Source organism: Myiozetetes cayanensis, unplaced genomic scaffold (assembly GCF_022539395.1).
Source record: "Myiozetetes cayanensis isolate MyiCay16 unplaced genomic scaffold, myiCay2020 scf17, whole genome shotgun sequence".
Lineage (NCBI taxonomy): Eukaryota > Metazoa > Chordata > Aves > Passeriformes > Tyrannidae > Myiozetetes > Myiozetetes cayanensis.
In genome coordinates, this window is record NW_026087378.1 from 7895048 (window position 1) to 7965102 (window position 70055).

The 70055-nt window shown below is 49.6% G+C and overlaps 2 protein-coding genes across 2 annotated transcripts; both read right to left on the bottom strand.

Annotated features, from left to right (window-relative positions):
- Positions 1-808: 808 nt before the first annotated feature.
- Positions 809-13759, bottom strand: HRH2 (histamine receptor H2). The gene is made up of 4 exons (XM_050311976.1): positions 13615-13759; positions 6478-7977; positions 3292-3453; positions 809-1553 (listed from the first exon to the last, which is right to left on the bottom strand). The coding sequence occupies exons 2-3, from the start codon at positions 7545-7547 to the stop codon at positions 3435-3437; spliced, it is 1089 nt and encodes a 362-aa protein (XP_050167933.1). The 5' UTR covers positions 7548-7977; positions 13615-13759; the 3' UTR covers positions 809-1553; positions 3292-3434.
- Positions 13760-44624: 30865 nt separating this feature from the next.
- Positions 44625-49702, bottom strand: LOC126638333 (pancreatic secretory trypsin inhibitor-like). Its single transcript, XM_050312119.1, has 4 exons — positions 49548-49702; positions 48030-48070; positions 47307-47419; positions 44625-44697 (listed from the first exon to the last, which is right to left on the bottom strand). The coding sequence occupies exons 1-4, from the start codon at positions 49600-49602 to the stop codon at positions 44625-44627; spliced, it is 282 nt and encodes a 93-aa protein (XP_050168076.1). The 5' UTR covers positions 49603-49702.
- Between the last annotated feature and the right edge of the window lie 20353 nt (positions 49703-70055).

Here is a 70055-nt window from a genome sequence, read left to right on the forward strand (position 1 = left end):
GGCGATGCCCGTGGACAGGTCTGTGCTCACAGCAAGCGGGGAGAGCTCCGAGCCTGCGCTGCTGCCGCTCTGGGTCCGCACCTGGGGGGCTGCGGGGTGTCCCCTGTTGCCCCCCGGGGTGTCCCCTGCTCCCCAGACCCGGACACTCACTGCATGGGTGTTGCCATCCCAGTCTGGCCCCATGCTGGGAGCCCCCTCTAGGCACCCCTCTCTCCGGGAGGACCCCGGATCTCGGGGCAGGGGTGTCCTGGGGCAGCCAGAGGAGCACCAGGACCGAGTTCTGCTCTCGCCCGTGCCCTCTGTTGGGCAGAGCCCCAGCGCACATGGAACCAGCTGGCCTGGGGGCTCAGCTGCCTTCCTGGAGGATCCTGCAAATCAGGGATGCTGTGGGGTGCAGGGTAAGCACGCTGTTTGCAGGGTAATGGGGGTCAGGTGTATTCCAGGAGGAAAACTCTTGCTCTACAGCACAGCAGTGTGGGAATCCATGGGTGTTCCCGTCCTACCTGGTCCATGCTGCCTGTTGCCCACTTCTCCCATCAGAAACCAGGGAGGGATCATCTGGCTGATCCCACAGGCCAAGATACACTCTAGGAGGTGACAGCCTTGCTCAGGGCAGCTGCAACTTGTATCCTGGGGACTTGTGCTGTGTGTGTCCAGACTGTGTCCCAGCAGAGGGATGGGACAGCAGGTACTGGGGGAGAGGGAGACACTTCTCAGGACAAAGCATGCCCCCAAAAATCAAGCATCTCATTTTCCTTCTGTCTTAAGCAGATTTTTATATTACTGATGATTTCTACACAGGCTCAGAGCAGACACATCCTCTTTTGGCAGTCCTAGTGTTGAGCTGCTGGGGAGGGCAAAGGCTGGGGCAAACCCCGACTGATTAGTGTCTCCCCATGGCCCAGCAGGCTCCAGGGCCCCTCTCCCCCTTGCAGTGGGGCTAGGACAGGGGCTGTGAATCAGGGAAAGCACCAGGGATGCCCAAACCTCCCCAGCATGGGAGGCAGTTTTGCTCCAGCACTGATGCTGAGGGACTGGGATGTCCTGAGCATGGACATCCAGCACTTGTGACATCCAACTCATCTGCCGTGCTGAGCCACATCACCCTTCACCTACCAGGACCCCTGTCCTCTCTGAGGGGTAGATACATCCCTTGGACAGAGTACCAGGGAAGGTAATACCTGTGTCGCCCTTCTCCATCCTACGCTGGTCTGTCTTGCACCAAGACCTCAAATGCAGCCCCTTTTGCTCCCCACCCAGCACCCTTCCAGCCTGATCTGCTCACTGCTGTGGGCCTGGGGAGGGCATCCCTATCCCAGCCCTGCCAGGGGCACACACTGGCTCCCAACTCAGCTCCTCAGGCACCTCTGCCTGCTGATGTGGGACTTGATGCTGGAAGTGTCACTGCTCTGAAAGAGCAGGGGAGAGGCTCTTCTGCAGCTTCTCCAAGGGCTCTTCAAATACACCACCCTCCTGGGAAGAAACCTGGGTGGGCAGAGGCCTCTCCAGCAGTTCTGGGGATGGAGCAAATGCCACGTGCCAGAGTAGGGATCCTGCAGGGGAAGAGAAAGAGTGATCAGTGGCTTTGCAGGATGCAGATGGTTCCTTTTCCTCCCCCCTTTCCTGCTCCCCAGTATAAGGGATGCTGCATTAAGCACCCACTGTGCCTGGGAGGGACTGTGATGTGATGCTGGGAGGATGCTCTCGGCAGAGCACGACTAAATGCCGAGTGCTGACATTTGGGCAGAGCAGAGCAGACTTGCATCACCTCAAGGCCCGTCATCTGACACCCCTCTGAGTAATATCGTTTTGCTTTGTGGCTTTCTCTGTCTGTTCCTCCTGTCCCCTGGGCCGGCCAGCAGCAGTGGGTTGTTGCCTCTTCACATAGCTTGATAAAAGCTGGTATCCTGGGGTTGGCAGTGCTCTGTTCCTGGGCGCTCCTTCTCCCATGGCCCCTCTCTCTGCGACTACATGTGGTTCAGGGACTCTTTGGGTGGGTGTCCAGCATGAGATGACATTTCCTACACCCACTCCCATGCAGAGAGGAAATCTGTGGTTACACCAGGACCTCAAATCTCCTGCAAACCTCGTCCTCAGACCTTTGCTTCATTCTGCTGATTAGATCAGCAGTCTCTCAAAGGGTGGCTGGTATTTTGCCTTTACATTATGGAAGCTACATGTGTTTCAGAACATGAAGCTACATGCATGTCACAGTGAGGGAAAGCACGAAGCAGAAGAGCAGGAATTGGTGTCCTCTCTGCCCCTGCTGACTGCCTTGTGTCTGCTGCCAGGGGGTGAGTGCTGTGCCCACCCTGGGGAGCTTTACCGTGTGCTTTGTGGTTTCCAGGCTCAGAGGTTCACTCTGCTCCTTCCTGCAGGGCAGCAGTGATGCCACCCCAGAGAGCAGCATCTGCAGCCTCCAAGCCTTTGGTTCTCCTTCTGCTGATAGGCAATGGCATTTCCAGGGTGATTCACAGTACCTCTAAGAAGTGCCCCAGGGCAAGAGGGCCCTGTGCTCCAACTCCCTCCCAGCTGCATGTGTGGACAGATAGCACCAGCTCCTGCCATTGCTGTGACCTTGGCTAAGGTTAAAAGTGCTCAGTGTGCAGCAGGGACAAAGTGTACCCAGCTTGCAGCATGTAGGTGACTGTATTTCCCCATAAGGCACAGTCAATACAGAGAGCCCAGGTTATCAGCATGCAGCTTTCGAGGGAGAGCATATGGAGGTCAGGGTGACCTTGCCTGGTTCTTCCTGAGAAGCCCTGCACAAAGTGGCTCTCTGGAGCTGGGAGGTATCCCCTTGCATGGCAACTGTGGCCTCCAGCCCAGCACCACTGGGAGAGAGCAGCAATGCCTGGTGCAGCATCAGCTCTTCACCTCGGGAGCCCTGCCAGCATCTCCGCCAAAGCTGCTGGCAATTTATGTGGATGTAGGCTTGCATGAAAATGAAGTGTGCTGGAAATGTATGGTCTGAATGCAGCTGCCTCTGCAGTGTGTGAGGGACAGGCAGGATGCAGCATCTTCCAGAGCACTGCAGGGTGGTTCTCTAAGCCCAAACCTCCGGGGCAGCCGAGGGATATCCAGCTCTGTGCACGTCCCCTGGGCTTGGGCTGGGTTTGGAGAGCAAACGGTGCTGGATGAAGGAGTGGGAATGCACCTCTGATGGTATTGCCCTCTGCATGAGGTACCATCAGGATGGGATGGCTGGACCAGGGAAAATGCAGGGGTTGCCACAGCAGGGAGAGCTGCCTGTCCCTCGCTTGCACCCCACGACCCCAGCCCTGTACTCACCCCGCAGCCTTTGCCTCTGCCGTTGAGTTTCTCACTGAGGAAAGCTGTGTTGTCCTTTTCACCTCACACACAGGATTTTGGAAGAGGGCAGCCAGGAGTTGAAGGCTGGGAGATGTGGGTCCTAGGGCAGCAGGCTGGCTGACTCATGGGAGAGCTCTGGTGCTGAAAAGGGTTAAATTGTACATGAAGACAGAAATAAACAGGAAAGGAAGAGACCAATCTGTGAGTGGTTTTGGTCTGTGAAGCACCAAGGAGTGCCTGCCTGGTGTCTGTCCCCTGAAGCCAGCAGCTATGGCAGGGACACTGACTGGGACAGTGACTCTTTCCTATGGAAACTGGCTTCTCCTCTGCCCATATACTGTGGCCATGGTCCTGCCTCAAGATGCCCTGAGCACAGCTGATGTGTTTTCTGCCCAATATATCCCTGATAGTGCTGAACACTCCTCTCAGGATTTTAATCTCTCTGAACTGCAGGGACTGGTCTCACAGCCTCCAGCCATGAGCATGCTGAGCACCAGATCTCTTCAGAGCCCTGTCCCACTGCACTGAAGCAGCTCCCTGAGGTCCATCAGTGATTTTTTTACTAGTTTTGTGTGAAATGAAATGCTTTCCCCTGGTGCCCAGTGGGGAGACAGAGGCAGCTGTGTTCCCTTGCATCTCTGCTTGGCCCTGCCCTCTCCACCCTCGCTGGTCCTCAGCCATGGAAATGCCTCCAGTCCTTTAAAGGCTCCTGTGGCTTTTGATTCCCTGCCCTGCTCTTGACACCCCTGAGACTCGCTGCAATTCTTTAGTATTCCCACTCTTGTTTGTTGGTCCTTTCTCTATGCTTCATAACTGAAAAGAACATTGTTATTAAGGGCAACGGTTCAAAATTCTACTGGTTGTGCTTTCCCTTGAATGACCCCATGGAGCTACTCTGAGCAGAGCTCTTCTGAGCTCTGGGCCTTCTTATCTGGGGAGTTATGAGCTTGTAGAATGATTCATGTTGGTCTTTTTATATTAACATGACTGGGAAAGACTACACAGAGGAGAAGAGGGAGAGGAACCAGCTAGGTTTGTGCTTGGGGTGAAACTGGCTGCCAGTCTTGGGGTGAACAGGTAAATCTTGTGCCCACCTGTCTTGTGTGGTATTATTTGAACCAGATCATCTGCCAACAGCAGATGTTTATATATGTGACTATGGAAAAAAGGGTTAGAAGGGGTCACCTGTGATCACTGGTGAGTCATTGCTGCGCAGGTGAGAGGGCTAAGAAGAGAAGGAGAGAAAGTAAAAGCAATAACTGATCATTTGGTGCTTGAGCAACTCCTATCTGATTGTGAGCGGAAACCACAGCGGTGGTGCTGTGTAGGATGGGAGGGAGCTCTCTGGATTTAGAAAGGTCAAGAAACATCCCCTTGCTTAAGTCTTCCCTCTGGGAAATCAGGGAAAGAATCTTTTCTACCCGGAAAAGCTAGAAGGGGGAAAGCCAGCAAGTCAGTGACCTTGACCTCTGTCTGGGGAACAGAAGCCCATTTTTCTTCCCCTTTTATCTCCCTCCATCTCATTATCCTCCCCTTGTGGTAGGCAGCATTTTGAGAAGTCATTGACGTTTAACTTCTCTCTCTTGGCTGAGTAGGGATGTCTCGGCAGCCTGTTTCCCATCGCCAGCTCTCCCGGTTCAGCTGCAGAGCCCCAGTGGTGAGCTCCTGGTTTGCCCAGGGGCTGCACTTTTGTGTGAGTAAACAGGACAGCTCTCTTTGTCTCTCTGTGTTTGCAGAAACATCTCCACTGTGTCAGACCCGTGTTTTCCATATGTTTTTATATACAGCCTATAACTACATCTACCAAATGCTATACCTTTGGACTCTTCATTAATTCCTTGGAAACTGAAAAGGCAGCCCTAGGAGCTGCATTCTTGCATTTCTTCACATTCATCCACCCCTCTGTATCTCCTCTGCTGCTCCTGTCCCTTGGGTGAAGTCACGTTGGAACCCCAGGGGATGCACGATGCTGGCTGAGCCTTTTGGATGGCTCTGAACTTTGGTTCACCTCCCTGTGTTCTCATTTTGGTGGCTTAAGACCGTGTTTCTGGGGCAGGATCAAGGGCACGTGCTGCAGGAGACAGCACGAGTGCGGCTTCTTTGCTGGCACGCTGGGAACAGCGAATCAAAGGACTCCTTATCTATGGATGGAAAGTTTCTGGGCTGCTTATCAGGCACTGCTTAGAGGTTAGATTAGTCTCAGGAGCAGCAGTTTGACAGCAAGCGTCTCTGTTCTTGTGCTTGGCTGAGTGAGCACCTTGGAGTGAGGGGGTGTGGGGGTGGCACAGCCTTGCAGGGGTGTGGGTGCCCAGGGCGAGGACTGGTGCCACAGCCTGGCACAGAGACTTGCACCCCTCCTGCTTCCTCACTGCACCCACACCCCTCAGTGGGGCTGACCCTCATGACATGCTCGGGATGACGCTGAGGGAATTTTTGGCTCTAACTTTACATGGGCATTATTAGTATTTCTAAAAACATTTGCCAACCTAATTTTGGCTACTCTTGCTCCTTTTCCAGAGATGGGAATGGAACTTGCTGTTGGCTGAATTCACTCCTGATGCAAACTGATGGCCAAAATGCTGGCGGTGCGTGGCTTGGCTGGAATGGGAAACAGCCGAGCTGCTCTCCAGGGAGCTGGGGACCCAGACCTTGGCTCCTGCAGGGACTCTGCTTGGCTGCATCTGCTGTGACTCTGTGCCCCAGGACTAATTCCTGTTTTTCCCTCTGTGATGGATGGTCACCTTTCCTGGGCCCCTGCAGCTCTTCTGTGTGCCTGGACTTTGCTGGCTGTTTGCTACTGGGACCTGGCTGGTTTTTTGGGAGCAGCCTCAGCTAATGGCTGCACCCCATTCTGTACAGATGCAAAACTGTTCCCATTACCCAGCAAAGCCAGGAAATGTTTTGTGCTCCCTGTGAACAGTGGCAATTGCAGGGGAGGCCAGTCATGTGGGAAGCTACCAGACTGGAGGGACACAAGCTGGGTCCCTGCGCATGGTGATGAGTTTCTACTTGGCTGCAAAGAGCAGGAGTTGCCTGGGCAAGGATCTCCTGATGGGGCATCACCTTGTTGCTTAGAAGTTTATGGACAGTGTGGGGTCCCCACCTCTGCCTTCCTTTCTGGGGACAGACCTACCATCAAAGCCCCATGTGTAGGAAGGCTCTTACCTCTTGCAGGCTCCATCAGTCAGCAGGATCCCCTTCTCATTCCTCATCTCCAGTTTCAGGGTTTTACCTTCCTGCCTGCCCCTGGATTGGGCCTTCTGGAGGGGAGGCAGGCGGGAGCTCCTGGGACCCCCTGTCCTCCAGCAGCGCAGCAAGTGCTGATATGCCACTCGGAAATCCCTGTTGAGTGTCCCGTAGAGGATGGGGTTCAGGGCTGAGTTGGCATAGCCCAGCCAGAGGACAATGGACATGGGTGTGCCTTTCACCCTGCTGTCCCCCCACACGCCCCGGTATGTGAACACGGTGAAATAGGGGAACCAGCACACGATGAACGCTCCCAACACCACTGCCAGCGTCACAGTGGCTTTGTGCTCTTTCACCATGTGTGACGTGGGGGTGTTGCACCATGTGTGGTTTATCCTCTTGGCTTGCTCCCTCGCTATCTTGAGTATCCGGTAGTAGGTGATGCACATGATGACCAAAGGGATGTAGAAGGTGAGCAAGGCGTCCACTAACCCGTACACAGGGTTCACCTCCAGCGTGCACTCCTTGTTGCAGATGGGGACCGTGTTTTGGACGGCTGTCCCATTGGTGTTCCAGCCCAGGTGGATGGGTAGGAAGGAGACCATCAGTGAAACAGTCCAAATAACAACCAAACCCACAGCCACGCGGGGAGCAGTGACCAGCTGGCTGTAGCGGAGTGGGGTGGTGACAGCGATGTAGCGGTCCAGGCTGATCAGGAAGAGGTTGAGGATGGAAGCCGTGCACAGCATGACATCCAGGCTGCTGTAGATGTTGCACAAAGTGCTGCCAAAGGGCCACACTTTGGAGAGCTCATAGAAGGCAGAGAAGGGCAGCACCAGGAGAGCCAGCAGCAGGTCAGTGATGGCCAAGGAGACGATGATGCAGTTTGTCAAGCTGCGGAGCCGGCGGTCAAGGGTGACGGCCAGGCAGACTATGATGTTACCACAGAGAGTGATCACAATGAGGATGACGAGGCAGGACCCAACCAGCAGCTGCAGGGGAAAGTCCATCCTTTCTTGAGAGCTTGTATGGTTGTAACATGGATCCATGGTGCAGCTGCATGGATGGAGCAGTCCTGCTCTCACCAGCTCTGAAGTTACTTGGAGTAAGCCTCTATCAGGCAGGTCTAGAGACCTTCCCAAAGTGACCCTTGGTCTACAGGGACCTTGGAGAACATTGCAGAGTTACTTTGCATGCTCAGCCTTGTGTGCTGGAAATAACATGGCCTGGGGAAAGACATGGCCCTGCAACTCACTTGTATCCATTGGCCCCGTGTGGGAGCTCAGTGCTGGGGCTGATAACCTGTGTCAGCTGCTGGTGGCTCTCAACTGCTCCTTTTCTTCTCCTGCCTTCTCCTTTCCTCTGAGCAACCATGGGTTCATGTCTTGTGGGCTCTCATGCTCTGTGCATGTTTGGTTGGTGACAGTGGTCAGCAGTGCTCCAGCAGGGACAAGAGTTTTGCCACCTCCCAAGGACAACCTGCAAACAAAGTGTCTGGTGAGACACTGGCACAAGTTGCCCAGAGAAGTTGTGGCTGCCCCATCCCTGGAAGTGTTCAGGACCAGGCTGGAGGAGGATCTGAGTAACCTGGTCTAGTGGAAGGTGTCCCTGCCCATGGCAGGGGGGTGGAATGAGATGCTTTGCAAGGTTGCTTCCAAACCAAACCATTCTGTGATTCTTTGAAAGCACCAAGTCAGAGCTGAAGTGGGCAAAGGTCCTTTGAGCTGCCCCTCAAGCCCTTCCAAAATCAGTGTCTACACCTCCCTAGCTGCTCCAGCCCACTTAAACCCAAATTGGAAAGTCCTTTGGCAGCCAGACACACATGTACCTGCTAGCTGGACCCATGTAATGTAGGTATGCTGAGAGAAGGGCATGAATTTTAGAAGTATCAAGTTCCTGCAGGCTTACAATAAAAGCGAAGACTAGGAGGATATGAGGAAAGAATTTTCCTGAGAAAGAAGTGCTTATGCAATCTAGCAAAATTAGTTCCAACTACATAGTTTCTGAAGATTGGCTGTGGTTGTCAGTCTCATTAAACTTTGCCCTTGTATCTGTGCTTTGCAGCAGCCCATGCTTTGGGTTGGTCCCTGCCATCACCAACCACAGTAGCTCCAGCAGCCTGGATAGGAAATCCTCACTCTGCTCTGGGCCCTGGGGAACAATCAAAACATCCCTTGTAGGGATTACTTTTTATGGCTATTTTCTGTATGGATATAAATAACAAAAGGCCTCATTTTTCAAGGGCAGAAACAACACAGGAAACCCCTCTAACTTCCAAAAGAGCTCTGAGTTGGTGATTACGGTGGTCTACAGAACCATATTGCTACTAGATTCAAAGGGGCCTCAGTTCCAGTGTGACTGGAAGCAACACTGATGTTGGGAATGTACCCAAAGGGGATCCTCACGGAGCCACCTGTGGCACAGCTTGGTCTCCCACCATAAGCTTCTCCTATGAGGTGATGGTGGGGGAGAGCTGTGCTGGTTCACAGGGGTGATGCATGATCCAGCTCTCCAGGCTCTCTGCACCCCATAGAGGGCAGTGAAACCCTCCCTGCTGGTGCCCAGGCTTGTGCAGGAAAATAGAACTGATTCTCTGCAGGGTGCAATAGCCTGTGGAGATGGAACAAACAGAAGAAACTCCAGAAAATGAAAAGGTCCGGCCTTGTCAGAGGGCAGAGGTGAGATTTTAAAGTTAAACTCACCCTGCAAGAACAAGATAATGCTGTGGAGCAGGTTGAAATACTCTTCAGATGATTTATGTCTTTGATTCAAGGTTAAAGGCATGAGGGCCAAGGGAGGCAGTATACCAGGGAGACTGCATGAGTAAATAACCACTGATTGCCAGGAACCATAGGGGAGAGAGATGGGGACTGGACCACTGAGTTTGTAGGCGATACCCACAGCCCTGCTGCCTCTAAAGGCACGGAAAGTGAACGACAGGGAACGACCCAGCCTCTGGGAAGCCTTTTGCTGAGCAGAGCAAACTCACTGCCAGACAGGAGGTCCTCTGAATTTGGGTGCTGGGATTAAGGCTGCTGGGAGAGGGATGTGATGCCTTCCAGCACGGTGGCAGTGTGTGGAGCGGTTCCTCTCCTCCCGCCGCAGCGCAGGCTCTTGCCATGGAAAGCTCTTTGTTCACGCACAAAAGGAGCGTGGAACAAGCTGAGCGCTGCCTGCCCACTGACGGCAACGAGGAGAACAGGTTGTTCTCACAGAAGGGTATTTCCAAGTGAAAGGGATGGATTTTTTTTTTCATCACTCCCAACATGTGGAAATGGCAGATTAAATTATAGGGGGAGTAGCACACTTAGAAAATGCAGTGGGTGGATTGCAGCCTCCTACGCGGCTGCTTTACCACACACCAACAACCTGCTCCTGTCACCAGCTTTTGCAGCTTCTGTGGTCTCTGCTGGGCCTTGGCTTGGGCTCTGCTGGTAAGCCCCAGCTCTGGGCACATCGACACATTCAGCACCTGCTGTGTTGTCAGGGTGGCCCCCAGTTCATCCCTGCACAGCACACCTGGCCAGAAGGAGTTTTGCTTCTTATTGCTTTTTCAAATTAGCTCAGAGCAAGGAATGGCCACCGGGAAGAGGGCTTAGGCATCCCCATCTCTGCAGAGGAGCGCTCAGGTAGAGCTGGGATTTTGGCAGCTCAGTGTGGGCTGCAGGACTTGACTGCCTGCAAACCCTGGAATTTCCTTGGAATGTTCCTCCATAGGACAGGGCAGAACCTGCTGCCTGTAAGGTCAGATGTGTGATATTGCCACTCTAACTGTGGCAGAGGTGCAGGAGACTTCCCTGTATCCCTCAGCTAAATTATCTCACGGCAACATTCCCACAAGTGAACATGGCCTCTGGACATGGCTTTGCAGGAAAAGCAGGCTGGAGGGCTGGTACAGGTGAGGGCTGTCAGCCCACTGCCATCAGGACACAGTCCCTAGAATGATGCATCCAGCTCAGGGCTCTCTCCTAGAGCCTCGGCTCTCTGGCACTCCAAATCTGCCCCTGGCTTTCTGCCCAGGTCGCTCACAGTCACCTTTAATACCTGTGTCCCCTGCTCTTGTGTTCTGGCAGAGTGAGTTGATTTCCTCCTTGATGAACGAGTGGAACAGCTGTTTCCCATGGCAGTCTTTCCAGCAACAGCCTGAATAAATGATACCCTTCCAGCCCTGTCTCACCAGGCAGCTTTTACGTTTACCTGATTATCCTCATTATCACAGCCTGGACCTGTTCAGAGTTCAAAATCACCCTCCTGACATTAAAGGGACCAGAGCAGGGCATTGCTTCTGGGTCATCCTTCTAGTGCCTTTTCCAGTGGTGCTGGTGCTCTGATGGACACTATCTCTGCTGTGAAGACTTGTCAAGTTGCATTTGTTTTGTTGCAGTCATCCCGCGGTTCCCTAAAAGCCAGATACTTTTCCTATGGTGTTTTCAGCTGCTTAGAGTAGCAATTTTTGTTGTTAGGCCCTAAGCATATGAATTTGTGCTAGCCCAGCGTGTTTCTGTTAATGCTCTGGTTCTTCTCCTGTAGTACTTAGTGCCTTGTTGAGTGCAAAACTTTTCCCAAGTTTCTCACCAGTACATTTTCTTAGAGAAACCCTCATTTTCTGAGCCAAGACCACTAATGAAAATCATTAAATAAAATTTACCTCTAGGCTGATCTTTAAGGAACTCTGTTAATAGCCTTCTTTGGTGCATTAATGATCCTTCCATAGTAATGTCCTATCATCTTCCCATTATCCTCTTTACAATTCTCATACTAATTTCTGCCTTCTCTTGCCTGAGCAGATATTTTCTGCTCTGTTGCAGTCCATGTTACATTTGATCCATTGTGTTTAAAATGGCATTTATCTCCTCTGGGGAGGGGGCTGTGATTCATTCATTAAAAATTTCTGTTGCATTTTACCCTTTCATTCCACACTCTCTGCCCCCCCCCCCGATCTTTCAGCATCCTTTCCTTCAACATCGTTAATTCCAGCATTTTGTGCACTTTTGCAGTAAGAGTAATGGGATGCAGCGCCTGCTCCAGCAGTGTAGGGATTGCATTGGCTGCTCTCCCTTCCTGTGCTTCTACTTCTGGCAAAACAGGTTTGCTTTAAAATCTGTTAAAAGCCTGTGTACATCGGCACCGTGAGCGGATACATGGGCAGAGAGGAGCACTCAGTGCCTGGATGTGGCAGCCTGTCTTTGGGAAGTGCTTCCCACTACCGGAAAGGGCACCGACAGAAGTGGTTGCGGGCTCAGGAGAAGCTCCACATGAAACATTTTAGCCCCATCCTGGGGACGCTCTCAGGCAGACCTGAAATGTTATTCTCCCTCCTGCATTAGCTTCTTTCTGAGAAAAGTGCAGGCAGAAGTCACTTAGCAGCAGAGCGAATTCCCTGGCCCCGCAGAGCTTGCAGCAGAGCATCATAGCTTTTTCTAAAATTATATTCAAGTGTTTCCTGAAGTTAAACATCTGGGCATGCTGTGAGAGGTACTTCAGCCAGGGCTGTGAGACGGGCAGGAGTGTGGGGGTTTCTTCTGGTCTGAGAGAGGATGTTTGAGGTTCCATGGTGGGGAGCAGGCAGGGCTGGCAGTTGCAGGGACCATGAGAATGGGCTTCCTGACCCCTGTCAGAGCCAAGAGCCTGCCCCATATGGGACAAGAGAAATGTGCCAGAACCAGGACTTGAAGGCGATGCGAGAGAGCACAAATGTGAGTGGTGCAGAAACTAGTTTGCCCTGCTGTCTGTGAAGGGTTTTGGTGAGGTTTTGGGGTAGTTTCCAGTTTATGAGAAGCCTTCCTGGAAGGGCTGTGCTCCTCCCATACAGTGGATCATAGCATCCCCCAGCACACCTCTGCCCCTGAGCTCAGTGAGCTCCATCGCTGGAATTTCAGCTCCCTTGTTTCCACCTCTTCCTTGAAATCCCTCATCTCCCTTCTGCTTCTTAGGGCAGGGCTATCAAGTGTGCTGCTCACTCATCCAAGGTGCTTCATTCCCTCATTTGGGTGGGTAGACACAGCTCACCCTGGATCTTACAGGTGCACAAAGGGAGTTTCAGTCTCATTTTGGCAAAGCCCCTTTGGAACCTCACTGCACCTCTGGGGTTGTGAGGGGATACTGGTGTCCTGTGTGGCTGCATCCCCAGACACTTTTGTCCCTGCTCTTTGGTCTCCTTCAGAGCCTGGTGCTTTCTCTTCCCCATCCCAGCCTGATCCCTGATACAAAGCAGCAACTATTGAGTCTGACATGAGCAGAGGGGCTGGAGGAGGCAGGACATCACTGCCACCATCACAATTCCCATCACTGCCACCAGCCCTCTATCATGCTTCCCCAGGAGGAAAAGGACTCCATGGATAAGGCAGTTAGGACCCCTGAAAGCAGGAAACAAAGAGATATGGGGAACCCAGCACAGCAGAGCAGCCAGCATTTTGAAAGTTAGTTCTGCAGAGAAAGGTGAAACTGAAAACAAAGCTTCAGGGCTCGTGGGTGCTCTTGGAGTGGCCCAATTTCCCATCAGAGGTCCCACGGTTCAGCCTCCTGATGAAGCCTATTCCGGGCAGGGCACAGCGAGCAGTGCATACCCTTGGGGATTACCCATCCTTCCTGTGCCAGAGCTACAGCCCAGCTTGGGGGTACCCTGCCTCACAGAGCCGACTGTGCCCCGGGATGGGGCAGCAGCAGATGCCCAGCAGCTGGAAGGGTGTGGAGGGCTGGATGGAAGGGCTGGAGTGCTCGGAGAAAGGGCTCAGACAGCTCAGTGCCTCAGTTAAGAAACCTTGTGGGGAAGCTGCTTGGGCAGAGATGCTGCACACCAGAGATATTCAGGCAGGGCAGGGCTCTGCCTCTGTGCCCTGGGCACACTCCACCCTCATTCTTGCTCTGGCCCTGATGTTCTCAGCTTCAGCTGTCCCCACCATTAATAGCCAAAAAAAGTCCCCAAACTGTCCTCTGCTCTAGCCACCCCAGGGAGCCGATGGCACAAGGGTCTGATGACCCAGGTGGCCCATTGCAGGGTCAATGGGCTTAGCACACCCCAGACGCAGCAGTGACCCACCCAACCTCTTTGAGATCTTATCTAGAAAGTAATTTACCAGTGTATCAACTAAGCAAAAAGTAAGACAAAAGCTTTACCTGGGAAAGGTGCTGCTTTCCCACAGCCCCTGAGTGGATGGGAGTCCTCAGTGCCTGCGCCGCCTCTAACTTTTCCCCGGTGTGAGCGCCTCAGTTGTGAAGGCAGAAGCGTGTGCTGCGAGAGGCGGCGGCTGCTCCGTCCCTCTCTTCTCCTCCCTCCCTCCCTCCCTCCTCTCGTACCAATATCCAGGCAGCGGTGACTGCAACATGAGTCAGACCTCAAGTGGGTGGGATCAGAGCCGCGAACTCAGACACCGAGGTTATCATCCGGCAAATTTGAAATGCTGAAAGTGAGATGAACTCCAAGCACGTGGTGTTCAGGACTCCGCCGAGCCGTGCCTGGCACAGAGAGCAGGGTGGGATGCCTGCTGCCCCCCACTGCTGCTTCCCTTGAGTGCTCCCATCACCTTCCTCACTAACATTGAGGTTTCAGGGCCCTTTTTGCTGGTGGCTTGCCATGTATAAAGCCTTCCTCCCTCCTGGCTCTCTTCTGCAGGCACACGCTTGCCTGCTGCTGGGAGCTCTGATGCCATCACTCACTCCCAGTTTTTAGCTTAGCAATCCATGTGAACCCCCTGAGAGCAAACACAACTGAACCTGGAGCTGAGTGTCAGAGATGGCTCAGGGAAGATGGTGACTCTTGTGTAGCACTGGGGAGAGATAAGGAAAAAGGTGGGGTAGTTGTAAAGTGGGTGGAAGAAACTGGAGCCCAGTCAAGGCTGGGGTGCACATTTACTCCTTATGCAACTGGAAGCATCACGGAAAGTCCACGCTGACATCCTGGGGGTTCTGCACCATGCTGGAGAGGGGTTTGACCTGCTCTGGTTCGGTGTCAGGGATGCTCCAGGCTGGGCATCTTTTCCTCAAGGCCGCACTCACCTATCCTGAAAATTGTCTCCTTTGCGTGTGATGGCAGGGAGGAACCACACCAAATGACAAACAGGCAGTGACAGCCTTTCGTGTCTCTCAAATCTTTCATCTGCGGGCTTCAAAGCACTATGCAAATATCAGCTGCTGGGCCAGCTGTGTGAGGACCTGTTTCCCCTTTTAGCTCTCCCTCTTGAGCTGAGCAGGTCCCGGGCTGCCAGCAGAACTCCAGCGAAGCTTGGCCACCCCCTGGCTCCACCTGAGAGCAGTGGAGGCAGCAATGTTCTGAGTGAGGTGCTTCAAGCCCCAGCAGCCATTTCTGAGTTCCCTGCACAAAGAGCCAAGGAAGGACTTATTACAGCCTGGCTGTGGCACCTGGGCTTCCCAGGCTGGAAGCAGACAGATCCTGCTGTTCCCTGACCTGGGCTGAGCTCCCCCAGTGCCCTGCACTGGGAATGGAGAGCATGTCCTGGCCTCGGCCTCTTCCAGACAGGGATACCGGTGGCACTGGCGCACAGACCAAAATGCCTTTGATCTGTTTATCTCTGCAGACCTAAGCACAAATCTATCTTTAATAAGCTTATGATCTGCTAGAACCAGAGAGTTTTCCCACTGATCAGCAGCCGTGATGTGTCTGGGTAGCTGAGCTGGGGACCGGCTGCCAGATGCTTCTCAAGTGGCTGGTGTGTGCAGCCTGCGGACGCAGAGGGATCCCTCCTCGAAAACAAGATTCAAATCTGCTCAGGAATGTCTGCGTCAGCTAAAGTCACTGGGGTGTTGATTTATTCCAGGGGCCCTTGCTTGGGTCTGGTCTACAAGGGATCTTTCATCTGGAAGTCTCAGGATCGTAAGCGCCATTTAAGGACAAAGTGCTCTGGTTATTGGGGCAGGATTCCCTCTCCAGGCCCCTTGCCCTAAACTCTCCCAATAAAAGGTCCCTGATGCCCATGGGGCAGGCTCTGAGTTCAGCATTCTCCATATTCCCAAGGCCTCTGGGGAGATCTGAGGGTTAAACTCTCACCTGGTTCATCAGCCCCCACGAACAGCCAGCAGACAGGAATGGTTGTACCATCCCCACTACTCTGCCTTCCCCATCCACTGGGACCTGCACCCCAACCCACCCTACCCAGCAGCCAGAGACTGGGCTGGTGGCTGGAGCTGGGGCCAGGCTGCTGTGCCTGTCCCAGGCTGGATCCCTCTGTCCCAGCTCTGCAGACGGACACTGTGTGCAGACTCTGCTGCACTGGCACTGGGAAGTGGCAGGACCTAGAGCTGAAAGGAGCTTTGCAGGGACCTTCCTGCTGGCATGGACTGCTGTGCACTGTGCATCTGCACCCTGGGAAGTGGCAGATGTGATACCTGCAGGGCCTGTGGCTGGAAAACATTGTTGTTGGCAAGCTCTGAGAATGAAGGAGGCACTTGATACTCATCAGACCTGATGTCTGACCTGCCACATGTGCCCAGGCAGAGCAGACACCTCTGCCAGGCTTGGCTGCATGGGGCAGGCAGCAACCAGAGCCACTCATAAACTGGGACATTCCCTGAGTGAGCTGTGGAGTGAGTAATGAGTCAGGAAATGGCAAGGAGAGGTCTCTGACATCCTCTGTGTGTGTATGTGTGTAAGCAGCTGTTATCAAACTTTACAGCAACGCTGAGAGATGGGAAAGTGCAAGAGAAACCAGGGAGAGTTTGGGACTCCAGGAATGTGACGTTTGGCAAAGAAGAGAGCTCCTGAAAAGCCTCAGATGGTGAAGATATGCCTGGAAGGTGGCAGCCAACCTGGGAGATCGCATATGGCAGCTCAACTCTGAGAAGGGCTCCATGGTGCAGCTCTGTGCTGCTCTCCCCAGCCAGAGCTGGGTTTGGAAAAGCCAAAGAAGAAGGGGGAAGAGGAATTGAAAATATGCAGAAAACAAAACTGGGTGCAGAGCAGCTCCTTGGGCGGTGCAGGTTGAGAGAAGTTGGTGAGGTGTCGTATTGGGTTTTAGAGACATTCATGTGAACTCTGGCAGAAGATCATGGATTAGGAAAATAAACTTGTGCTGAGTTGATTCCTCTGAAAAAATCAAAAGTAAAAAGCCATGGAAAGGTACTGACCCCACCAGAGGCTACTGAACTTCCTGGCTAGAGGGAGAGGTCAGTGGCTGACTCAAATCACCCGAACAATTTAATTTCCAGTGGATTATATACATAGTGAAAATAAAAGATGTATTAATATGCTTTTTTCTTTTATAAGCAAATAATTTCCAGTGAAATCCTCTCCTGGGCAAAATGATAAATTATGACAGAAATCTCTGATATTCCCTGCCGGGGACTGTGTAAGCCAGAGCATACTCATGGGAAATAAATATTACAGGGAAAGCATGTGTAAAACATCTGCAATGAATCTGGGGCTGTGCAAGGAACTGCTCCTGTCTGCAGACAAGGCAGCTCCCCAGAGTGGTGGAAGACCCTTGCCGGGCTGTGGCTGAGCTCCAGAGCAACATCCTGCTTGCGTATATATTTTTGGCATGCCCTAAGTTCTGGCTTTTCCAGGAACATCTCTGTCCAAAGGCACCTTTCCTGTACTGGAACTGATGTAATGGAAAAGAAGAGGATGCTCGGGCCTTTCCTACCCTCTTGGTGGATCAGCAGTGCTGATCCCAAGGATGCTTAGCAGGATCCCATCTGCTGTGATATAGTGTCAGACTACAGACACAGTCTGTGACATATTTCTTAAGTTTCTCTTAGTGCAGAGAGGGGATGTTAGAGGTTTATTTCCAGATTTATCGGTCTGTTTGTGTTATACAAAGCTCTCCAGGCTCTAACAACTACCTGGAGGGTGTTGCTGGCTCCACATTAGTATGGAACTCCTTTGGGGAACTGAAGGCTCGTGTTTTCAAATGTGTCCAGGGTCAAGGAGGGTCCTCTGCTCACTCAAATAAAGCTGTTCATAGATTAAACTGTGATAGGGATGGAGCAGTTTGTGTGACACCAGCACAAGGGTTTTCATCTCTCTGAGTCACTGTAAAGAGTAAAAGCACTGGCAGTCATTCCCCCCAAACCACAAAGCTGGGAGGGGAATGGGAGTCCTGGCACTCCTATGGTGTACACAAGGCATCCCTGGGAAGGGAGCAAGTGGCTACAGTTCCAAAGAGTGGGTCTTTATGGGCTTTATCGCTAATCCCGCTGAATGCAATTGTGCACATCCTTGTTTTCCAGATAAATATTTAATCCTCCTCCAAACACTGCTGAGGTCATGGCCTGGGTGATATCTTGTGGCAGAAGTCTAATTTAGGGCTGTGTAGAGCTATTGCCCTCTCTGTGTTTGGAGGAGGCTGAGCCGTGGTCCAGGACCAGGGTGGGAGAATGGAATGCTCAGCAGGCTTCAGCCTTGCTCAGACCCCTCCCAGCATTCCTGGGCCCTCTGAGAGGAATGTCAGACAGTTTTTGCGGGAATGAGCTGTCTGGTTTCAGCTTGGGGCCAGTGAAGCCTGGTCCGTGTATGTATGTGCCTGCTTTGGGTGATTTAGGAGCCCCCAGGGCTGGAAGGTGCCTCCTGCCCTGCTGCTGTTTCAAAGGGAAGGATTCTCTGCTTGAGCCTCAGGTGCTTCCACAGCTTTTCTCTGCAAAGCTGGCAGGAACCTGTCCTGCTGGGCATGGGGCAGGAATGAAAGGATTAGCAAAACGCTCCCCTGCAGTGGGACTGCTGTGGGGCTGGCAAGGAGCACGTGAGGCTGGCAAGGAGCATGGAGCTCTGGGCATGGACCTGGACTCAGGCATTGCCCAGCTCCCACCCTGCCTGGCCCCCACACTGGGACCCTGCTGTGCCCCTGCCTGACCTGCCAGCACGAGCAGACAGGGCACGGGGAGCCCCTGAAAGGAGTGAGGCTGCAGAGAGATCATGAAGCCAACACAGTGCTGAGCTGCTCCCAGCATGAGGTGGCGAGCTGGGCACTGGTGTGGATGCACAGCACCAGCAATGTGCTGTTCCTCTGTGACTTCTGTCTCCTGTCCCACTGCAGGTAACTTTGTCAAACCTGGGGCTGCATCTGTGGGATGGTGATCCCCGGTGAAATCGTTTTGCAACTGCATGTCATATGGGATGGAACCTTCCCCCTGCAAACCACAAGCTGAGACTTGTGATGGACGCTCGGTGACAGCTGTGCTGATGGAGGAGAGCAGACACTGCTGTGCCTGGGATGGGCTCACCTCTGGACTGGTCAGACACATCCTGCCTTGTACTGGAAGTGTGAGAGCCAGCGTGGTGAGGCAACAAATTCCCAAATATACTTTTTTTTTTTCCACCCCTTACACAGCCTGGAATGAGGCCAAAAACGTAGGGCTGGAATCTCTCTCCAGACAATTAATTATTGCAAAGAGACAATTTCTTAAGCAAGAGAGGCTTTTAATTTGTAAGAGCTCGTCTATTCTTATTGTATCTTTTAAGCTGAAGGAAGCAGAGTTGATCAAAATAGTCTGGAAATAGAAGATTTTAATTTAGAGGCTGTGTTCAATGTGCTGACAAAAATAGGAAACAGCTCTCTCAGAGGAGCATACTCCCCCCAAAAACCCGGCTGGAGTGTGCAGGGCGTGCTCCAAAACTGCTCAAATCATTACAAATATGTTCAGAAGTATTTTAGTTGGATTCAGCTGGCCTTACTGAGGAAAGGCAGGATTGTCTCCACTGCTGATTTGTGCCCAGGGGCAGATTCCCTGCCTTCAGGGCTCCCACTGCTGCAGCATGGGATGTCTGAAGGGAGGCAAGGGATGGCGTTTGATGTAGCCCAAAGTGACCTTTGCAGCCTTGCAGGAGGTGGGAAGACCCACTGAGTTTAGGTGACACAAGGTATGGGGCAAGCTATGGGGTAATTTCAAGGGGTCCTGGCCTGGTGGTTGAGCCAAGTCCTACTTCCCAGAGAAACACCTTCACTTCCCTTGTCCTGAGCTTTGTGTGCCCCACAGCAGGACCCCAAACTCCAAGGCAGGTAGTAAAGGAAGTGGAAGAGAGCCATGATGGGCCTGGGAAAGGCTGTCAGGTTGTCATCCTGCACCCAGCAACTTCCAGCTCTGTGCTGGGGTAGGATCAGCACAGCCCTCTGTGCCAGGACAAGCAGCTCTGCAGATGATCCGGGGCTGCTGTAGCACAGGGACCTGCCCAGGGAAGATTTTCCATTTAGCATCTTTCCATTAGAAAACATGAATTCTTCAAGGCTGCCAGTCAGCACCAAGAAGGATGCGTTTTGACCAGCCTCCTTATTGCACTTGTTCTTTTGAAGTATCTATATTTAGAAATCTTTGTGAAGTCTCCCATTGACACTTTTCAAAGGAGAATGGTTTGTTTTCTGCTTTGAAACAACTTATTTAAAAATAAGTGCTCATCTGCAGCATAACAAGTAGATAGGGCTGTAGAAAAGGCTGCTAATGTGAAATGACCCTTGCTATCATTGCTCTGGACACCTTGTTTGCAAAATACATTGAGTTCCTAACTTTTTGTCCCAATTCAAGCTGAGAATTACTCTCTTTTAAGTTTGTGCACAGATGCCATTTCTTATCTAGTTGAAAAGCTGCATGAAACAGCCCGTAACAACTGGAAATTAAATGCTGCTTTCCATAAAAGATGAAGGACTCTTCCCAGACAAGGTATTCTCCCTGAAGACTGCCCATCCGTTCAGAAGGAGCTTGCTGTAAGGATTGTATCAGCTGGATGGAGGAGAGGAGCCAGCCTGTGGGCAATTCAGTTGGAAGCAGAATCGACTCTGTTTGCTTCAGTTTAAAAAATAATAATCTATAATGAAGTGAAGGCAGAAGAGAAAATGGGTAGAAATTGAGTTAGAGCTGTGGTTGTTCCAGTACTCCCCTGCGGCCCTCTGCAAGCTGAGCCCCCGGACTCAGCCTGCCTCCCGTCTGTCTCCAGAGCCTGGAGAGGCACTGGGGGATGCAGGGAGGACAATTCGTGTTTGAGGGTGCCAGCTTCTTGGAAAGAGGGTGAGAAATTCGAAGGTAAATCACTGCAAATAAACAGATCAGTGCTGCTGGGCTCTGCAGCAGGAGCCTGTGCGCGATGGGAGCTGCGTGTGCCGGCTCTGCGCGGCAGCATTAGATTAGCATAGCTGATTAGGCACGTCGCAGTCTCGACTTTCTGCTTAGCAGAGCTGTGCATTTTCTCAGAAATGTCTAGAAATCGGATGGCAAGTCGAGTGCTTCAGTTGTGGGAAGGAAAATTAGTCCTCACGTGCATGCCACAGGCAGGCAGGAGCTGAAGGGAATGAGATGTTCCTCCAGTGTTTTCGGTTGGGATCAGAACAAGTCATGAAGCTGGGGTATTCCCACAGAATTGCCCCTGCTGTAGACCTGCCAGCCCAGGAGCTTAGTGCTGGTGCTGAGCTGCCACAAAGCCCATGGACCAGTTCCTGTCCCCCCATGCTATTGGGGACAGAGTCCACTACTGGGGACAGAGTGCCGAGGTGCTCCAGCAAACACTGTGCTGCAGGTGAGGTAGATTAGATCTCCATTCCTTCAACTAATGGAGGCTATATCTTATCTGCAATATATTATCAGGCTGCCTGGCACCCTTGGGGGAGTGGAAAACCCCCTTCCCTTGGACTTTGCTCTATGCCTGGCATGTGGCATGGGACACCTCAATGGTCTGTAGTTGGCAGGGTGGCATTTTTCCCTCTCTTTGGTCAAGGTGTTGTGTTTTCTGTTCTTCTTTCCCCATGCTTGGTGAATGTTTCCATGAGCAGGTTTCAGTGTGAGGATGGGAGATAGGAACCAGCTGTGCCCATGAGCTTGCTGACCTCTGACTTGATCTGGAAGGATGTGACATTTCCATGTCCATCTCCTCATTCCTGTTATTCTCATGCCATCTGCACACTGACATGAGGTTAGACAGAGGATGCATTAGTTTTGGATCACACTTGGACTAACTTTAATCTAATCCCCATCCTCTCTGTGCAGCAGCTCCATTTCTTCGTTCCCTCTTTCTCTCTGATCTATATGGCTAAACCTTCTCTTGTTATTTTTCTTGTCATCCTCTGCAAGAGCCAATTCAGCCTGACCTTTGCCAGTTCTCACTTTATGTCTTGGGCATCTCAAGACATAGGGCTAGGCTGCCTTTTTCCTTCGCAGCACGATCCTTTTACCCCATCCCTTATCAGCTCTCTCAGTTCTTTCATGTAGTTATTTCCTTGGCCAGCACAAAAGCCCTTTCTGGGCTTGAAATACACATTCCAGAGATCAAAGGTGCAAAACCACTAAAGGAAACTTCAAGCCATCCCTGTGTACAAGTCCCCAGAGACACCACCTAGCTGATTTTATAGTTAGGGCTGGTACATGGCAGAGTCCATCAGGAGGGCAGCCAGCAGCACAGCACTGGGCTGGGGCCAAGGGGTCCAGTAGCAGCACGGTGGTGGAAGAGGTCCACAAGGAAGGAAAGTCCTTGCTCCCAAGGATTAAGGTGAGAAAGGGTCCCAGTGGTTTATTTTTCTCAAGAGCTCTTCTTTTTCTGGGGCACAACCATGTACTGAGTGATGCTCAGAGAGGCATCTTGGCAGCCATTCTACTCCAGTCCCTCCAAAAGACTTGCTCTGATTTGACATTGAAGGAGGAATTGCAAAGAAACATCACCTTCCCTTCCTTGTGCTGCCTCATTTCCAGGCTGGGGAATTTAATGTGAAAAGCAGCTGTGGCCATCTTTCAGGGCAGAAAGAGAGCATGAGAATTGTGCAGGATTAGGGGCTTGTGGGTCCCAGAAGAATCATTAGGGAAGGAATGGTAACGTAAGGCTGAAGGCAGCTGGACAGAACTGTTTTTATTTTTGCGGCATGCCTTAAAAAAAAAAAAAAAAAAAAAAAAAAAGAAAAAAAAAAAAGAAAGAAAACAGAAAGACCAAAGCTCTTGTCCAAACACCATCATGGTTTTGGGAAGTCCAGTTCATTAGTGTCCTTCCTGACCCTGGTGCCCTGGGAAGGATCAGGGCTGTGGTGTCATTCCTGACACTCGAGAGTCCTGTGTTGAAAGCTAAACCCATCCTCACTGCAATGGAGGGATCTGCATGAGATAAACTGGATCCCAGCCACAAGACTTTCCAAGAAAAGCAAAGTGCTGCTTCTTCCCTCCCACATCCTATGGCCCTTCTACAGCTTTGGGCATGGTCAGGGACAATTTCATTTCGGCTTATGTCACCTGGAGCAAACTTCTAGTTCTGGTCCTTCTGCCTTGTGTCTCTACATTGTTTCTCACCTCACCAGGCAGCCCTTGTCCTTGAAAGCCCAGCTTAAAAATACCCTCAGGCTGTTGGGACCAGCGCTGCCAAGCTGCACTACAAGAAACCTGTTACTGGTGCCACTCTAATGTGATGGAGAAGATGGTCCTCAGCATCACCCCCCTCACCCCTGACCTCCTGTTGCTCCACCTCTGCAAGGAGGAGTGATATTCCTTGACATCTTCGACTCTACCTCCAGGGGCATAAACTCTTCTTCCCATCTCTCCTCATGGGAAATGGTGCCTTTGACCCTTGCCCTGTTGCTGGGGCTGGTCTGACTTGGCACAGGGATTCTGGAGCAGAAATTGCTGAAGTGAAGCAGGGTAGGAGATGTGCTCCATCTGTCTGGGATCAGGAGAAACATCTACAGAGGCCAAAGGCTGCTCCAGCAGACAGGAGGCTTTCACTTTGCTGCCAACACAACTGTTTTTCCAAGGCATAACTGCTGCCAGAAATCCACGGAGTCAAGACTTGCTATTTCTTTGCTTCTAAACAAAACAAACCCCATCTTGCTTTCTGCTGGGAGAAAAACTCTTGTCTCAGAGAATAAAATCAGGCAGAAAGAGAGCAGGGTCTTGTTTCCTCTCTCATTCAGTAATGATAAATTTTGGGGAGAGGGAAACCATGTTGCACGATCTGCGAGATGGGTGCATGGCCTGGGCATGCTCTAATCTGCACGGGGAAGGTTCATCCACTGCAAGATGTGTTTTAAGCATCTTTCCATCCTGATCACCCTTTGGAAGCAGTTGGACTCCTTCTCCCTGGTGCCTTAGGCGCTGTGAGCAGCGTGACGAGCTCGCTGCCGCGCTGCCCTTGCAGCTCAGCAGAACGATCATGCATAAAATCCCCAGGTAATTTACCCTGAGTGGGATCCTGTGATTTGCTGACATTCCTCATAAACTGAAACGAACATAAAAGAAATGAATGCGGAGCTGCTAATTTGGAAACTCATTTTGAGTAACTTCTCACCAGTGTGGTAACGGTTAGCAGGGAGCCCTGGTGATAAATAATAGTTGCTGAAATCCTGAATTGGCTATAAATTGGCATGAAGGAGCGGAATCCCCTGCGTGAGGCTCAGCCCAGTGAGTTACTCTACGCTACGCTCAGCAGCAGCCGTAGGTGAAGACAGAGGTAGTTTTAGCTGTATGAGGTTGTAGTAGCAGATGTCCTGACGTACATAAACTGGAGGATCATATGCATCCTCAAATGTCAACTCTGCTTTACATCGTTTACTGCTTCTGGGAGCTGTGGATTATCTGCCTCCCTTCTCTGCCGAGCACTTGTTCTTTTTAGCTGCTTGATGTAATTGCGTATAAACTGGGAATATCCCAAAGGGATCATTACTCTTCTGCACAAACTGCTTTCCTTATTCACATTTCACATCATCACCTGCAGGCATCCCTGAGACCGAGCAGTGTTTCCTTGCAGGGCAGTGTGTTCACACAGGGCTGCAGCGGCAGCAGGCAGAGAGCTGCTGTGCCCAGAGCTGGATGGGATGATGGGGTCTGACACCCAAGGTGGTGGTGGGCAAGATTTCCTCCTGGACATCTCGTTTTCCTTCCTGGTGGCTCACCCTCCCCAGCATCTCTGTGATGTTTGGTCCCGGAGAGGCAAAAGTGGCATCTCCACTCTGAGACGCTTGGGAAGAATCAGCAGAAGGGTCAGGAGCAGCTTCTCCCTCCCATGAGCTTGTGGCTGACTTGGCAGGGCTGCCAAGATCCACCTTCCATCACAATGGCCTGATGTTTAACAACACCTGGGAGGTTGGAGGATGTGCAAGGAAATGCTGATGGTGAGAGCAAAGTATGGTCACAGGATTTCTCTACTGAACATGACTGCTTTTTGGAAGTCACGAGTTTGAGATGGAGCAAAGATGAAATCAAAGTTTCTTTTCACCGTATTTTGTCTTCCAAGAGAGCCCCTGCTGCTGCTGCTGCTTGTACGTGGCTGTGATTGCAAGCAACACCTTCATGGTGTACAGCATTTGCTCATGAGGATGGGATGTTGTGCTGCTAACATTGCAGGTTTTGAGGGTCTGGGTGGCTCAGGCATGACTCAGCCAGCAGCCTGCAGAGCTGGTTGTCACATCAGCCATGTCCCAGGGGCAGCTTCCACCAACACTGTCCTGCAAAGCCCGTCAGAAGCAGACTGTAATTCTTTGTGACCACAGTCTTGGAAAGATACATATTTGTCTTTCAAAACCTTGCGACCACAGCAGTTGGTTGTTACACACACTGGGAGTGAGCCAGACTGCAAAGGACTGCTCAGCTTTTCAGGTACTGATCTGGCACTCAGCCCTAGGAGTTCAGACTTTCTGTTTGTTTTTCTCCTTCAGTGGAACTTCTGACAGACCCATCCATTGCGATGGCAGAGACCTGCTTATCTGAAAAGGAAATCGTTGTACAGATTGTGAACTGTGGTAGCTAGACCACAAAAGTAAGGCAGCTTGTCCGACATGTGGATATGGAAGATTTTACCTGGATATGCATGTGCTTCAGAAAGATATATGAGAGTTCAGTGTTTCCTTTGGATGTTTTGAATTTCCCAAGTGGTACCCTGACTGTGTGGTTTTGGCCCTTCTGCACCAATCATTACTAGCTGTGGCAAACCCAGAGCTAAGATCCCTTCACATAAATTTTCTCAGCATTGAGTGATTGCTGGTTTCTTCCTCCTGCTCCTTCCCAGGAAAGGCTGTGATTTACAACATACATTTGTATATTTTTAAATGTCCCTTCTGTATGATAAACAGCCTTGAAATATGCTACTAGAAGAGCCTCCGGGGAGATTAGCCCTGCTTGAGGCATCTTTGAAAGGCATGACATGTTTAAGAAACACCTCATCTTAGACAAACTGTTTGCTGGCTGAAGACATCCAACAGCAGCCAGTGATGAATGTTTTGCACAACAGAAGATGTAAATCTTATTTTAATCCTGTCCGACTCATGGTCAGCTTGTCCTGAGCTGGGCTCAGGGCTTGTGCCTTGTATTCTAAAAGCATCCTGTCCCAATCCCTGGGGCAGGTGGTTGACAATCCCCATCTCTCATAAGAGCAAAGGCAGAATGATGCTGTCAAGTCAAAATGACTCAGTAGCCATAAATCAGAGCAGGAAACCTCTAGCTCAGAAAGATATCATGAAGGAACTCATCTGACTGGATGATCTTATTCATGCCTCATGCAGGGTGGGTTCCCCTGATCTGGGACTTTAGTTTCTATGAGACCAAAACAAGCTCTGAGCTGACTGGGAGGGCTGCAGATATGACTGAAGCTATCTTGACCTTTCTGAACACTTCACGTCCTCGAGCTGGGGTTGGAGCACTGCTCTCCAAGCCAGAAGGCTGATGTCAGGATTGTTCATTCAGCAACGCTGGGTAAAGGCTAATAAACACCACTAAGAGCTTGCTAATAGCTCTAATTAGACTGCAGCTGATGCTTCATAAGTGGTTCTTTCCTCCTCCGCCCCTTCCTTGCAGCTATTTCCTGGTGGAGTTTAGGAAGGTGAGGTGGATTAATGCTACTTTGGGAGATAATCAAGACTCCCAGCTGCAAAATCACATTTTCCTCTTGGTTTTTTTTGCAGTGGGTCTGGCAGGGTTTTCTCAGGGCAGCCGTCTGCTTCAGGGCTAAACTGAGGTGCGGATGCTGCCTTTCCCTTGGTGTGTTGCTGGGAGTAAGCCTAGTTTGGGAGTTTGATAGTCCAGAGGTAGAATGAAAATGTAGCTTTGATGAGTTCCTTGTCCTTGCTGCTGGGACCTTTCCTGGCTGTGAGAGGATCAGCAAATTGCTTTCTCAAACACACGGGCAACAGAAGTAGTCCTTGTTAAAAAGAAGAAAGCTTTGCTGTACTTTGCTTTGTAGTGTTTGTTTGTTTCTTTCTTTGGTTGTTTGTGGTTTTTATTTAACCTTGAGTACTTCCTGCAGCAGGAGAGATTTGCATGTCAAGACTTTAGCTGTCTTGTGACAAGTGATGTTTTCAAGCTGCTTCTTATTTTTAAATTGGCCAAGAATCCTGACCATGGAGTCTGTGCACAGACGCTGTGCAGAGCAGGTGCTCAGGGACCCGTCACTGTTTAACACCTAATCCCCACCTATTTTTCACCGCGGGGTTGCACAAAGGAAATGATCCCCCCTGGTCCAGTGATGTGACTGTGGGTCACATCACCAGAAACCCTCTGTGATGCCCCAGACTCTTTACCTTGGAGCATCATGTGCTGCATTTCTCATCCCAGTTCTCTGCTTACAGACCCTGTGTCCCTTCTGTGGGTAAGATGGCTTGAGGTGCAGAATTACATGGGCTCCTACAGCATGGAAAACACCCCTTGCTGCATCATAGAACAAGGTGGGTTGGAAAGTCTTGCAGAGACTGAGGCAGCAAAGCCACGGGGCTCTGCTGTTCCTTGGCTTCAGGATCCTAATTCTGGCTCTGCTCTCCTACACCTTCGATTACAGCTCCTATAACGCATCTGAACAACCTGCTGTGCAACCTTCCTCCACAGGGATTCATGGGCATATTTTGAAAGCCTCTTTAGTCCAAGCCCCCACAAAAAAAAAAATCAAACCAAACACACTTTGGAATAAAGCACCCGAGCAGATGACTTGGAAATGGCTCTTACATAGCTCTGGCGTTGGATGCAGGCATATGTCCCGATTCTGTGGACTTAAAAGCACAGTGATTGTGTTAGCAGATCTTGTTTCCTTCTTACAGAGATAAAAGCAAGGAGCAGGCTGGATTTTTGTGGGAGAGAGAGCTTTTTGAGAGACGGCCTCATTGAAACCTCTTATGGAAATAAAACAAACATCTACAGCTGGGAAAACTAATAAAAGCTGTCCCGCCCACGGCCCAGGACACTCACTGCAAAGCAGGGATTTTGTTCTGTGTGTCTGGACTTGAAGAGTGCAGTCTCCCTATGGAAACTGTCTGGAGGAGGGAAACTGGGCATTGCACAGAAAAAAATCAGTTCTTTAGCATGGGCCACAGCGTTTGCTGCGGCATTTTCAGGCATGTGCTAAGGGTGAGGGAAGTAGAGGAGGGTAAGGTGAACATCTGGGGGCCTCAGTAATAAACTGCAGCAAGATGTAGGTGTGAGGTTAGTGAACTGCTGTTTTCTGGTTAAGCTGCAGTTGTGATATTGATGGATATTGGAGGTGAGGAAGGGGGCCTGGGGAACCTGATTTCACTCCCTTTGCCAAAATTATTCTACTGGTCCCTGCAGGAGGCTGAATGGGCTGAGTATGCCCAGCTATTTTTGTGGGGGGGGGCAGGGTGGGTGGCAGGCAGCGAGGATTTGGTGCAGGACTGGTGCTCTGGTCCCTATGAGCCAGTTGTGAGAGTATGCTGATATTTAAGTGTCAACATCTCCCTGGGATGTGAGTGATTTTAAATGGGATGTGTGTGTTTGCAAGAGGAGGATGCAGAAGGACAGTGTTTTTAGGCAGAGACTGAGTCATGTTTAGAACTAACTTCTTTCTGCAACAGCAGGACTGTGAGCACTGGATTTACTTCACTTTCTAGAGAAAAGCTGAATTCCTCTTTTGGGACTCAGGGGAAAAGCATTCCTTGAAATATGATCAAACTCTTGCCACTTTGTGTGCTGGTGACAGCCCTGCAGAACACAGCGGAGATGAGTGCTCCTTATTCCCAGTATCCCTTCCCAACTGGGGATTCCCAATTGCTCTTGGATGACGGTGGTTTTTGAAGGTGCCAGAGTCATGTGGAGCTCATCAAATGCTGGCATCAGTTCCTGGAAGAGATGGGCTCTATTCGGAAACTCAGCAAGGGCTTCCTGTGCTTCCTGGAAGCTGTGCAGGGGACTGTGGTTCCCGGCTGCTTGAGGAGGTGCAGAGCTCACTGCTAACCCTCTGCACCCCAAATGCTGCCTGTGCCAGGGAAACGAGTGTGCAGGTTCTGGCAATGAAGTTTAGGCAGTTTCTTTCTGGCAGCTGCTGCCTGGATTTGGCAGGCAGGGGGACTTTGTGACATTTACTCCTTGTCCCTGGGAATGTGGAGGAGGCAAAAATGCCCTGACCTCATGCCATGCCTGCTGTGACACTGAGAAGATGCTGTGCTAGTCTGGAGCAATGAATGCTTCCTCCTGCATTTCACACCAAACAAACTGTCAGGAGAGCGATGAGAGATTGCTGTAGTGACTTTGGGTGGGAAAAAAACCCTCAAAGCAAATCGAGCAAGTTGAGACACACAAAGGATGAAGCTTTTGAAAGGGGAAAAAAGAGTCCTGGGTGTGCTGTGAGCCACGTGCTGGCTCCTGATGTCTGGTCTTGTGCTGTCAGAAAAGGCAAAGCTGTTGAGACCTTGCTTGGCTGTTTGGGGTTTTTTGAGCCACGTTCACAATATTCCTGGGAAATCAGAGTGTTGTATTCAGCTCACAGCTCTTGAATGTGATAATAGTAAAAATCACATTTCTGAGCCTCCTTGGAGCTCTTTGGAAACAGAACAATTTAACTGGGCTCCCAAATGGCAATCCCACTGGCAAGGCCCTCCAGGCTGGCCAGCCCTGGAGCTGAGGGTGAGCTCTTTGGGGAGACACTTCTCTGGCCCTTGATAACACCCTCCAGTTCCTGTGTGTGCTCCAGGTGCAGCCCTGGGTGGTTCCCCAGGCCTTTCTGCAGGTCTTCTGTGGTCCCCTGGGCTCCCCCATGTAGGAGGACGCTGGCATGGAGGGAGGGGCACTTACACTATTCCTTCTGCAAGGCACCCTGTGTATGCACTGGCTGGTGAGACAGGATGTTGTCCCACTTCATCCCTGCACACAAGGTGCTGCAACAACTGAGCCCCTGTTTCCCTCTCAGAGCTCTCCATTCTCTTGCCTCCGGAGCTGTTTCACTCAGCTTTTTGCCTCTGCTGCCAGAAAGCTGCAGAGGGGAAGTGCTGGTCTCTGGCTGCTGCTTTAAGACCCTGTGATGTTCTGTATGGGCATTTTGGGCCCTTGTGCCTTGATTTTCTAGGACTCTCAGATCTTCTGCCTTAAGGAAACTGTTAGAGCTTTAGAAATAGTCCTTCACCCAATTGCTTGCACAGCACAGAGGTAGCAAAGCCTGCTCCAGTTCCCCTGTTCAGCCTTTGACGGAAGGTTTGAGAGATTTGGCAGGGCATCCTATGGTGGAGAATTTGGGGTTTTAATTGCACCATCTGTTTTTCCTCTCAGCTAATGTTTGCTTGAAGGCTCTTGAAATGCAAACAAGGCTGAACTGCACAAATCTGGAGCCACGCACACAAGTAAGGACTGCAAGAACTGGTTTTAGGGTTATCCCATCATTCTACCTTCTTGCATGCAAGCTCATGAAGCATGAAGTACTGTGCACAGATAGTGAGAGTGCTGGAAGAGCTGCCTCATGTGTGCAGAGCAAACCCCTTGGAGTTTCCTGAAACATTTAGAAACAGAGCAGGCATGAGGACTGTATTATGGTGGAGCTGGAGCACCTTCTGGTAGGAACTCTGGGATGTAGAAGTGTGTCTGACGTGAAAATGGCAGGATATGTTTAATTTTCAAAGTTTTTGGGAATTCTTTGAAAAGGAAATCCTGGATGCCTTTAACTGTTTCAAAAGCTAGCTACTTTCTGTAAATAAAACTTTTTAAAAAGTTTTAGACATTTTAGCATTTCCTTGGAAATCTACATCTGGGAAGCTCTGGTAGGGGTGTGTGAAGGAGGCAGACAAATACTTGTGAAAGGAGTTGCTTTCCTCGACAGATGTAAACTGAACTGACATAAATCACAGCCCTAAATTTTGCACCACAAACCCCCTCTCCCTGCTCTTTTTGGAGGTTTGGGGTAGCTTTGTACATGGCTCCAGGAGACTGGAAAGAGCCAGAGAGAGACAGCAGCCAAGAGATGTGGGTTGGATGAATTTTCAACCATTGTTTAAATGTCACTTTGTCAAAATCCTTTTGGACACTTTGGTTTGTAGATCAGATCCTGTCGTCGCACAGGAAGGCTGGGTCCCTCCAGAGCTGCTCTCAGCAGGGTCTGGTGTTAGAAGCGATGTCTGCTTTGCCTGACACCAGCCAAGCCTGTCTGATTATTCAGAGGAGAATTGGATGGCAGTGCTGAGAGACTGTTATTAAACCGGGCACCTGTGGATCCTGCTCAGTGTGCCTGTGTGCTACAAGCCTACACAGGTTTCCACAGTGCCTACTGCCAGCAGGCAATGTTGGTGTCGCACCTTGGACTCGGACAACATAATTATCATCACACCCCTCCCTCCTACCTCAGCGTGATTTGCTGCCAGTGTTGTATTAGCAAAGGGAGAAAAAAAAAAAAAAAAAAAAGTCATGATTCCAGTGTTCAGACAGTAACAGAGATGTTTGTACGGCAGTTGTGATTGTGACTGGTGTAATCTTGGTGGTTAGACAGCTTTAAGTGGGATTTAAAACAGGCAAAGATGCCAAAACAAATAGCAATGAGATAGATGGACTATTAGGCACAGCTTGTTTGAGTCACTCAGTTCAGGAAGAATTTACCTGGTTTGTGATGCACTGACACTGCTAAATGAGAGGAAAAAAGGGGTATGACCCTGGTGGGATGCCACCAAGGAATGAGTCAGCACCAGAGTTCAAGTATTGCACTGGGGAAAGCTTTTAAAGCAGCTGTATCTGCTCAGTGATTCCTTGGCTGTTGGGCTTGGGCTTCACCCTATTCAGTGCTTCCCACGGAGAGAAGATTTGGCAATGTGCTCTGAGCCTGGGGTCCAGCCAGGTGCACACCTTTCTGTCTGATGGTATGGAGAAACATGATCCCAAACATTTGTCATTATGATTTTATCTTTGAGTGCTCAGTTGATTTTTTTTTCCAGAGCAGGACCTTTCTCCTGATTTTTCAGCCATTTAAATCAAAAGCTGGTGTAAATATCCATAAGGATTCAGGCAGGTACATTCCCTCTTTGCTCCCAGCCTAGGCTATCACAATCCCAAGCTTTCAGGAGACCTGCTCTTTCCCACTGACTGGTATTTAGTGCTTGAGCCACTGGAGCTGAGATGCCATTCACACCTTCCAGGCATGCAGATACATCATGCAAGCAGCTTTTATCAACAGCATCACATTTCTCACTTGAAGACCCAGTGTGAACCTCAGTGAGAGGACATGTGGCCCTTGGGAGAGGGACCACAGCAAAGCAGACAGAGTCAGGTGATGCATGGGAGCACACATGCCTTGCCTGCAAAAGGAGAAGGATATCTCCTATTTCAGCTAAAAGTGGCATGCCTTTGTGTCTCTTCTCGGAACAAAAGCCTCTTTCCTATCTCCAACAATGACCTCTGCACATGTGACATTCAGCAGAGAAAAGCGTAATTGCATAAACCCATGATTTGCAGAACAACAGCTTTCCCAAGGCTATGCAAAAATGGCTGGTGTTTGTCAGCGATGGGTACATGAGGAAAACAGAAGTTTCAGGGCCAGCTGGTTTATGTGTTTTTAAGTCAATCTGCTGCTGGTAAAGCTCTAATTGACCAAACTCTGCCCTGGAAGTCCTGGCTGTGCAAGGCAGATGCCTCTCTACAGCCATTTCTTGCCTCAACTTCCACCAGTCGACTGGAGACGTTTTTTTGTTGTACTTTCTTTTTTTAGTTTTAGTTTTATTTCTGCCCATGTAATTACTTATTCGCTTAATTCCTAAAGAGAAAAGAAGCAAACTCAAGCAAATTGGCTGAAAAAGACAGATGAAGAGCTGCTTCTGTAGTGGAGATCATCAGGAATTAATTTCTGCCATCCTTGCCTTGGTGCAGTCCAGACTTCATTAGAGCATTTGCAAAACTCCTCCTGGCAGTCGGGCATGCAGCGGAATAATTTGTGTCTCCCTATAGATTTTACTGGTATTCGCCTCTGGGTTTGGCTGGTCTCATTTAGGAATGTTTGTGTTGTTTGCTGCTGCATGGAAGGGACTTTTTGTACTATCTTTTGCATAACAAAACTGTGTACACTTTCAGCAGGGCGCACAGCAGTTCGTCAGCTGAGTAGGAGACGTGTCCTTGCTGTGATTTGTTGTAGATGGAGAAGCACAGTGGGAAGATGACAGGACAGTGCTCATGGCCATGAAAATGGGACTGAGCTTGATGCTTGAGTGTCTATCACAAAGAAAAGGATCGTGGTCACACAGGTAAATGGATGGAGCTGGGCATGCATCCATCCTTACTTAAAACAGGCTGTGCATCCCACCTGGAGAACCATATCTGCCTTGTGTGCAGTGATGTGGTGCTGTGATTACTGAAGGACACTCAGATTTACGGGGTGTTTTCAGATATTGATCAGCCAAATAAACAAGCTGAAGTTATGGTGAACTATCTGCGACAGTCTGACCTGGGGAAAACGTGTCTCTGCAAGTGCCTTGTGCTGAGGGCCACGTGGGCTCCCCCAGGAAGCAGCTGGGTGGGAGCTATAGCAACATGTGATTTAATTTGGTTTTCATTAGAAAAGGTGGGAGCCTGTTAGGCTGTGGTGAGATGGGCAAGATGAACCAATCGTAATAAACACTTCCAGGAATTTAGCTCTTTGCCTTCTCTTGAGTGGATAATGTGAACGCTGCAGATCTGCTGGAAACCAGCCTGCAGTGCCTTTGGAGGGGTGGGCAATTACCTGCAGGAAAACTTGTTCTAGCTTTGCTAAATATAGCAGAAAATACCCAGGGCACAACACGTGTCTCCTGGGATGGAGAGGGTGCACAACTGATCTAATAAGCTGCTGGAAACTTGAATTTTGGCCCAGATGCAAGCTGTGGTGTTAACCCTTTCAGGTATCTGCTAAGAGAGCATGGACTGCATCCTGCAGTGTCCATGGAGTCCCATGGTATTAGATATGGCATTATTCTCACTTAAGTGCAGCTAATTATATGTAGCAACTTCTTTCAAATAGTTTGAGGCAATGAAATGATTATAATTAGGCTGCCATTTACAACAAAAAAGGAAAAAAATCCCCAAAACATGGAGCGCAGTGAGCCAGAACCTTAGATCTAAGAGAGGAGAAATTAAATAACCTAAACATTTATTATGTGATTTATGAAAACCAATGACCTAGCACCAGTGTCCCTTCCCATGAGTGGTATGACTCCCACAGGTCCCAGGCATGACTTGCAGGGGTGCTGGGGATGCATCTGTCCCCTCCTGCTTGTTCTCTCTCACTTTGTAGTGATGCTGCAGTGGCCACAGGTCACTGTGGGAAGTTGTCAGGCAAGCTCTGCTAAAAGCTGGAAAGTCCTTCTTGAGCTCGAGTTTTTCTGCAAAAGCAGAAGAAATAAAGAAGCCAAGAAGAAGAAGGAAACAGCCTGTGGAGTGGTGTGGGAGCCCACAAAAGTGAAGAAAGCTAAAGCAAAGCCCAGCTGGCTGCTCTCCCTCCCGTGGAGCACCACGCTAGCACTGATCCACATGTGGCAGCCAGCCCAGGCTTGACTGCTGTGCTGGGTTTATTAGCAGGTTCCCATAGCACTGCCCTCCCTGGGCACCCTCTCCTCCCCTGCACATGCTGCTGACCTTCTGGAGTGGTTTGTGGACTGGGAGAGGCTGCTGGGTATTTACGAGGAGCTTCGCTCCTGTTTCAGCTCCCAGGCTCACAGTGCAAACATCAACGTGAATCTTTCAGTAAACAGCCAGGGACTAGAGGGAGGAGAAGGATTAGAAACTCCGAATAATGACTGAAATGTCAGACATTTATTATTAAGTCAGTCCTTATGTTGACAGCTGAGCATTCAATATTAAAAGCATCCTTGATCATAAAAGCCAAAGGCAAACCTGATTCTTAAATATCCCAGTTGTTCTTTTTGACCTAGTTTTTGAAGTCTTAAGGAGGAAATAAAATCTTAGAAAATATTTACAGACATGAGAAATGCAGGATTTCATCACGGCTGGTGACTTCATGGATCTGCCTGGGGCAAGGACAGCAATTAAAAAGCAGGAGGACAAAGTCTCACATCTCCTTTACAGAGGTATTGTCAATCCTAGAAGCTGAAGCTGTGTTGTTAGGGCTGGAAGAGCAAGAAGTCACCAGGTCTCAGTGTGGAGTGCTCCAAAGGCTTTCAGGACGTTAAAGGAGTAGCTGTGAGCGAGGCCGAGGTTTGACAGACTTTGCCAGGAGCTATAAAGGTGAAATGATCAGTGTTGTGTTGTGTGTCAGTGAAGCAGAAATGCCAAAGAACTGCTCTGAATAATTCATGGTCTTTGCAGGTCAAAGTCTCCTATGAGAAGACTGGTAGAAAAGGCTTGATGGTGCTCACCCCAAGCATCAGCATTAGATTTCAGTTTTGGATTGGGGTAAGAATAGAAGACAGCAGCAGGAACGGGGAGAAGGACAGAAAACCCAACCTACCAGGAGATGGAGTAAAAGAAAATTGTTTACTGATGATTGAGGCAAAATAGGATAAGTGTGAAGCTCTTCCAATGTGCAAAAAGCTACTGAAAAGAGGAAGAAAATATTTTTTTTCCTCTGTGTCTTTCATGGCTAAGAAAAGATGTCATGACTGTAGCCAAACCAGAAAGACACAGATGATGAGAAACTGTTTCTTAGGAAAGTTGTTGAAATTCCACTACTGGAAGTCTTTGAAAAGAAAGGGAAAAACACCTGCTACAGCTCTGAGCTCCTTAGGCTCCTCCAAACTTAATTTTTTTATGAGTGTATTAATTTGTGGTTATTACCATGGTATTAGATAGATGGCAGAGCTGTTGATGGCATTTTGGAAGGGTTCAACTCCAGAGCTGCAGTCAGACACTGCCAGAAACAGCTCTTAGAGCAAAATCTTGAGCTGAGACCACAGACCTTGGTGGCTCAATGTTAAGAAGAGAATGGAACCTGTGAAGAGAGGAAAGCACCTCTTGGTATCTAATTAGGTTCTTTGTAAATTGTGGGAGCCCACCAGACACCTCACCAGTTTTCCCATGGCACAGACAGATTTTTCTGATTGCCAGGTTTCAGGAGGGGTGGCAGAATGGGACTGAGATCTCCAGCCCAGCTGAAATGATCCAGATGGGTTTCTGGGACAGTTAAGCCCCTCTGTATTCAACCACACAGAAAGGGATGTGACCCCCCTCCCCATCCAAGAAGCAGCTCTCTGCCAAGATAATCCCGCCTGGCTGTGCCAATGGGGATTTGGTACCCCTGAGTCCCTGGTCAGGATCTTGAACTGAGGCTGTGAAAGGGGTTGCCAGGCCCTCAGATCCACCAGCAGAACTACCCAAACAGCCTAATTTTGATGTTGGATGTGGGGGAACTGGGAGGGTACGAGTGGATGGCAGTTTGTTGTGTGGCAGTTCACATTTCCACATCTCTCTCATGTTCATGGTGCCTCTGGGAGCTGCACAACTCTGTTCTCTTGATGAAGGACATATTGTGCTGGAAGCACGGTGCTTGGCTAGATGGACCTTTGGGGCTAGAACAGCCATTCCTATGTACTCATTTAAATTTCATTGATTTTTCTAAAGAATTATTTCTCCCTTGATGGTCTAGAAATAAAACTCTTGCCCTGACTGGTGCAACAACCCCATGATTTCTATCTATTGACAAGGTGGTTTTCACACTCTATCTCAACACGGCCAAGCTATTCTTCAGCACGCTCGATCAGAGGAAGAGAAAATTACATTTATATACCTCCTGCCGCTTCCCGTTACATCTCCCCTCCTGGACTTCCAGTGGCAGGTGTTTATGCAAGATCCCATCTACAGGCTGGCCAGTGAGTTACCCAGCATCAGGTTTTCACAGGAATATCTCCTCTCGATGTGGGCAGTGCCTAATTAGGCACATTGCCAGGCTACAAATTTGCAGTGATATTTTTAGTTTCTCTCTGAGGTTCCTTTTGGTCTCTGGCCTTATCTCAGCTGAAGCAAAACAGCTTGTGTGGCTACTCTTTGTACCCCGGTCTGATTTCTGGCTCATTTCTCATGGTGCAGCCAAATGTGTGCATGGCAAGCAGGGACAGGGAGTGGTGCTGACCCTTTTGTGCACAGCACATGTGCCAGGCTGTTGACCTGGAGCCAAGGGCTTGCTTGAAGGTTTCTCTAAAATCAAACGCTTTGAATAGTAGCAGAAGAGGAGTGTGGAAGCTGGTATGATGACCCTGCAGGTGTATGTCAGCAGCTTTGCTGGGTTACCCCAGGATAATGTGACAAAGGTGTTATTTTCCAGATTTCACTTTGTTTAGGATCTTTCTGGTCAATATATATATGGATCAGGGGTTTGGATGAGGAAAACTTCATGGGTTTCAGAATTGCAGCCACACTGTTTCCACCACTCACAGTCTCCTTGAAGACCTTGGAGCTCATTTCCTTTGCTTGAATTTCAGTGGATTAGCCAAGTAGTGTTTTCCAGAAGCAAGTAAGAATTATGGACTTAAAATAGGCACAAATTCCTGAAAGTGATGAAGTGTGGAGGCTGTACATACCATGCCCCAATGAACAGGAACTTGATTGCATGGGAAAGTGCTCCTGCTGTGGGAACTTGTTATTGTGGGTGACTTTGCTCTCACGGGCCATATTTTTGAGAATGGCAGTTGAACTATGCAACTTATAAATATATGTGTTCTTGTCCAGATGTCCTGTTTAGGCCAAAGCTCTCACTTCACCTGTAAGAGAGCTGGAAAAGCATGGACCTGCCTTAGAAATCAATTAGCTGCCTCCAAGGCAGGATTTATCTTGAAAAATAGTTGGATCAGGATAGGGAACATGTCAGAGTTGGAACTAGAAGATACTTGTCTGTCCCAGTGCCTACAGAGCTCAATAGAACTCTTTTTAATTGCTTTTTGGGAAGTTAGCTATAACCAGGTAGTTGCTTTCCTTTGGCAAGAATTTGGGGGTATTTGTGGCTCTGGACTAAGAAGGAACAGCAGAAATAATAGTGCACTCATTATGACCAAACCAGTTTATGCTTAATCTTTCAGTTTTTCCAGGGAAAGACCTCGGTATTGAACTCCATCTTAGTTTATATGCTCTACACATCTCTCTCACACTTCCAGCAAACTGGAAAGCTCAGCCATGTCAGTGACTGCTTCTGAGCACCAAAATTAGAAGCTCTTGTTGAATAAGGGTGGCTGATGTCAGGCAATGGGGGTAGCCAGTGGCCAGGGAAGGGCTGGAGGGCAGAAGTGTGGGGCTCTGTCCCACGCTGGCTTTATTTAGTTAAGACACTGTAGCCCAGTCTGCATGTTTCCCAGAGCTTTCCAAATAGGATGAATATGTGTCCTGTTCTGTAGAACATCCCATCCCCACTGGCAGGCCAAGACCTCTACTCCCCTCCTGCACTGTGTGGGTTCTGCTGTCAGATGGAGGAGAGGAGCTTAAGTCCTGGTGCAAATGCTGTTCTTCCTTACTGTGTTGCCACTGGCTGGGAACAATGCAGGTGAACTGTCCTGAACCAGCCAGGAAGGCCAGCAGAGGCCAGGAGAGTGACCTCTTCCTAGCTCCATATCCTTGCAAATGTGCACTGAACAATCCCTTTGGTTACCAGATTCCTGTGTGCTTGTGACCAGGAGTGGGGTGAGGGAAGAACAACTTCTGCCCAAGTGCAGGGGCGGCCAGAAACACTTTCAGCCCAGTAGCAGCTGCAGTGATGCTGGTGCAGCTCCCTGTGGTGTCTTGCTGGGGCCGGATCCAGAGCTCCTCTATATCCACTGGCACTGCTACACAAAATCAGGCATTTGTGCCATCTCACTGCTGTGTGCATTAACTCATTCCCTGCCTTTGAACTAGCATGTGGCCATTGGTGCAAGGGCTGTGGGACACCTTTCTCTGCCCCAGCCATGCCTTACCTGATGCTTCAGCCTTGCTTTGGCTCTTTTCCCACTGTGTTTCAGCCTCCGATGTGCCCAACTTGTGGCGTCCTGGCTTTTGTTTTCAGGTCAGGGCATCCTATCACTGGAGTTAAACACCATCTGCACCTGTGAGGGCATTACTGGGGGACACAGTGCCTCAGAGCATGTGACAGGGTGTGTAGGCAGGGCTGCTGCATCCCTCCTCCTTATGGATAATGACTTCAGAAAAATGACCTGATAGGGGGTCTCTGATTAACGCATCAGCTCTTGGTCCATGAGAGTGATGCCACCTGCAAGCTGGACACTTGCACTGACCTAATGTCTTTGTGGCTTCAAGCCACATTACACCATCTGCCAGCAAAGGAGAGCTTCCCAGCACCCCACCACGCAGGTGTGGGGGTGGATCACTACATGCTTCCATGCCAGGGTATGCCAGGAAGGATCCAACCTTCTCCCAGAGGCCAGCAGCCCCTTGGGTTAAACTGCACACATGATTTTCTATTTGTGGCCTCCTTCTGCAGGCAGCAAAGCCCTTAAGTTTTTGGAAAAAGCCTACAATCCTGTTGAGCCCTGCTACAACAACAGGTTATTGTTCTGGCATAGGTGAAGGACGGGACCTCTGCCTGGGAGCTTTCCAGGAGCTGTGCTGCTTAGCTGGAAGGAAGCAGAATTGAATCCACCCGCAGTGCTAATGCTGACTGCAGTGCCGGGAGGTCTCCGACAGTGTGCAGAGCGCAAGGAATCCAGCTTCACGTGCCAGCACCATGCAGAGCTGGCACTTCCAGCCCCTCCTGTCCTTGCTGTAAGTGGAGTGTGCCCGATGGAGGAGAAAGGCCAGAAAATAGTGTTGAAATGTTGGCAGTGCTGCCTCGCTGTCTGTGCTGGCCGCAGAGCACTTCGGATGCTCCTGATTCCTGGAAGCTTACTGTCTTTTGATAGAGAGAAACACAAACTATTACTGTCATCTGACTTCTCTGTAACAGCTCAGAGACATTAGAAAGCAAAAGCTGAGATCTCGCTTCAAATGTGCAGCTCTAGTTGTGGCTATTTGTGCCATGTCTGTGGTTATCAGGGTGGTTTCAGCCCTCCAGTGAGAAGTGTCCGCTCTCTTATTTAGCGATGATCCCGCTACAGCCCCACTAAGCCCTGGGGACAGTCCGCCTGTATCGGTGCAGAGCCACTTCCAGCTCATTCCCATACATTTGCCAAGGACAGCTTTTCCCCAATGTAGCCTGAGCTGTGGTTTAGATGAAAGGAAATTTGCAGTTTAAAAGCATCCTTCCATTTCAGTCAGACTTTTCCTTTGCAGAGTGTTAGCACTGTCATTTCCTACTCGGGTGGAACCAATTGGTATCTCCTTCTGTGGCCTCAAGCTTGGCAGCGTGACCCTCTGCCACAGCGGTGCTGCTGCGCTGGGCTGGCAGCTGCCTCTCCACCATGACAAAACTGTTTGCATTTGCTGGCACTCCTGACATCTCTTGTTGAGGTTGTCACAACAGCAGCAGCTGAAGTGGTTGTGTACCCATCAAGGAGAGCAGGCTCTGGATCTCTGCCCTGCTCTGGGCATGGGGACACTGCTGTCTGCATCCTTTGCCAAAGGCCAGATCCAGGAGGTGGCATGTGGCAGCATCATAACACACCCCCTTTTCATCGGCAGCAGGGGGGTTCCCTTGGGGTGTCTGGAAAGGGGAGCTCTCTTTGCCAACCTGCCAAACTAGATTTAATTCAGCTCCCCAAAAGGAAGCCTCCTGAAACTGAACACACCCCATGGAAAGTGCCCTCCGGCAGCTGCAGAAAATCTGAGGAAGACTCTGCTTATTTCCAGACTAGAAAAACCAATCTGATGTTGAAAACATGGCTAAAATAGAAGCCTGCTTAGCAGAGGAAGTCCAGGGAAGGCTGCAGTGGGTAAAGGTGGTGCCAAAACTACCTCTTCCAAACAAGCCTGGAAACAGGCATATTTTGCAACTACCAGAAATCCAGAGCTTCTTCTCAGTTGGGGCACTGCATTTCATTAAAGTCCCTTAGTCCAGTTCTAAAGCTGAATTCACAGTTTGCTATCATGACATTATGAAGTCGAATGCCACTGGCAATGGAAAAAGATATTGCCTCCCAGGCGGGAGTTTCAGGAAAGTGTTCCAGGAGGCAGAGGGGGAAGGGCTTCCCCAGCTGAATTTTACAATAATTTTTGCTGGCAGAAAAGTCTGAATTTAAAGAAACATGGTTTTCTGATTAGAAAATGCTCCCCTGGGTTTTCTGTCCTTAGCTGCCTGGTTTTCATCACTCTTGTGACATTCCTGAGGCTTGGCAGTACCCAGAGCTGCTTTGGAGGCACTGAGCCGGGTGTGACCCTGCTTTGAAAAGTTTCCACCTGAACAGCAAATCCTGGTGAAGGAGTGCAGGAGAGGTGCACCTGGATGGCAGGAGAAGGGAGAGAAGGGGAAACATTGCCAGCTGCAAACCACCTGCTCCTCCCATGGATGTGCTGGCGCTCCCAGGGCAGGCAGGCTGGGAGCTGGCAGGGGCTGGGCCCTGTGGGTATTCTGCTCTCTGTGGAGCCCCAGCTGCTGCAACCATCATGGTTATTTTTGGCATTTTGCCCCTTTGTCATTCAGTTACTTGTTTTCCTAAGCAGCACGGCACTGGGGCAGGAATTGCATTGCTCTTTGCCCACACTTCCCCAGGCTGAGGCCTGTCCCCTCCTCCCTCCCCTCATTTGCATCATCCTTTGGGATTCTTCTCACCCACCAAGTGCCCCTGGCCTTTCCCTTTTTGCCCTGGCTGAGCCCTCTGGGAGCAGCCAGGAGGGAAGATGGAGGGAGGTGGATGGCTGCATCCTTCCTTTGATTTGGCAAACCCTGTTTTTCCCCAGTTGCATCATTCAAAATGCATTCAGGTCTCTCCCAAACACAACACTAGAAATGCTGCCCTTGGAAGGAGCCTGAAAGGCAGCAGCTATTTAGGCAGACAAAGAAACCAAGAACTGAAGCCTTTACCCTTCCTCCCCTTACTCTTCCTATCCCTGACATCTCACCAGCACTGGAAACAGCATCACAGAAACACAGGGAAGCAAGGTGGTGCCTCAGAAAAGTCAGGCTGGCTGCTGGCAGGACAGCTCCAGCTCTGCTGGTGATCACATGGCAGAGGAGCAGCTAAGATGAAGTGTTCCCCTCCTTGGCTTCAGGGAGGAACCCTTATGGGAGCAGAAAACTGGCTGCTGAGGATGAGCCTAAACTAAACCCAGTGTAGGGGTCAGTGAAACACCTTTGCACCTCCTAAAGCTTCCTCAGATTTGCCCTTGTTCAAGTCAAAACTGATGTATCTACAGGACCCATTCCCTTCTGGAAACTTGCCGCTGGTTCTGCCTGATACATCCCCACTGCGCAGTACCTACACAGCAGCCCTTGCCCTGCTGCTTCCCATGATGTCAAGCCTGATATGGACCTTGCTGTGGAATGGATGTGGCTGACATTTAGCAGGAATGCCAGTTCTCGTCAGAAGAGTGCCTGGGGAGATGCAGGCTGCGCTCAGCCATGCGGCTGACGAGACCTGCTGTTTTGCAGGCTCGGTCAGCACCTCACTTCATTGAAGAAATGCTCTTGGCTAATACTGGGTGATGTTTCCCACAAATGGCATGGGCAGAAAAGATGTTTTGCTTGGCATAAGCTGGCCTCAGTGCAATCTTTCCAGTGTTCTACTGAGTGGAAGAAACCAATTTGGATGAGTTTGGAGCCAGGCTGGGTTTAGCCATGCCACAAGGTACAAGAGCAGCGAGTGAACTGCATGAGGAGGCTCAGCTTTCCCCCTGCCAGCCTCACTTACAGAGATCTCTCCTGGTAAAAGCTGTGCTCCATTTCTCATGATGCAGCAGAATCAGCAATATCCCAGCTGTGGGAGATATCTTTCCAGGATTCCCTGTGTGCAAAGATGTCAAGACAATTCAAAGTCCCAAGCCTATCTGGGGCTACCACCTGTAGTGCATTAATTTTACATGTGGGCAAAGTGAGTCGTTTTTCATATCTTCCTCGATCACAGACTTGTTGGCAGATCTGGGAAGAGGAGCCTGTGTTCCCCCCGCCCCCCCCCGCTACATCTAATTGCATTAGAATTTCAAGTGAGTTCTGGAGCTCTCTCAGCTCCATCATGCCTTTTTTTAGTATGTGTATGTTTCAGCCACTTCTTCATAAAGAGAACTCATCTTTCTAAACACAGTGAAGTTCGGGAGCTGCTAAGAACCAAGTGTTTGGCTTGCCCCAAGTACGGCCATTTACTCAAGGGCCATGATTCTTAGGAACCTCATGAGGATTTGACCCCCCACTCTGCTCTGTCCCAGGCTGTTTTGTGTTGACTCACAACAGCCCTTTGGCAAAAGCAGTGGAATGCCCAGCTCTCCAGGGAACAGCTGTCAGGACTGTGCCAGTGCCAACACAGACACATCCCTCCAGTGCAGGGCAGACCCACCGGGACCACTCACGTTCCTTGTGGCCGCCCGGGCGGAGCATGAGCTCCCTGCCAACCTGCCTGTGGGTCCCGGGGCGTGAGGAACAGGGATGCGGTGAGGCCGAGAGCACCTCGGCTACCCCACCTCAGCGGGTGCAGCCTCCCGGCAGGGCTGGGAGGAGCAGCACCGCCAGCCCGCTGCGCGCCCGCGGGGCCAGCGCCGCTCCCCGCCCGCCCGGCCGGGACCCCCCCGCCAGCTGCGGGATCCAGCTGCGGGATCCAGCTGCGGGATCCAGCTGCGGACTCGGCTCCGGCAGCGGCAGCGGCGCCGGCTGCGGCGGAGCAACAGCGGCCTCCAGTGCCGAAACCTCCTCCCGCTCTCCATCCAGGGACCCGCACTCCGCGTCCTGCCGCGCCGGGCGCCGCGCGGAGCCACAGAATCACGGAATGGGTTGGGAGGGACCTTTAAAGGGCGTCTGGTCCAACCCCCATGCCATGGGCAGGGACATCTTCCGCTAGACCAGGTTGCTCCGAGCTCCCGGCAGCCTGACCTTGAATGTTTGTGGGGATGGGGCATCCACAACTTCTCCGGGCAACCAGTATCACACCACCCTCACTGTAAAAAAATTCTTCCTAATACTTAACCCAACCCTGCCCTCTGTCAATTTGAAGCTATCCCCCCTTGTCTTGTCACTCCAGGCCCCTCATAAAATGTTCCTGTTCAGCTCTCTTGGGAGTCCCTTTAAGTACTGGAAGAGGCTCTAGGCTCTCCTTGGAGCCTTCTCTTCTCTGGGCTGAACACTTCAGCACTCTCAGTCTGTCTCCATTGCAGAGATGCTCCAGCCCTTGGTGCACCTTCTTGGCCTCCTCTGGGCTTGCTCCAACAGGTCCATATCTTTCTTATGTTGGGTGTCCCAGAGCTGGACACAGCACTGCAGGTGGGGTCTCACGAGAGCAGAGGGGGAGAATCCCTCCCTCAACCCACTGCTCACTCTTCTTCTGATTCAGCCAGGACACAGATGGTTTCTGGGCTGCAAGTGCACATTGCTGGCTCATATCCAGCCACTCATCCACTGGCACTCCCAAGTTCTCCTTGGCAGGGCATGTCCTCTCCCGCCAGCCCCTGGTACCGGTAGCAAAGCTCACCAAGGCCACTAAGAGAAACGAAAAGATTTTTGCCTAGAAAAACGGAGGTTTTTGGGTTTCCTGAGGCACTGGGTAGCTGTGATCTGCAGGACAAGTGTGAGGCTGGTGACTCTTGGTGCACAGGGACCATGTGATGGGGCATATGGACAAGGCTGGAGGTATGTATGTCAGTGTGGAGATGACTTGTTGGACTCTTCCTCCTGGCAAAGACTCTGGAGTAAGGGCTTTAATGCCCTGTAATTAACAAAAATAATTGCAAGTGATCAGAATGCTAAAATCTCCTATTGTGTGGATGCTGGAAATTTAGGAAAGAAAAACAAAATTCCTGATGCAAAAATGAGCCTTCTTTTTAAGCCTGGCTCTCTCCTTGGGCATGTCCCCGCCTTGTCCCTGCAGCTCTGTATGGACATAACCAGAACAAGCCATATTTTTCAGCAAGGTACTATAAGTGTCAGGGAAAGGGGTCTGCTGTGTGTGTAAGAAATCCCAAAGCACGACATGGTAATGCTTCCACTTTATTAGGAGTTTCTGCAGGTGAGGGACAGCTTTGTGGTCTCTTCTCCAGAAAGGTTGCACCTCTTAGTTAGCAGATCGTGGAGATGGCTTCAGGCACTTTCCTCTGTTCTTTATGCGCACATTAGTGCCTCTTTGCCTGGAAGAGACATTAAAAATGCTGGAGGGTGCCTTCAGGTCCCTGAGACACAGAAGAGCCTGGCTCAGAGGACAAAGGCAAAAGGAACAGAAAATGAAGCTTAAATCATCATCTAAGTGTTATTCACAGCAAGCAAGGCCACATATTCTTGACAGGGAGTTCAGGGTTACCATGGACATGTGTTAATTAATTCCAGTAAGCTCAAGAGTGCTTCCTGACACCTCCTGGCAGAATAATTCACCTCTGTTGCTGCAGGACAGCACTAAGACACCTCTAATGCCTGTCTGGCTGCAAACAATAAAGGTTATGAATTTGTTTTGTAGGTTTTTACAGACAAATGCCTGCCACTGTGTCTTGTTTGGGGTCTGGCCTGCTCCCATTCTCATGATTTTTTCTGCAGCAAAAGTGAGGGATATATGAAAAAGGCACCTTAAAATTTTTTTTTTTCCCCTCAGTAGTGGACCTGATTACTCTGAATTTTTCCATTTTCACATAGAATCACGTCGTTCTCCTCTTTGTAAAGACAGACCCATTTCTCAGGTGCATAGAGAAATGCTGGTAAAATGATTTGCATTTTGCAAAACACATTTTGTATGCTGGTCACAGTGAAGTGACCAAAGGCGACAAGTGAGACACTGCTGCCGCAGGGACCCACCAGATGCTCTCCATAGTTATTCCCAGAGTCCTTGCAGGCTTCCAGCTCTTGTCAGACCAGTTGCACACACAAAACTGCAAATGACACTTTATCCTGCCTCTCAGCTACCTGACTTTCCCCTATGAACCAAAGCTCTATAGATGAGGACACTCTGTTTATCTCTCCCCGAAGACATTTGGCACCACACAGCTTCAGAGTCCTGGTGCCTGGCCCAGATCACCCTGGCCAGGAGACCAAACAGCTGTTGTTCCTAACCTCAGCATTTCTTTGTTTGAGAACAGGGCTTGGGGCTCTGACCCGCAGGAGCAGCAAATTTCCAGCTGCAGCTGCTCAGAGCACAAAGGGGAGTTTGAAGAGGTCCAGGGACACAGTGCCTGTCAACACAAGGCGGGTACCAGCCCCAGCTTCTCATCCATCCCTTCTCCCCTCTGACTCCTGTTTGGCTCTGAAGATGCCACCAGCTCAGTCTCTTTCTTTTTTGTACCCTAAACTTTCCTTCTTGTGACCACTGAAGTCTCCCAACCCTCTGAAGCTGTTCCCTGCACTGGGGAGATGAAGCATCCTCGATGCCACTTTGCACCCAGCATAGCTGACTTTGGAGCCTTTCTCACTCACTTTAACCCACTCTTGGTTCATGGCCAATGCCCTAATGATGTTGTGTCTGATGAACCTCCCACCCCCATCTGTTGCACAATGCAGGCGACAGCTGGTGCTGGGCTGCTGCCTTCCAGCACGGTCATTACTGCCCTGCCAGGCTGTGCTGGGTCATTAACCGTGGTGCCTTTGTTCAGGAGATCCCACTCAGCATCTCTCTGCCTGACTGCATCATCTTCACCCTTAAAAGGTAAACCAGCAATTGAGCAGGCTAGGAATGGAATATAGGGCAGCAGCCTGGGTTAATGAAGCAAAGAGGGGACAACCAGACCAACAATTCTTATCCAGGCTCTTTTTTCTAGTGATTTGGACTCTGTTCCTTGTCACTGCAGAAGTTAACTGGGAGGTGATGTGCTCCTTAGAGCAGAATTTGGCTCCACATTCAGGGACATAAAAGATGGAATTTGAGCTTCTGTTAGAGATGACTCTGCGGGTGGCAGATGGGCTTGTGAGCCTGATCACCAAAAATCCCTACCTACACCAGGTGAAGTCAACAGTGAAGCTCCCTTAACCCTGCAGACTGGGGCATCTGGCTCCAGATAAAACTCAATCTTCCCAACAGAGATTTTCAAACCACCTAATAGCATTGAGTTGGAAGTAATTCCTTCACTTGTCTGACACAGAGTGCTTCCAATGTATAAATATACTTTAAATTACCTAGGGCCCAGGCCAGATGAAGTGAATCAAATCTTGCCAGAGACATTGCTAGCATTTGGACCTAGCCTTCTGCTAAAACAGTACAATCTGGCACCAGCACAGATTAAATATAAAGCTCATTCTTAAAAATACCCAGAGCAAATTGTATCCTTGCATATGTAGAGAAGACAGAAAGCAGAGCTCAGCTATAAATCGCTGAGGTGAAAAAACGTAGTTTTTCCTCAGCCACCACACATCCGAGGTCATCTGGAAAAATATTTTTCTGCCTGCATGCTAGATCTGGGCAGACTTCGAGGACTTTGCCATTTGTCTGAGATCCTGGATGCCCGCCAGCACAGTCTGAGCTATCGCTGCAGTTTGGCAGCTGCAGGTATGGGGAGATTTGGGCCGTGCAGTCCCTGCTTGTGGGCAGCTCATGTGCTGAGCTGCACACAGTGGACCTATTTCTCAGCCACAGTCCACGTGCTCAGAGCAGTGGGTGCAGCATCTGTGCGGGAGGCCAGATCCGTGCCAGATGTGCTGGGCTCACTGCCCACGCTCCACCCAGCTGCATGCAAACAGCTTTCTTTCTAGGAAATCCCAGGCATATGTAGTAGCCCTCATCTGTGTGATGTTTAGCCTTGCAGCAGGTCCAGATACTCACATGTTCTGAAGGCACAACAGACACTCGTTGCTGTACAGGACGTCATCCGTGCCACAGACGGGTTCAAAGATCCTTGTACAACCTCTGTTCAGGTTGAAATTGCCACAGGCTGGCTGGGGACACAAAAGAGTAATGTTGAAAATGTTAATAATTTTTTTGATTTACTGAAGGAGCTCTGCTTTCGCAGTGAGGTGCACATTTTTTCTATCTTGATAACCCATCCCAGCTTGCTCAGAGCTCTGCTATGAGCTCTCAGAAACACTGGGATCTTTTGCCACCATGTTCTTTGGCCAGCTGAACTCCTGGCACACCTGCTGCACACCTTAGGAGTAACAGTACAGAGTAAATAAGTGCTCCATGGGCAGTGCCTGACCATATTCTTCTCAGTTTTTATTTTTATGCCCCAACAATACCTGTCCTCACACTTGCAAGCCACAGAGCAAAGGGAGCTCTGATCTTCTTGGCAGATGACAGCAGTACTCAGCTCTTTAATAAGTTTTCCTCCACTGTGGGGTAGGGGAAGGGGGGGGGAATGGAATGCAGTGGAAAACCAGGACAATCACTGGGATTTTGCTGAGGCACAGCAGGTGGAATGAGATTTCCAGACACCAATATCTTTGGGCTGCCATCTCACTACACTTCACTGTATTAAGCAATGGTGGCTCCTCAGTTTTATGGGTTAGTGCTGTCTCACTTGTGCTACACAAAACCAGGAGCACTCACCTCTGTTCCTCTTCCAACAGCTCCATCCGCCTCAGCATTTCCTAGAGAAAGAGTGGGAATAGAGAGAAGGGGGAGAGAGAGAGAGAGATGTCTTAGCACCCATGGCTTGGGCAGGTTTGAAGGGGGACTGAATAAAGATGCTTTAGCCTGAGGACTGTATGTCTTCACTCAAATACCTTTATCCCAGAAAACAATTTCTTCCCATGGATCTCCCACATTTTTCATCTGTGTCCCTCCCTGCTGCATATGCCTTTATCCCCTGGCAGAAACACCATGATGGTGCAAGGCCCTGCCAAGGCAAGATGCACTTCTAGTGACTTCACCTGCCAGTTGTCAGGAGCAAAGGGGGCTTTTCTTACCTCTTATCACACATTCATGAGTAACTGAGAAACTGCTGCTGATGCTGGAACAGTGCTGGAGTAAATCCAGGGTAATTTTTCTACTGTCAGTAGGTTTGTACCACAAAGAAGCAAAGCAAAAGACAAGTTGCTGAAGGTCTCTACTAGCAGGAGAAATGATTGGACCCTGAGGTCTCACACCAAAGCTGGTGGGAGCAAGCCATGGCTTTGGTTGGCTTCTCCAGCCCTGACCTGACATCTGGGATCACATGGGTGGAACATGCAGTGAGTGTATTTTGAAAAACAACCCAGATTTGTTCAGCAAAAGTCAGAACTGAAAAGATCTTGGGTTGATTACAGATCCAGAAGTCATCCATATGGAGAGTTTAGACTATATCTCTGTTAACCACCAGCCTGGTGCAATAGCAGAGGGGCTGTAGAGAGAAATGTTTTGGTGTTAAGGACGTGGTACATACTTGTACTCACTGTTTGATATTTCAGGGTTTTACTTTGGACTAGCACTGGTCCAGACCCAGGAGCTGTAGCTCACTATATGCTCAGTTCATCTGAAATGAGTCCAGATTTTGTGCTCAGACAGCTCTGCAGTGGCAACTGCTGCACAGTAAACAGGATGATGGAGAACTTGCTTTGAAGCTCCCTCCTGTTCTGAATGAACCCACAAACACAGACATCCCTGGTGAGCAGGACCTGAGGAGCAGCAACAGCTCATGTTCGCATCCCTGTGCACCATATGGGATTTTGAAAACACAGTTGGCTTAAACATTGGATTTGGTACCGAGAGCTGCATTTTCCCTTGCATAGATTCATTTCCTGTCTTCTTGGATTTGCTTTTTTAAAACCAGAATAGCACCTATTCAGTCTGAAAGGATCACACTGTCCTAGAAATCAGAAGCTCCAGGCTGAATCGTAGCCCCAAAGGAAGAGCATCAGCTCAGCAGGTCTGCTCATTTTTGGGAGCAGGTGCCAGGCACCCTTTCAAAATCTTTGTTTTAGGCTTGCTCACAGACCACTGGTTTAAAGCACGTTGGCCATTGCAGCATTCCCTGTCCAGGGCCACCCAGCACCAGCTGGCCCGTTCCCAGACTCACCTTTCCATGTGACAGACCTGGGAGCTTTAGCAAGGAGAGGAAACGGCTCCGAAGCAAAATGTTGCACTCACCTTGGTAGCAGAAGAGTGCCAGAGAGAGGAGCAGGAAAACACCAGTTGCCTTCATGGTCAAGGTGATGTTTTACTGTGCACAGCAGAGAGAAACTGGGACACTCCTCAGTCTGTCAGAGGTCCTGTTGCTGCTGGGACCTTTATACCTTTCCCAGTCTCTGGCACCACACCAGAGCCAGCTCCACCCCACAGTCTTGTGGTGACAACATTCAAAGTACTGGGACAACACCAGGTGGCAATTGGCTCATTGGTGTGTGCAAAGATGAAAGGCTCTCCGAAGCCAATGGAGTTAACAATCCTTATCACCAGCAAGGGCTGGAGCCCCATCCCAGGTGTGGGAGACAGCCCCGGGTCTGTGCTGCAAGCTGAGATAAAGCAGCTTTGTACAAGAAGCAGGTTGGAGAAATGGGCAGGACAGCAAGGGAAATACATGTGTTAGTAGGATTAGTGTGGCTTTGATTAATGGCCCTGTTGCTGCCACTTGCAAGGTGAAGGAGTTTGGTGAAGCCACTTCTGGGTGAAGATGGTTTTGATACACACACACCTTTCCTGTGGTGCTTTCCACAGAGCAGAGCTGGGGTGTTGCAGCTCCCATTCCTTCCCTGGGCAGACAGGGACAGCAGCAAGAACTGCTGCTGGAGAGCAGGGAGCCTGGCTGTGCCTGGGGCTCGCTTGAGGCTGCACATTCAGTGCTACTATTTTGACTGCACATCTCTGATTGCAGGCAGCAGCCGAGATGAGCCGTTGGGTTGGATGCTGCTCCCTTCCCCTCTCCCTGCCCGTAGTTTGGAGTAAACCCTGGGGATTTCCTACAGTTACACCACCAGTGGTGCATTGCAGAGAGTGGATCAGTCCCTTGGGTATTAGAAGGATTAATTAATGTTTCTAAAGCACTTTGATATCTCAGCCATAAATCACTGGAGAAGTGCAAAGCAAATTATTACTAATGGGGGCTTATGACTCAAAGACAGATTTTTAATTAGCTGAACAGGAAAAAGTCAATGCCAAGAGCAATTCAAGGAGCTGTTTGTGAAAGAGAAATCTCAGCTCCATTGGCAGCTGCTCCACTGTCCAAGGGATACCCCAGTCCGAACACAGCTCTGGAGGATGCTTTCCTCTGCCATGAACATCTCTCATGATTTTGCTTCAGTGGTGAGGGAGATTCCTCCCTCTCAACTGGGTTTCCCTCTGACCTGTAACATGAGGCAGAAAGAACTGCTCCCAATTGCATCTATAATTTTAACTTAGTGAGTAAAGCTGGTTTGGGGTGTGACCTGCCCAGCAGCTCTCGATAGGTGGGCTGAGTGTTTGTGGACCTCTGAGTGCAGGCAACAGTCCTCTAATGTGCCTGGGACAACAGTTCACATGGTGTTATCACCCTCTTGAGGAGCAAGAGAGGAGGGATAATAATTTTTTATATCTGAAAGAGATTCATCTCGATCCAGCACTGTCCCATTACGTGCCAGATCCACAGTGTGAGTAGAGCCAAGAGGTGCCAATAGGTGTTTTGGGCTCAATCCCCAAAGCTGGAAGGGGACTTAGCAAGGGCACTGATGGTTACACAGCAGGGCAACTGGGAGAAAGATTTTCCTTCTCAATCTGGAACGTGTACACAGAGCAGTACTGAAAAGAGTTTCTCTGGTTATCCTTGTTTGGGATGTGCCCACTCCTGGTAAAACACATTTGCACATTTTTCAGTTTAGAGATCCTTGCTCTAGCCAGGAAATGTGATACTTTGGATTGTCCAGAAACAGAAACATCTTTCCTCAAATTCCTTGCAAACATCCAGGCACGTTTCCAAACTTGAGTTTGATGGGTAAAATCCTCAGCGTTTATGAGAAATGCTCTGCAGGTGGGAACTGTGTTGGCTCTTAGACGTTTCAAGTGTGTAACACTGTGGTTTTCTCCTTCCTCCCCAACTCGGAGGCATCAAAGCAGAGGCAGGCTGCTGACCTCCCCCTGCCTCCTGGACACTTCTTTCTTCATCCTCTTACTGCTTAGACTTCTGATAGCTTTGCACTGACTGAATTTCATGTTCCTAACCGCTCCCAGAGCTGGATGAGATTAAGTACTTTGCTACTGAAGCAGGTTGAAGAAACTCCAGATTATGCAATACAATGGACTGAACTTAATTATTCCACAACGAATTGAGCCAAACCAGCAGAGTCAAGGGCACTTGCCTTTGCCAAAAGAAGGATCCAGCACAGACTGCTAAGGCTCCTGCAGCTGAACATCAGGCACACTTGGTTTTTAATGCAGTTTCTCCGTTAGCAATTGCCCTTCCTTTCCAAGCGTCTCTGCTGACAGCTGTGTGTTTATGAGATGCCTTCAAAACCGTGGGATTTCAGGGCTCCTCTCTCCTGATTGACATCTATTCTATATCCTTCAGGAAAATCAAACAGAAATGCTTGGGGCTCATTTGACTGGGGAGGAACGAAAAAGAGCCGCAAACTGCTACTGCGCTGGGTGCTCCCGGTACCGTCCTCGGCAGTGTGGGCTTTCTCAGGATGTGTCACCTTGTCAGAGCAGCGTGTTCCTCCAAACACATCAGCTGGAGGAGTAGAGAGAAAAATGAGTCAGGCGGCTCTGCCAGCCGTGCTGTGTGACTTGCCGGGTGCGGCGCCTGTTGTGGGGAAATGGAGAGGACAGAGAGACCCCGAAGGAGGTGCTGGTATGGGATGGTGTCCCCGTGATCACCTTGTTGGGTGATGGCCACTACACGTGGCATGGGACAGAAGATACCTGCAGTTGCTGGTGGTGTCTTCCCTTGGCTTGTGGAAGGCAACTGGAGAGGGAATTGATGCTACAGAAGGAACGTGGGGAAGGAGGCAAGTTGAACTGTCAGGTCTGCCTCCAGGTGGACCAGCTAGAAGAAGTGATTCTCCTTCTCCAGGATGAATGTCTACATCATCCTTTGGCCAAATCTGAGTGCTTTCAAGTTACATTTTTGTCAATAGTAGAGTGCCGCAAAGGAATAAGAAATTGCGTTGCAGGGGAATGAAAAGTTTGAGAAACTACCTGTCTCCCTGCAATGGTCCATCCATGACAGGCAAGAGGACTACTTGTTGTACCAGGGCCAGTATTTGTTTGTTGTGAAGACCTGATGTCCAGAGAAAAGCCACCAGTGCCTCTAGGAAATTGCAACAGAGTCACCAGTCAAAAGCATTCAAAGATCACAAACCAGACCCAGATGATACATGAAGGGCAGGCACCAGAGTGTCCTCAGTGCTCGGGATGTCAGCAAGGCAGGTGGAGACTTTGCTGCTGCCTTGCAGTGGGTGGGATGAGTGAAGTTTGGAGAAAGGCCGATGCAAATGTGAAACCCAGAGGTGACAAAAAAACAGTTCCCAAAGTTCTCTTGGGTCCAAAGAGCTGCTTGTGTTGGATTTAAAAGCTAAAATCCCTAAAGCTCTGTTACCTGCTGGGTTTGCCAGGCCTGGAGCTTCCAGGTGTATTCAGGACCTTGCCCATGGTATCCAAGACGGTTTTGAAAGCAGTCAGTGCAAGAAGTGCAGGAAAGCAAGCCCCACACAGCAGCACATCCATGGAGAGGAGGAGGTTTACTGTGCATGTACGAGCCTACTGGGAGATCTGCAAGTCACCTGGAGGAAAGGAGATGGTGCAGCTGGATCCATTCAGGTATGGGAGACAGCCATACCCTTTTGCCTTAGAAGGTGAGAGCTAGCAGCATGCAGTGATCAGCTGCTCCTGTATCCAGGGGATACTGCTCAAACACTGATTTTTCCTGCAGAAAAAAACCCCAAACATCAACCATAATTTGGTCTGTAGTGATTTTTGTCTTGGATTCTTTCCCATTAATGCTGAGAAAGCTCTTCTGTTGCTCTGGGTGCATGGAAGATATTGAACACTCTGACAAAGGAATTCTGTGAGTAGCTGCTGGGAAAGCACCCGATATTTTCTCCAGCTGTAGGAGAATCTTTGGAGCCCAGGATAGTATATCAATTTGTTTTCTCTTCTGTTCTGGAAATCTTGCCCTTGGGACCTCTGTTTTCTGGGAGGGGGCTGAGCATAGCTGCAGGATAAAATTAGAAAATTATCATTTCTACTTTTACTAAAGCTTCTGCTTTAGTATTGCTGAACTTACCCTTCAGCAAGGGCAGCATGTCCATGATAGAGACCTTTGGATGTCTGCAGGCATTGGCAGCTTTGCCTGAGAATGGGTATTGCTGACAGCAGTGTCTGAAGACAAAGACATCACATAAATCACAGCTTGTTGAATTGTTCAGAAGAGACCATGCCTGGATGCCAATCAAATGCTTCCCAAGGAGGATGAACATGATGGGGACAGGCCTTGTGTTTGCAAGGATTACTGGCTGAAATTGGCTGGGGTGGAATCACACAGCTCCCTGCTGTGGGGGTAAGTTCCCAGCCCAGCTCTTGGCCTGTTTGCCTCTGCTCTCCTACCACTGCAGTGACAATGAACCCCATGGGCTCATTCCATGAAACCTTTTCCTCCTCTGCTATGGCTTACTGGGCAATGACACGTGGCTGGTGGAAATACCCTGGGCTGTGGTCAGCTCTGGTCACAGCATTGACCTCGGGGCTCTGTCCCTTGCAGGTGGAACAGCTGCTGCCACTGGCTGCCCAGGAGTGTCCCTAGTCAGGAACAGTGCAGGGGGTTCTGGCTCTGGCAAGGCTCTCCTCTCATCGTTTGTGCCCCTCTTCTTGGCTCCCATGTGGGATCTCCATGGGATGTGGAGGCAGCGGGAGCACATGAGGTTGGTCCTCCAGGAAACTGGAGATCTGCTTTTTTTTTGCTTTTCCTGGCATTACTGGAGAAAAACTATCATTTTTCCCACTCCTACAGAAAATGCCAAAAGCAAAGTATTCCTTCATAAAATTGCTTCTTTATTAAATCCTATCTGTCTCCCGCCTCCACATCCGACTGCCCCTGCGGCTGCCAGAGAGATCCAGGGCAGAGTGATTAAGCACTGCGGCCAATAATTGGGTAAACACAGATTTCAATCTCCTCCAGCAAGTCACTCCCCCCTTTCTCCAGCTAGAATCAGCACCCCCTGCCCACTCCCTCTTTCATGGAGCTTAACAAGATGGGAAGCATATGGTATATGCTCTGAAAGGACCATATGGTCCTTTCGGGGTCACAGACTCAGGGAGGATGATCTGGTCTAATCTCACCTTCTGCACAGCTCAGGCCAGCTCTGTTCCTGCTCCCAAGAACCACATGTCCCTTGTCCAGGGCTGGACCTTGCTTTGAACTATGGGTGAGGCAACTTAAAAAAGAGCTCTGGTATGAACCTCTCTTGATAAGGATCCTGGATCTCTCTCGCCTGGTCTGTTTGGATAGAAGTTCCTGTCTTCCTGCAGCTACTGCCCACTGACCAGAGAAGATGTGGACACCCCATCCCTGGGGCCAGGTCGGATGGGGTTTTGAGAAACCTGGGCAAGTGGAAGGTGTCCCTGCCCACGGTAGGGGGATGGAACAAGATGATTTTTAAGGTCCCTTTCAACCCAAACCATTCTGTGATTCTGTGATTCTGTGATTCTGTGACTGTTACCTTTATGTCCTCTTTCCCCCAGGTGAGTTTGAAGTGATTATATCTGAAAAGTGTCCCTTTAGAAAAGTTGGATGAAGTCTGGGTGAACTCTGGATGCATTGGCCTGGCTGCAGAGCTGGTGAAGGATTGGCCAGAACACCGGGAGAAAGAGCTAGGGCCCTCCCAGACCTAAACAGCAAAAGAATGGGAAACAGCAGAGACAGGGTAGGAAGGGTTATCCCACTGGGATAGTATGAAAAAAAGTCACAATGAGGGAGGAAAAACTCTGCTGCTGGACCAAAAAGGCTGCTGAGTCCTTATCCTTGCAGAGGTTCGTAACACGACCGAATGAAGTGGTATTTTCCACAGAAGTTTTCAGAAACTGGTAGAGAAGCAGTGGCCCCTCTGTGGTCCTTGGCTAAGCTGAGGTCCCCAGAACTAGGAGCTTTTTCTAGTGGAGGTCTGAAACACATAATCTTTTCACATTTTTTTCCTAATGTCTTGAAAACATTTTGTCAAGTTTTTATAATACTTTCCATTACTTTGTAAGCTAGTTGATCAATAAAAAGAAATATAGTGCAAATGACTTCCATTACAACCCCAGAAAGACTCAGCATTTCTAGCTGCTCCTGTGAGTTCATTGGCAGTGCTAGTGGCTATTGATACATGGCTTGCTCAGAACTCAGAAAAACAGTATTGTACTTCTGATTTCAACAAAATACATGGCCAGAGGATGTTGAAACTCTTTGGTCCCTCTCACCAATTAGACAATTAGAGGACATGAGTCTTTTCGAACAGAGAGCTCTCAGCCTGCTCAGTTCCATAGGAAAAATGGCTATTAAAAAAAATTAGAAAAGTGAGGAAAGAAAGTAAAGGAAAGTAAATTATGAAATAAGGCTTTAATTTCTGACAACATTTCTTCTTCCTGTTAGCTATGGAAAGATTTTAAAATGGGAAGTGCACTTTTTCACAGGCCGATAGAAAAGAGATTTTGGGAGGAAAGAGAGAAAAAGTAGCAGACATAGGCTAGAGCTGGGGAAGATGTTTCTGCTGCTGGACTCTGGTCCTGAACATACCAAAAAGGGGAGAGAAACGACAGCAGAGGTTGGAAACACTGAGCCTGTTTCCAGAGATGGCTTTTCCTCAAAGCTTCACTGCCACGAGGCACTGTGAGATCCATGTCATTTCAGAAGTTCATTCATAAATGTGTACTTCATTCTTGGCGAGCTCTTGCCCTGCCAGCATCTCATGCTACTGCTGGTTGTTTTAGCCACAACAAATGTGTGCTTGTTAATCGTTGGTATCTGCTCTCCGGTTTGGAAAATCAATGCTCCGTGACCCCATCTGTGCGTCAGCAGGCTGCACACCTCTCTGAAAGCAATCTCCCCAAAGCTGATAAATGGTGGTCAAACACTGCTGATAAACTTTAGTGAACAGGTATTGATCCTGGGGTTGGGCTGAGATTAGATACGGCCCAACTAACTCTTGCTCCTTTTCCTAATGACTCCTTCAGGCTCAAAGACAGAGGCTGGATTTTCAGGCTGCTAAAACAAGGACACTGTGATGCTTTGGATGGCTGGTGGCTGAGGTTGATTGTCCCTGCAAAACTGTGCTTTGTTTTAAATGCTGAGAGCTGCTCCCAGGACACAGATACAGGATATTGGGGGAAGGATTCTGGGGTATAAGGGCTTTGGCACCAGCAGTCCTGCCATGAAAGGCGACGTTGGTGGCTCCATGTGCTTTCAGCTACGGTCAATGCCCTTGATTAAAGAAGGATTTTGTCTTTGATTTAGAGAGCCTTTGAACATAGTGGCTAAACATTTCTTTTCGATCAAGGGTTTCCTTTGATTTCTGCATGTAGTCAGCTCCCTATGTCCCTCGGTGAGTTTTGCACTTGAATTGCTTCCCTAATAAATGTGACATTATTTTTGATGCCTCGTACATTTTCAGCCTGGTAGGGAAAACGAGGTGCTTTGCAATGAAGGCACTGTCTTCAGCCCATCAGGGATATGAGGAGCAGTCCTTTTGCTCTGTTAACGAAGATGAAAAAAATCTACTGCTGAACCTCCTTTTCCCCAAGCAGCTTTTAAATTGGGTTTTTTTCCTTCTACATGAGGAAGTGGCTGCCAAAGCCCATGGCTGCTGCCTGCAGTATGCTTTTCCTTCTTATCCTTATTCATCCCTGCCAAGATCCTCTTTCCTTCATTCCTTCCCATTTTCTGAGCGTCTGGAAGCCCTTAGCTCACAGTTTGCAAGCCCCACATACCAAGAAACTTGGTTTTCCAGTTAAAAAAACAGCTGAGATTCTCATGTTATGCTGTGGTTTCTGTAGGAAATACCCAGAGATGTTGCATCTTGTATTTTCCCTCCATGTATTTTGGAAGAAGAAATCTAGGCTGCTCCCAAGCTCAAGGCAGCCTCACAGTGCCTGGTCTTGGGGCAGCTGTTCTCCAGTGCTGAGATGTTTGCCAGGAGCAGATGGTGATGAGAGTGCTGGAGGCAGCTGATGATGCTGATCATGCTGTCCTGCATCTGCCTGTTTAACTGAGATGCCCCTGAGCTTTGTGCTTTGCTGTTCCTCTGCTCAGGCTGAATCACAGAGCTGCCGGTGGCCACAGGTCCTGCTGTCCCTAAGAATCCACCAGGATTACATGGAGGGTGACCAGACATTCCTGGCAAAGGGCTGGGCGGCACGAGGTGCAGTTCCCTGCAGAGCACAGGAGGGATGAGGCACCAGGTGTCCTTGTCCCTGAGCCCAAATATCTGTCTGTCCTGTCACCCTCACTGTATTGACCAGCTGGGGCCTCAGACCCACACACCTCTCCCCAGTCATCTCCATCAGGGTGCAGACATGGATCAGGCACAGATACAGATGACCAGGTCCCTTTTAATCCAGGAACTACAGTTCCATCTGCTGGGGCTGTCACCTGTGGACTCATTTTTGCACTTTGAGCCCTGCTGACATTCATGTCCTTTCACTGGGTCTGGCATTTTGGTGATGAGGAGGAGCCTTTCTCACTGAATCCAAGCTCTGCCATTCCCTGGATCCTATAAATTCAGCTTTCAGCCATACAGAGCTCTGGGATTTTTATGGACGTGGAACAAAGATGCATAAATGATAATTAAAACCTCTACAAAAATATTCAGTCTCAGCCAGAAGTATAAGTCATAAATAATTATCATGATGACCAGCTTTGCATTTATGATGATGTATTATTATTACTAGAACTAATGTTATAAGACTGAGAAAGTCAGCAGCGAACTGAGGAGGTCTCTGGGTTCTTCCCAGAGAACAGGGCAATGGACTAAATGACCCTGGGCTTTCAAGCATATTGCTTTTATGTTCTTCCATTAAATTAATATTTAAAAGGGGGGGTTAAAACATTGATGACATGTAAGAGCTTTACTGCATGTACGTTATTGGATTTAGGTCTTGCTCTGTCTGGAGCCTCAGGATTGCTCATGCATGTGGATTGAAGGAGCCCGTGGTGTTTTACCACGTTAGAGCAGTTAACATCACCTGTGTGTGTTCCTTAATGAAAAGCACAGGAAGCATTTTCAAACAAAGTTGTTGTTTGCCATCCTTCAGACTTCCAAAGGTGAGTGCAGGCTGGCCTCACCTCCACGTCCAGTCAGATGAGCCCTGGAGAGAGATGGAACCAGTTTAGAGATCCCCTCACAGCTGGCACTGCCACATTGCAGTGTCCTGGAAGGGTGTCCTGAGCCCACCTGGGTGCAGCGTGCCGAGAGGTCACCCCTTGCCCACCCTCACTGGCACCAGGGTCTCCCACACAGCCCCTCTTACAGCCCCAGCACTGCCAACATGTGTAAGCTTGTGCCAGGTGTCGCAACACCCCTGTTACCACCCCAGTTCCTGGGCACTGGGACTGCATGAGGAGCTCTGCTTCTGCTTTAGCCCACTCTCTCTCTCTTTGGTTCAGATGAAAGCTGAAAAATGTGAACCACTCCAAACAAGCCTGTTGGTAAATGCCATTATTTTGAAGAGGCTAAAGAACCATTTGCGGTTTCTAAGCCATGATTCATGATCATCTGGGTCTGGTTTGTGATCTTTGAACGCTTTTGACTGGTGACTCTTGCAATTTCCTGAGGGCACTGGTGGAGCTTGTTGCTTCTTGCCTCTCTCCGGACTTCAAAACACTCAGGGCCTAGACAAAAGTAAATCCAAGCTCTCTTCCTCTCAGGCAGCTTTCTGCCATGCTGATCCCACCCTGTCTGGAGAGGAATTGCAAACACCAACCTCAGTGTATCCTACGCTACCGTCCTAACCCATTTTCCATTTTGCTTGGTGGCTGCTGCCCACAGCACCCATCTCCTGGGGAGACCCCACAGCCCTAGCTGCTGCTGCTCTGCCCCTCCACAGACAGGAACCCCTGGCAAAACCATTCCATTTTATCCAGTATTTTACCCACAACTGGCACAACAGGGAGAGGACACCAATGGCCCAGCACCAGAGCTGGAAGACTTCAGCTCCTGCCAAACCACGTAGAGCTCCTTGCCTGGCTCTGGAGGAAATATTCAGCCAGAGATCTCTGGTTCCTGCTTGGGGATGGTGTATGGACTAGTGAATTCAGCAGGTCATGGGATCAGTGGCTGAAAGGAGCCCCTTGCAGAGTGGCAAAGGCTTGTCAGTTGAGGGACACCTGCTTAGGATGTGGGTCACGTTTCCACTTCTTACAGAAGAAATTTAAATAAAAGATTTGGTGCCTCCCCTTCAACCCCCCCCGCTCCCCCAACCCTCCCTGCTGAAAGAAGAACAGCTGCTAAATGCTGTTAATGTTAAAAGCCCTCAATTAGGAAGAACACTAAGGAACTACACAGGAAGCCAGAGAGCTGCTCTGTAGCTAAAATAGCTACTGTGAGGTGCTGTGATAAAGGAGTGAGACTGGAGAATGACTTGCCAGAGTGACAGTTCCTTCCTGCCTTGATGGACCCCTCTGTGGGAAGGGTCAGGACTCTGCCTGGGAGTGGGAACATCCCAGTGTGCCAGTAGCTGGGACTGGTACTCTTGGCAGAGCCTCCGTGCACAGCAGGGTCAGGCTGTCAGGAGCAAATCTCACAGATAAGGCAAACTAAAGGGATCTTCAGCCTCACATCCAAGTGCTCTGCTCTTTCCCACACAAGCTGTGAGATGGGATTGTTTTTTTTATACAGACATAGAAAAAGAGCAGCCTCAAGATGGTTTATTCAGACCCTCTAACTGGTGTTCAGAAGAAGCTGAGCTCTCCCATGTGCAAAGAGCAGGGCTGAGGCAGGAGCAGGCTGGAAGGGAATTGGCTCCATCTGGGCCAAATTCTGATCAGAGGAGGGGGGAGGAGGAGATGACTTCCAGAAAGGCAACCAATTTCTCTCCTTGTAAATAAAAAGCTTCTGGCATCACCTGCTGCTTATCTTGCTGCAGTGACATGTAGTTTCTTTCCAGGACTAAAGCGCACAACCCTGGCTCCAATAGGGGCTTAATTGCTATTAATCCTGTTAATTGAATTTAGTTCTCCTGTGCCACTTTAACACTCTGACTGAGGGAGGGAAATTGAAAAGAAAAAGGGTGGGAAACAAGCTCAGCTGGCCCAAGGTATGTGACTCCTCCTGATAGTATAAATATGTGCCCTCCACACTTAAAGGGAGGCTGGATGGTTTGGGCAGGCAGCAGGAGGATTGTGTTGGAACTGCCTTGGGCACTGCAACAGGAAGAAGCAGATCCTGCTGTAATTGGGTTGCAGACTGAGTGTGAGTTCTTAAATTAAGTTGAATTCCAGGTAATAATGAGACTTGGGGCAGTAGGGGACTAAGTATACTCTCAGGGATTGCCCTGCTTTTGTAGGGCTTTATTTGAAATCTGGTGTGTGACCTATGATAGTTTATTTGGTTTCAGAACCATGTATTTGGGGTATGTGGGCAGAAATGCTGATTTTTGACTCAGTGGTTCCTCTCTAGGGTGGATCTTTCTCAGATGGCTCAGAGGTTCTCCAGTCAGAGCTGTGTCTGCCTCTGCTCCTGGGCAGGCAGGGCTTTGGTGTGTGCCAGGTTTATGGGGAGCCCTGTTGTGCTGGCACCTGCACAGAGCTCTGTGCTCACCAACTCCCATTGCAGGAGAGTCAGAGTGAGCTCCTGAGATACAGGCCTATATTTTTTTGGCTGGTTGTATTCCTGTGAAGGAATGAATTTTAAGAAGTGACTTTGTGGGCAATGAAATCCATTCCCTCTTTGTAAACTATATGAAATACAGTATTTGAAAGCTTTGTTCCTTCTTGGGCACATCCAGAGCCTGGCTGCTGTTCCCTGGCTGAGCATGAGATAGCTGGGTAGCAGTGGAAAGGTCTGGATGTTGTTTCCCTGATTTCTGGAGTGAAACCTGCATGTTGGTTAAATCTTCAGACATCCCTTCCGTGGAGTCAGGGCAGTGCAATGCTGCTGTGCCATATACAAGCTGGCCATGGATGCATAAGGTGGTGGCTGATTGTTTGTTTGTCATTGTTTTTTGTTTTATTTTTGAGAGTGTTCCTTGGGTTTTTGCTCTTGCCCCCTGCATTTTCCACGAGCTGATGGTCCTCACCAGGCTGCGGCAGAGGCAGAGTCAGGCATGTTTGGGGAACTGATGCCAAATAACAGCACAGAGAGGTCTTTTAGCAATGATTGTGTCAGCCTAAATCAGAGATCTGAGGTGAGTCAGAGGTTTAATTTAATTGGCTCTAAAATTAGAGTAGAGTGCCTATAAGGGGAGGAAGGCAGGGCAGGAGGAGGGAAGATTTGGGGGTATGATTTACAAGTGAGAATTGAGTAGTACAGGCTGGTGCTGTTTATACAGACTCATAGCAGTGTCCCGTGGCCTTTAATATATCTAATGAGCATGTTTTATACATAAATTAGTGTGCTGAGCTCAGTATTGGCATTCATTGTATGATTTAGGCAAGTCAACTTCTGGTTTCGCTTCCACATGAGACGGTGCTTTTGTCTTTTGTCTTTTTTCTCTTTACAATTTCTATAGAAAAGGATATTGCCTTTTAACATGTGCATATTATCTGGTATCTGGCACAATGGTACTGGAGCTTGTAGTGACTGCTGCAGGGTAAATATTTGGTAAAAATGGTAGTTCATACACAAAGAATATGTCACTCTTCTTGCTGGGGATTTCCCCTTTAGCTTGAACTTTGTTTTGCAAAGTGGTTTAAGTATCTGTCATAGTGAACTCTTTTGCCATACTTGAGAAGTTAAAGGCCAAGGTTAACAAGCTGTTGGTTAAAGAATGAAATCTAAATATCTTGGTGGCCAGTTAATGAAAAAGCAAACTTGGGCTTGAAAATGGCTTGGGAAGTAGATTTCTTTGGAGGGGGAGAGGGAGGGAGGGATTCCACCTTTCAATCACTTTTAAGAAAAAGAAGTGCAAGTTAAAGGCTTATAAGCTTGGCAATATGATAAAGAATCCACCCATCCATTAAGAAATTTCTTGTAGTGAACGTTCCAGAGTCTTGCTGAGCTTGGGCTGCTCCAGATTTTAATTCTGTTTTGGGCCATGCTGCAAGGGCTGCCTGGAGGAGTTTATAGGAATTTTGTGAGGGTTTTGCATCACTATGGGGTCAAAGTAAACCCCACAACTGTTATCTATGGTGTACTGGGTTTGTGGCCACGCCATGCAATTGCAGTATTCAAATGCACATCTAATCATAGTGCATGAATAGAGTGAGGTGGTCTCCATGTTCATCTCCAAGGTGTTTCTAGGCAGCTTCAGCTCCTTTCCATGCCCTAACAAAGAGACGAGAGGTTCAGGAGGGGAAGAGATGATGCCAATGCTCAAGAACTTTACCCAAGGACAGGGTTTTAATTTGTGAAGGGAGACAAAGCACACTCAGAAATTGTTACTTGCTGAATCCCCAGGCAGGTATCTGTGTTTTTCTCCTTTCCTTGACAAAGAGTATTGGCATGAGGTGTCAAATCCCATGCTATGCTGAAGGTCATGACCAGACAGTGCATCATCCAGCAGCTCCGTCCCACACGACCACATGGAAAGGGGGAACAGCCCAATGAGTAGACAAGAATATTATACAGAAAAACTGCTGCTTTTGGGGTCTGGCTTGCATGGGAGTTATAACTGATGAGGTGGGAGGGTGCTTGGGGGCCCTGGTGGCAGGGATGGGATGGGGACCAGGTGTCAGCAGGTGGCACTGTCTGCTATAAGCCAGCCCCATGTTCTCCCTGCTCCTTGGGGTGCTCCTGTGGGAACGGGACCTGGGGCAGCCACAGCTCTACTTCCCCTCCCTGGGGCCCATTTGCATCCACACTGTAGGTGCAGATGTGACACCCCCTGTGTAGGTGGACAAATCTGGCTCTTTAAGATGCTACTGTGACTTGAGATCTGTGCTTAGCAATAAATTTAAGGCATGTTCTGAATACCTGTTTAAAACAGTACATAGTGATTCTTGATGCTAAGAAAAGCCTTCCCTTGGGATGGTGCTGTATCTGGAATAGAAGTAAGGTTTCTACCCCCACTGCCTCTAATAACTGCAGTTAGAGAATTGCATTTCATCTGCCTGAAATCCTCCTGCTGCTTCAGCAAGACACTAGACTGATTTCAGCTCTTTCCAGTATTGATCTAACATTGCAGAGCATTGTTTAAAGGCTGCCCCTCTCCATCCAAAAGGCTTTGGAATCCCTACATCTTCACAAGGTTTAGTGAGCAATTTGGGACCTCGGGGTGAGTGGTAATGAATAATTGTCAGCAGCTAGAGCTGAGCCACAGCCATTGGGAATGATGAGAAAAATGAACCAGTGCTTCCTTGTAAGCCCTGCAATTGTGGGTTTTTCCTGCCACTGGAGCAGTGGAGGAGGAACAGGAGTCCCACTCTGGGTCAGCCGTGTTGCAAAAGCAGAGAGACTTTCACTCACATGCTCTGAGGAACCCTGGGGACAGAAATTGCTGCTGAAGTGAAAGGGAGCTGGTAGCAACATCCCAGCCCTGCCTGGCCCGTCCCACAGCGTCACGGGAAGAGCAGGAGCACTCCTGCTGCTCAGGCAGTCCCTTCTCCTGGGTGAGCAGTAACATTCCTGAAAAGGTTATAGTAAATGCAGCCATCACCAATGATGGGCTCTGGTGTGCAATCCCTCCTTGTGCGTGCCTGCACCCTGCTTTCCCTCTCCATAGCTCCCTGTCTTGGGGCTGTTAGGGACCAGGGTGTTTCCTTCCCTCCTCCTCAGCATACCTGGTTGCCCTTGCGTGAGAGTTCTGCCCACTGAGTCTGCTGAGGAAGAGAGGAGGGCATTCCATGTCTTCAACAAATAAAGCATTTTGTCACCTGAAATGACTTTTTTTGGCTGGTTATACCTTGGAGGTGCCTGGTGAATGTGGGTGCTGTGCTCCTTGCTGGCAGTGTTTGAATGAGTCCTGATTGATGCAGAGCATGGCTGAGGGAGAATGTCAGTCCCTGTGACACAAGTCTCACCCTGAGTGAGCTGCCACCTTGCTGGTGTGACACTTCCCGCAGTTTCACAGTAGAAGACCAGCTCCCTTTCCAGCTCCCTGCCCTTAACAATGCCTCAGAGTTTTATGGGGTTCCCTAAACTGAGCTCTGCCCAAGCTGGAGGAAATAAGTGTGACTTCAAGTGCAGAATGAGCTGGGATGTTCTGCCCCAGTTTTAAGCACTGCCAGAAGCTCATGTCATGTCTTGGCTGTCTGTCTAGCTGTGGTCACATCAAAGTTTGTCCCCTTACTCTGGTACCATCCCTGCTGAGCTCTGTTTTTTATTGCAAGATGCAGGTTTTTCCTGGCTTGCTAAAAACACTTATTGTGTCTGTGCCCCTGGCTCTCCAGCTGGTCCTGCTTGCTCTGTTGGTGGCCTGCTCTGTCTCACTTGTCTCAGATCACTTTCCTTCCAGGTCCTTGACTGATAAACAGAAAGTGCTCAAGAAGCCAAGTCATATGAGGCATGGAGAAAAACAAAGTTGCTTGGTTTAGCTGCTGTAATTCCTGCAGCATTTCCTCTGTGTGAGGTGTACCTGTCCCTTCCTCTAGTGGCCCAAGCCTGGGGCTGGGAGGTAAGTGCAGACAGCTGGGAATCAGTGAGGGATGGCCTTAGGAGAGGCACTTAACTCTCTCCTTCTTACTGATGGGGAAATGGATAAAAATAAAGATGCTTGCCTCCCTTGGAGGGTGGTGAGAGGATTAATTGGTTAATGTTTGTGATGCACTTTGAAGTTGAAATAGGGCAGATTGGTACTTGGCAGGATTGCAAAAGCTCAGTGTGTCATGTGGAGGTAAAGGCTGTGCTGAGGAGGCACCGTGAGCCTTAACCCTCTGTCCTTCAGGTGCCAGGCACCTCACGAGCTGACCTGTGTCAAACACAGGGATTAGGAACAATGGCAATTGTAACACTGAGACCTTTCCCTCCCTATTAAGTCCTGGGCCAGCCTGCACCCTTGCTCTCAGGGATGGGCTGTCATGCTGCAGCCCAAGTGGCAAGGTACAGCTCTGGCTGTAGAGGTGGCAGCACTGTATCCTCCCAGTCCTTGGGACAGAGCTGTGTGGCAAGAAGGGCCGGCACGTTTTGTGATGAGTGAAATCTGGTTCCGGGTTCAGTGTAGGGGAAACCAGAGGCAGAGTGGGGTTGAGTAACACGGGCTCCCTCCCCGGGAGGAGCATGAGAACCAGCGCACCCAAAGCAAGAATGTGTTTGGTGACCTGGGTATAAGCCATGGCAGGTGGGGGTGGCAGTACTCGAGCTGTGTTTAGCCTGGGTGTGTGTCCACCCACTGGAGGTTGCTCAACAGGCTGAAGGAGGAGGAGGCAATGTTCACTCAGCTGCTGATGGTGCTGAGTGCCTGATGGAGGATGAGCCTGCTGAGGATTTCCTGCCACAATGGGATGGCCCATTCCCAGGGAACAGGGAGCTCCCATGGAGTGGCCAATGCTCTGGTTTTTGAGACAGAGCACTCCTGGGGTCTGTGTGCCAGCCCTTAGGACAAGCCCTTTGCATAGTGCATGTACTGCAGGACATCCACAGAGGGAGTTTAAAACAATTTTCTCTTTCCTGGAGTAGTGGACAGGGAAAGACTTTGTCCTGCAGGATGAGCAGGGACAGAGCCAGCAGCAGAGCTGGTTGGCACACCCAGCACTGCCCTGAACGAGACCAGACTTGAAATGTTCCTTTTGGAAGGACAGAGCATGTAAAGGTTGGTCAGCATTCATCTGCCACCTCTTGTGGTCTACCTCCTGTTGGAACAAAGCTGCTGGGGGACTGCTGGATGTAGGACTGTACAAGTCAGGTCTCTCTCATCCCATTTCTCTGCTGTCCATGGCCCCTCGCAAGCAGGCCACCTCCACAGTCCTCCTGGCTTTGTGCCACTCGTGATGCAGGGAAACCTGGAGATGGTGCCAGCCTCTGGGTGAGGAAGGTTGTGGTGATAGCAAATGTGGAGGCAGAGGGGCAGTGAGCTATGTGTGAGCCTGGCTCCAGACCAGCAGCAGCAGGAGCTGGGTTGGTCACTTGTGTGCATCGACACTCATTTCTGCAAAAGTCTTGGACTCTTAGCCAATCCCATGTCCTAAGGCTTTCTCAAGGTCTGGGGCCAGCATGTGGTATTGGGATGGGTGAACTTGTAGACCTCCAACAGGCATTTGGAAAAAAAGCAAGGGAAGACCAGACCTGAAGCCACCTGGCCTTGTGGTAGCCCAGAGCTGAGCTACAACCCTGTGGAAACTGGCAGTATGTGGGCAGACAGACCCTCCTGGAGCAGCCTGGCAAGCAGATCAAGGGGTTTGAGTGGGCGAGGATGAGTAGCCTCCTAGGGAGGAGCAGCCTGTCAGAGAAGGCTGGGGGTGGGGGTGCAAGGTGGAGTCTGCAGGAGTGTTCAGGTATCTTTCACTTTCATTGGCTTCTCCTGCAACCTGAGCCAGGAGGCAACACTGCAGGCAGCACCCTGGTCCCTGCAGGGAGACTCCTGTAGTCCCGTTCCTGCCTGGCAGAGCAGGTGGGACAGCTCTGCCTGCGGCACAGGATGTGTGTGCTTGGTGGTTACCCGTGGCTGCTCTGCCCCACTCCTTTCCCCTGGGAAGGATCAAACTGCTGCTGCAGCCTGTCATCCAAATCTCTCCAAGTGAGGAAGAGCTTGGGGACCTGTTTTATGAGGGTCAAACAGATGTAAATAGCTTTTCTACAAAGATTTCTGCTCCATTTCCCCCATCCCAAATGCTCTAACAGCCCCTGAGGAGGTTTCTTTTTGCTTTGGTTGCTGTACCCTGCTGAGTACTCAGCCCACACAGCCAGTTCTGGGCTCTCCAAGGTTTCTTCAAGAAAGCAGCCAAATGTTTGTTTTGTGGGCACCCTTATAACGCATATGGGTTTTCCAAGGAACAGCCAAAGGCGGGGGGAGGGAGGAACTATAAGGAACTCTTCATCTGGGTTGACTCACGCATCTTGCTTCAGATGGGTTTGTTATTCATCGTGTACCCATTACTGCCTGGGGCTTGCTTAGCTCCATGCTCAAAAAAGGTTTGTTTTTTTCTTCTGCTTAAACCACATCACTAAAGTGTTGCTGAGCACTTATTTGCTGTTGCCATAAGTGCCTTCACTCCAAAACTTTGGGACAATGCAAGGCATAACTATCTTCCTCCTTTTCTGTAGAAAAGAGTTTTGTTCCTGGACAGCCCTACCCCACCCATCCCAAGGAAGCTTTCCTCCCAGCTGGAAAACTGTCACACCAAGTTAAATGGCATGCAAATATGATGGTCTCATTTGTGGGTTTTTGTAATGACAGCTGCAAGCAAAGAGTAAGATGGGGAGGTTAAATTTTGCCTGCAAATCCTCTGGTCCTGACCACCAGTTGTATGAACGATGATTAAAAGCAAAACTAATCATTTGAAAATGAGGGTTTCCCATGGAATGACAGCTCTGCTTTCCAGTGCTGTTGTCTTTTGTAAGTGAGCTGACTTTGGCTCTGGGGATTACTGAGGGAACTTTCAGTGCCCTTTTCTCTGGAGGTCTGTGTTACCAGGGACCGCACTACTGTCCAAGGACATGTTGCTATTAGGGCACTCCCACTATGCCTACTTAAAGAAAATCACCAGAACCACTGCTTGGGCTTTATTTTTGGTGTCAGAAGGTCCTGTAGAAGGAAAATCCAGTGATAATGTGCTAGTTCTGGGAGGGGTGGACTTGCAGAGATGGTGCTCTTAGGGAGGATGGGCAGGGGAGAAAGGAGTTAAGGCCTGAGAAGCAGTGACATCTGAACTACTGTTATGAACCTCAACTATTAGAATTAAACTTTGGCCTAGTGGTTTCTATCACTAGAAGCTTTTTGTTACAGCAATCGTGTCTAGTGAAGAAACTCTCAGCTGCAGATGGGTGAAATGGCTGTGCAATGTGAGCTCTCCCAAACCTCAGTGCTGTTACCATAGACCTCAGCAGATGAGTGTGGAGAGATGATGGGAGACAGTGAACTGACAGCCTTACCTGCAGGGAAGGTAAGAGCTTCTTGTCTTAAGCATGGGCTTCTTTGTGGCCAGTGGCAAATCTCTCCCTTCTCTGTATCCCAACTGACAAAAACCAGACACTGCTCCGAGGTCAGCATGTTCAGGCAAGTGGAAAAGTGCTTCAATTGGTGTAAAGCCCCTGGAAATTGATGACCAGATGCCTAAATGGGCACATCTTCGTGTGACCTAAGGGAAGGGGGGCTCTGTGTGCAGTTAGGTGGGAAGCAGATCAGACAGCACCTCCCCAACCAGCTGTTATTGAGGGAGGCATAGCTTAATTCCAAAGGTAGGTCCTAAAACAGAAGTCAGGGGAGTAAAGCAGTGACAAAATCATGTTTTGGAGGGTGTGAGATCCTGGGTTAGGACAGAGCAGCCTGCTGACAAAGGACAGTCTGTTTGTTTTCTTGCCACTAAAATCCTTATTCCCTGCTTGCTGAGTGTGCCCTGTTGTCTACAACACAAATGACCCAGTTTGAATGGACTAGTTAAATTTTTGAGCTATGCTGATGAAAGAGAACATAAAAAAAATCTCAGACCATGCAAAGAATCTCTTTCACTTAGGTTCACCTAATTTGTGAAGTGCTGAGGCTAGAAGTGAAAAATGAAACTCATGATAGAGAAGTCAAGTTCATGAATGTCCTGAAGTTATTCAAGCATCTTGAGAGTTCCTTATTCAGGGCAGGGGCACAGACCTTCCCACATCTCTTTGGTTTTTTTCCCTAGCTTTCCAGAGCTGTCTTTAGTCTTGCTTATTAATCCTGTTTGCTGCAGTGGTGCCACAGGGAGCCACTGCCGCTGGCATGACGAGCTTTCAGTCTAATTTGAAATAAGAGGTAACAAGGGAACACAATCGGAGTGGGAGGCAGAGGGTGTAATGAGATCCCAGGTCTAATGGTCTCTGTGTTGCACAACATGGTGTGCTTGGGCACCTTCTTTGCAAACTTGGGTCCCTTTCTTTAAATTTTAGGGAACAATATTAACCTGAAGGTCAAGATCAATATGTGAAGAGTAAGTGATGATTCCAGCTCACCCCAGACTATTGATTTTAACTTTTAAGATGCTTTCAGAAGTGATTGAGGAGGCAGTAATTTTGAAGATGGATAAACCCAGTAGAGGTGGTTTTTTAGACCTGGTACACACAGGATTCAGTGGTGCTGTGTGGGGAGAAAAGTTACCAAAAGAACTTCACAGACTGTCAGTGCTGTTGAAGCAGCTACACGGTATGATGCAAAACTGAACAACAGCAGCCAAACCAGGGAACTACAGCTCTGGGGAAATTTAAGGGTGAGGAGGGCAATGCACTGGTTTTAATGGGAACATGGGGAGTTATTAAAGGAAGGATGAGGGCTCAGAAGGGATGGAGCTCATCAGCTGCCTTTAAAATGTAGGATGTGGGAAAACTGGGGGAAATGTGTTGGCATCCATCCCAGGCTGCACTGATTTATTTTTAAACGAGGAATCTATCATTGTGAGATGTAAAGACATACAGCAGCTGTTCTCTGTGCAGGGATGTG

Excerpts from the sequence above, each read along its gene's own strand:
- HRH2 (XM_050311976.1), bottom strand. The coding sequence starts at position 7,547 with ATGGATCCATGTTACAACCATACAAGCTCTCAAGAAAGGATGGACTTT.
- LOC126638333 (XM_050312119.1), bottom strand. The coding sequence starts at position 49,602 with ATGAAGGCAACTGGTGTTTTCCTGCTCCTCTCTCTGGCACTCTTCTGC. Across the intron at positions 48,071-49,547 it reads GGCACTCTTCTGCTACCAAG|GAAATGCTGAGGCGGATGGA; the intron begins GTGAGTGCAACA and ends CTCTTTCTCTAG. Across the intron at positions 47,420-48,029 it reads CTGTTGGAAGAGGAACAGAG|CCAGCCTGTGGCAATTTCAA; the intron begins GTGAGTGCTCCT and ends TTGTGTCCCCAG.